Source organism: Cladophialophora immunda (assembly GCF_000835495.1).
Source record: "Cladophialophora immunda strain CBS 83496 unplaced genomic scaffold supercont1.3, whole genome shotgun sequence".
Lineage (NCBI taxonomy): Eukaryota > Fungi > Ascomycota > Eurotiomycetes > Chaetothyriales > Herpotrichiellaceae > Cladophialophora > Cladophialophora immunda.
Window position 1 is genome coordinate 3371283 of NW_015622543.1, and position 67401 is coordinate 3438683.

At 51.6% G+C, this 67401-nt stretch overlaps 16 protein-coding genes across 16 annotated transcripts in view; 9 read left to right on the forward strand and 7 right to left on the reverse strand.

Annotated features, from left to right (window-relative positions):
- Positions 1 to 5852: 5852 nt before the first annotated feature.
- On the reverse strand, positions 5853 to 6719 carry PV07_05594 (uncharacterized protein; the record flags this gene model as incomplete). Its single annotated transcript, XM_016392504.1, has 1 exon — positions 5853 to 6719. One exon carries the CDS (start codon positions 6717 to 6719, stop codon positions 5853 to 5855), a length of 867 nt encoding a protein of 288 aa, XP_016250023.1.
- Positions 6720 to 10359: 3640 nt separating this feature from the next.
- Positions 10360 to 10542, reverse strand: PV07_05595 (uncharacterized protein; the record flags this gene model as incomplete). Its single annotated transcript, XM_016392505.1, has 1 exon — positions 10360 to 10542. One exon carries the CDS (start codon positions 10540 to 10542, stop codon positions 10360 to 10362), a length of 183 nt encoding a protein of 60 aa, XP_016250024.1.
- A 2595-nt stretch (positions 10543 to 13137) lies between these two features.
- Positions 13138 to 15189, forward strand: PV07_05596 (uncharacterized protein; the record flags this gene model as incomplete). The annotated part of the gene is made up of 1 exon (XM_016392506.1): positions 13138 to 15189. The coding sequence occupies one exon, from the start codon at positions 13138 to 13140 to the stop codon at positions 15172 to 15174; it is 2037 nt and encodes a 678-aa protein (XP_016250025.1). The 3' UTR covers positions 15175 to 15189.
- Positions 15190 to 17773: 2584 nt separating this feature from the next.
- Positions 17774 to 19892, forward strand: PV07_05597 (uncharacterized protein; the record flags this gene model as incomplete). The annotated part of the gene is made up of 6 exons (XM_016392507.1): positions 17774 to 17868; positions 17918 to 17952; positions 18014 to 18883; positions 18940 to 19419; positions 19477 to 19679; positions 19731 to 19892. The coding sequence occupies 6 exons, from the start codon at positions 17774 to 17776 to the stop codon at positions 19890 to 19892; spliced, it is 1845 nt and encodes a 614-aa protein (XP_016250026.1).
- A 4131-nt stretch (positions 19893 to 24023) lies between these two features.
- On the forward strand, positions 24024 to 25107 carry PV07_05598 (uncharacterized protein). Its single transcript, XM_016392508.1, has one exon. It carries the CDS (start codon positions 24175 to 24177, stop codon positions 24922 to 24924), a length of 750 nt encoding a protein of 249 aa, XP_016250027.1. The 5' UTR covers positions 24024 to 24174; the 3' UTR covers positions 24925 to 25107.
- Positions 25108 to 25464: 357 nt separating this feature from the next.
- Positions 25465 to 27766, forward strand: PV07_05599 (uncharacterized protein). Its single transcript, XM_016392509.1, has 2 exons — positions 25465 to 26481; positions 26535 to 27766. Exons 1-2 carry the CDS (start codon positions 25666 to 25668, stop codon positions 27627 to 27629), a joined length of 1911 nt encoding a protein of 636 aa, XP_016250028.1. The 5' UTR covers positions 25465 to 25665; the 3' UTR covers positions 27630 to 27766.
- A 5629-nt stretch (positions 27767 to 33395) lies between these two features.
- Positions 33396 to 34513, reverse strand: PV07_05600 (uncharacterized protein). Its single transcript, XM_016392510.1, has 2 exons — positions 33975 to 34513; positions 33396 to 33918 (listed from the first exon to the last, which is right to left on the reverse strand). The coding sequence occupies exons 1-2, from the start codon at positions 34322 to 34324 to the stop codon at positions 33402 to 33404; spliced, it is 867 nt and encodes a 288-aa protein (XP_016250029.1). The 5' UTR covers positions 34325 to 34513; the 3' UTR covers positions 33396 to 33401.
- A 3099-nt stretch (positions 34514 to 37612) lies between these two features.
- On the reverse strand, positions 37613 to 38817 carry PV07_05601 (uncharacterized protein). Its single transcript, XM_016392511.1, has 2 exons — positions 38101 to 38817; positions 37613 to 38039 (listed from the first exon to the last, which is right to left on the reverse strand). Exons 1-2 carry the CDS (start codon positions 38607 to 38609, stop codon positions 37739 to 37741), a joined length of 810 nt encoding a protein of 269 aa, XP_016250030.1. The 5' UTR covers positions 38610 to 38817; the 3' UTR covers positions 37613 to 37738.
- A 1319-nt stretch (positions 38818 to 40136) lies between these two features.
- PV07_05602 (uncharacterized protein) lies at positions 40137 to 41695 on the reverse strand (the record flags this gene model as incomplete). Its single annotated transcript, XM_016392512.1, has 1 exon — positions 40137 to 41695. The coding sequence occupies exon 1, from the start codon at positions 41607 to 41609 to the stop codon at positions 40137 to 40139; it is 1473 nt and encodes a 490-aa protein (XP_016250031.1). The 5' UTR covers positions 41610 to 41695.
- Positions 41696 to 42293: 598 nt separating this feature from the next.
- PV07_05603 (succinate dehydrogenase, cytochrome b556 subunit) lies at positions 42294 to 43473 on the forward strand. The gene is made up of 3 exons (XM_016392513.1): positions 42294 to 42399; positions 42473 to 42566; positions 42723 to 43473. Exons 1-3 carry the CDS (start codon positions 42348 to 42350, stop codon positions 43159 to 43161), a joined length of 585 nt encoding a protein of 194 aa, XP_016250032.1. The 5' UTR covers positions 42294 to 42347; the 3' UTR covers positions 43162 to 43473.
- Positions 43207 to 47614, reverse strand: PV07_05604 (uncharacterized protein). Its single transcript, XM_016392514.1, has one exon. The coding sequence runs from the start codon at positions 47497 to 47499 to the stop codon at positions 43405 to 43407; it is 4095 nt and encodes a 1364-aa protein (XP_016250033.1). The 5' UTR covers positions 47500 to 47614; the 3' UTR covers positions 43207 to 43404.
- Positions 47615 to 48363: 749 nt separating this feature from the next.
- On the forward strand, positions 48364 to 49512 carry PV07_05605 (uncharacterized protein; the record flags this gene model as incomplete). Its single annotated transcript, XM_016392515.1, has 2 exons — positions 48364 to 49191; positions 49249 to 49512. The coding sequence occupies 2 exons, from the start codon at positions 48364 to 48366 to the stop codon at positions 49510 to 49512; spliced, it is 1092 nt and encodes a 363-aa protein (XP_016250034.1).
- Positions 49513 to 57254: 7742 nt separating this feature from the next.
- On the forward strand, positions 57255 to 59605 carry PV07_05606 (uncharacterized protein; the record flags this gene model as incomplete). Its single annotated transcript, XM_016392516.1, has 4 exons — positions 57255 to 57455; positions 57508 to 57731; positions 57823 to 57944; positions 58263 to 59605. The coding sequence occupies 4 exons, from the start codon at positions 57255 to 57257 to the stop codon at positions 59603 to 59605; spliced, it is 1890 nt and encodes a 629-aa protein (XP_016250035.1).
- Positions 59606 to 60289: 684 nt separating this feature from the next.
- Positions 60290 to 60792, reverse strand: PV07_05607 (uncharacterized protein; the record flags this gene model as incomplete). The annotated part of the gene is made up of 2 exons (XM_016392517.1): positions 60290 to 60601; positions 60646 to 60792. The coding sequence occupies 2 exons, from the start codon at positions 60790 to 60792 to the stop codon at positions 60290 to 60292; spliced, it is 459 nt and encodes a 152-aa protein (XP_016250036.1).
- Positions 60793 to 61915: 1123 nt separating this feature from the next.
- On the forward strand, positions 61916 to 62953 carry PV07_05608 (uncharacterized protein; the record flags this gene model as incomplete). Its single annotated transcript, XM_016392518.1, has 1 exon — positions 61916 to 62953. The coding sequence occupies one exon, from the start codon at positions 61916 to 61918 to the stop codon at positions 62951 to 62953; it is 1038 nt and encodes a 345-aa protein (XP_016250037.1).
- Positions 62954 to 67188: 4235 nt separating this feature from the next.
- The window catches only part of PV07_05609 (uncharacterized protein), a gene marked incomplete at both ends in the record, with an annotated part of 2160 nt that continues 1947 nt past the window's right edge, over positions 67189 to 67401 (forward strand). The window contains one exon of the mRNA XM_016392519.1: positions 67189 to 67401. This exon is cut by the window's right edge and continues 285 nt beyond it. Within this exon, the coding sequence (XP_016250038.1) occupies positions 67189 to 67401 (213 nt within the window).

Genomic DNA, 67401 nt, shown 5'->3' on the forward strand with positions numbered 1-67401 from the left:
GTGATGACACCCTTGGCGAGGAGAGACAGGTCCTCCAGGATGCGTATACTCGGTTGATCTCAAGAGACGGCGAAAAGGCATGGACGTCTGGTCAATGGATGACAGAACGACAAGGCGGAAGTGATGTGAGGATGACCGAGACTGTTGCAACATATGCACCTAACTGTCAATCCAATGAAGAAGAAGAAGACGGGCATGGAAACCCGCTTGGTCCGTGGCTTTTGGATGGATTTAAATGGTTCAGTAGCGCCACGGACGCGAACATGGCAATCCTCCTTGCTCGGACTGAGAAAGGAATCAGTCTATTTTACGCACCGATGAGACGAGCGTTGAAGGAAAAGGATGCCATGGGTTTTGAGACAGCGTCGAACGGAGTTTATATTCAAAGACTGAAGAATAAACTCGGAACGAAAGCTCTACCAACGGCAGAACTCGAGATCAAAGGGATGCGGGGCTGGTTGGTCGGCGAAGAAGGGAGAGGAACGAAGGAGATTGCTACGGTTCTGAATGTTGCAAGACTTCACAACGCAGCGACGGCTGTGGGACTCTGGGGGAGAGGCCTTGGGATTGTCAGAGCTTTTGCCCGTGTTCGAGTGGTGGGTCGAAAACCACTCTACGAGAGAGCAGGCTTTATGCGGAACCTTGCCCGGATGCACACGGAATATCGTGCCAACGTTCTGTTTACTTTCTTCGTTTCTGGATTGCTTGGTTGTGCGGAGCAAGCAAAAATCGCAAAATTGGCCGGTGAGCAGGGGAAAGGAGTGGACAAGATGGGAAAATTACCCAACGTGACAGACACGCCGATGGCAGTTTGGCTCTTGCGGATTTTCACACCTCTCCTAAAAGGACACTGTGCAAAGACTGGAATCACCGGTCTCCAGGAATGCATGGAGTGTTTGGGTGGAGTCGGCTACCTTGAAAACGACGACATGCAGTTCAACATCGCCCGACTCTACCGCGATGCAAACATTGTACCCATCTGGGAAGGGACTACTGATGTGAGTTTGCGGTATAATCTCGTCAGTCTCTGTGCCGATACTGACCAAGGTGCTGTCCAGATGATGGCTGATGACGCCATTCTACGCGTCTTGTATGGCAAGAATCGAACAGAGGTAATGAGAGCCTTGTCCAAATGGGTTACCGCAGTGTTGGAGCAAAACGCCAGGCAGGGGTCTGACATCAAAACTGTGGCGAGTTGGTGGACAGACTTTAAGCAGACATTGATTGATCTCCCAAAGTCAGACATTTAGAGGCATGCTCGCGACATCATGTCAAGGCTTGTTGACATTGTGCAAGGCTTGCTTCTGATCATCGACGCGGCGTCAGATGGAGATGATGTGGCACAGTTGGTAAAGGAATGTTGGTTTGCAGACAAGTGTGAGGGCAAGAGTCTCAAGCCGTCTAGTGGGAGGAGTTCCACGAATTTACAAACCTCAGACATGAGGATCGTCTTCCAGAAGGCCAAGCTTGATTCACTCGGGGCAAAAATATAGTTCTCTCTATATGAATTTAGAATGAGTTTGTCAATTCACTCTCAGTCTTTTGATATTTTTTTCTACGCCGGGCATCAATTATTCAAATGATTGCATGAGTCTGTCACAGCCATGTGGCTCCGCCGGCACCCTCGATGCGAAGAAGGGTAAAGTAATATAGGAACTTCTTTACGCTCTGACAAAGTTCTCTTGACGCAATCGGCTTGTTTTACATTGCAAAGAATATCAGGGAAATGGTGAATATCAAGACAACCCGTCGGTAAACCAATGTTCGTGGCGTATTGGTACACATCCCAAAATACTGATACAGTGAGAAAAAGTAAATTTAAAGGGAATAGTTATTGGAATATGGCACAGGTAGTTTCATTAATTGGTTGCAGATAATGATAGTTGTAGAGCAAAGTGTCTCTGTTGAATCACGAAGAATACTACCTCAAGACAATAGGCTGTCTAAGGCCTTGTACCATCGCATGGTTTCTTCGGAAGGATAAGCCACCATCATCCTCATACTCGCATAGTGGCTTCGTTATTCAATAAGTGTATTTAAAGCCTTCCGGGACTCCAGGAAATCTCTTTCCGTTCTCGGCCAACTTGTTTTGCCACCTGAGTGCCAGAATGGTGACGATGGCAAGCACCACGGTGAATGCGTTTGGTGCGATGACAGCGATGATGCCTGGAATATAATCGGGCGCATCCTGGGACATTGTTAGTGTTTCTATTTTTCGACAACTTTCCTTTGTAGCTCAGACCAACCTGTTGACGGAATACGAGGGAGGAATAAATACCACCCACAGCGCTCGTCATGACCAAGACTGCCGTGGCCACTGCTCGCTTTGCATCGCCCACAATATTGTTCTGTTGCCAGGCTATTACCGTTGGAATCATTCCATTGACTCCAGCCATGCCTAGGAATGTTCCAATGTACCTCGGGGTTGGGTGCTTGACAAAGGCCATGACGCATAGACCGGTGATGGCAAGGCATGCTTGGAAAATGACAAAAAGTCCTCGAGATTGCAGCTTGTCTGCGAGCCATGCAACAACGAATGCTTCGATGACGGCGAAAATGGAAGGAGGCGCTGAGAGTAGGAAGGCGAGTTCCAGGGAGTACGATAGTCCACGCATGAGGATAATCGGAAGGAAGAACAAGAAGGCGTATACTCCAATGCCGGCCGACATGTACATGAGAGAGAAGGACCACACCTTCCAATCCTTCAAGGTATCCAAGATCCGTTGTGAGGAGACTTTCTGTCTTTCTTCTGTTCCTCGATCTTGTGCTAGTCGATCTAATACAAATTGCTTCTCTTCTGGGGACAAGAATTTGTTGCGCTTTGAAGCCGGAAAATCGACGATGACGAACCAAGCGATGACGGCGACGAAGCTGGTGAGACTCCCTTCGATGATATAAATCCACCTCCAACCTTTGTACGAGGTTTTGTTAGCAATTTGAATAAGACCGTACGCAAATATGTTTGCGAATGCCGTCAATGCCGTTGAAGTTAGATAGAAAAAGGCCAATCTCTTCTGGACTTCATATCGTTTATACCACGATGCGATCAGATAGACACATCTGCCATGATTAGATTTTGCATTCAGCAGCAGACTGATTCGGAAGATCATACCCGGGATAGAATCCAGCCTCAAATATTCCAAGAACTGCACGGCAGATTGCCAGACCAACCCAATTCGACAAAAAGCCAATTCCAAGGGTGACAAGCCCCCAGGCAAATGTGATTCCGGCAATCCAGTTGGCGACCCCGGCACTTTGAATGACCATATTGCTTGGAATCTCAAAGATGATATATCCAATGAAGAAGACGAGTAGAGCAATAGAAGCTCGATTCCCTTTGTCCAGGTCCACATCCTCATCGAGACCGGATATCCGAGCAACCGATATGTTGCTCCGATCCACCAGAGAGGCAGTGTAGAGTAGTCCAAGGATGGGTACCAGGCGTATATCGATTTTGCGAATGACCTTTTTTTCCATCTCCAGCTCTTCAGAGCCATTGAAGCGAGGCCCATCTTCGGCCTCGCTCATCCCTTCCCGATGAATGCTGGCTTCTTCACACTGGACAATACTTTCCTTCTCTGACATTGTTACGAAGAAAGAAGTAAAGGTAGCTTTGGTGAGTCTGTAAATAGGCCGAAGGAGTAGGACCAAGTGTCTTGAAAGTGAGCCGTAAGCGAGTAATTGATGATTGCTTGATACATGGCCCAGGTATATATATGTGTTTATATATATGTGTGTGTGCGTGTGTATGTTTCCAGCATTTGACCGCGTGTCCCTGGCACCCCGCAAAATCTCCGCCTGTTGGATACAAAGTCCCGCAAATGCGGAGGGTACAAGACAAGGTTTCTTAGCGCACGGACTCTATCCTCATCAAGAATTAGACTGCTTGCAAAGAGACGGTCAGCTATAGGCCTAGAATGTGCATCCATGAACTGAGGACTTCGCAGCGACTAGGCCATTCTACAACAGGGGTATGCTTCCCTCCAATTCTATTCGAAAGAATGGTTCATGGAAGGGACGCTTAATACGGAAGTGTGGGGACGGCGTGGTGGCCCTTTTGGGCCACGGAGACGGACATCAAGACGGTGGCAGCGGCTAAAGGAGTTGGCGGACGCGCGGACCAAAACGTTTGACCAATAATATTAGTTGGCTTGTCGACTGCTTCATTAAGCCCCCGGCGATACATCGGAAACACTGTTTGATCAGTCAGAATCTTCGCAAAGGTAGTCGACAAGGAGTGAACCAAATGGGAATCGAATGGACTTTGCTAGTGAAAAGACAAGAAATCACCCCGGCTTCTTGTCCGTGGTGTGACTTAAGGAAACACACTTGACCATAAAGGTAGCATCCAAAGCTCTAGATGTGTTCTGGCTCTATAGACATCCCATCTCTATACAAATGAAGCGATACTCCATATATTATATCTCATCTTTCCTCCGATTCAGAAGATAACGCAATTAAATTGTCGACTACTCCGTACTCCTAATCACAATGGCTACTTGTACAACAGCCGGCACTGAAACAACAAGAAACTATTTGAGCTCCAACAAGCTTGAGGCTCTAAGCTCAGCAGCTTCTGCTACCAATAACATTACGTCGCCGCAGAATGATACCGGGCCAAAGAAGCTATTCATCCCAGCACCCCCCAAGTTCACGGATAAACTTGAAGAGCGCGAATACCTAAAGGGGCGCCTGGCGCTGGCCTTCCGCATCTTTGGTCAACGTGGCTTCGACGAAGGCTTCGCGGGACACATCACTGTGCGCGATCCTGTCAATCCTACTACATTCTGGGTGAATCCTTTTGGCGTGGCATTTTCCATGATGAAGTCCTCGGACCTGATACTCGTCGACCACGAGGGACACGTTATCGGTGGCGGGTCAAACCGACTGTTGAATACGGCCGCATATCTCATCCACGCCGCAGTGCACAAGGCTCGCCCTGACGTGGTCTGTGCAGCCCACTCACACAGTCTCTACGGCCGCTCATTCTGTGCTTTGGGCCGGCCAATTGATATCATCACCCAGGACAGCTGCGTGTTCTACAATGATCTGGCGGTGTACAATCAATTCAAGGGCGCCGTGCTTGATGCAAAAGAAGGAGAAAACATCGCAAAGGCAATCGGGAGCAAAAAGGCATGTCTTTTGCAAAACCACGGGATTTTGACCGTCGGGCAGTCGGTAGAGGCGGCGGTCTTCTGGTTTGTGAGCCTTGACAAGTGCTGCCATGGACAACTCTTGGCCGACGCGGCTGCTGGGGGGCGTGGTGAGGTCACAATCAAGATTGATGACGAAGATGCAGCTTTTACTCACAAGGCCATTGGGAGCCCTCAAGCTGGATGGTTCAGTGCGAAACCTCTATTCGATGCCATCGCCGAAGAAGTCGGTGATAAATACAAGCACTAGAACCTTGGGTGAGAGCGGCCACTTTGCTCCTGGAATGTATTTCGCGGAATGCGTACGTAAAACCCCAATTTATCACGAATTCACAATCTGAAAGGCGATAACTGCCTATTATTATTGCTTTTGATTTTCGGCTGCTTATGTGTTCTTGTGTTTTTATTCCCAACAACACGTCTTCCCGCTTTCTCACGGCTATGGCACTCAACACTGCTGAGCAGTAAGAGCAACGAAACTCTCATGGCCGTACAGGTCACTCGACCAATAATTTACCAATCAGTTGCACAACCAGACATGTTGATGGCGGGCGGATCCGTCAATGTCAGCACGTAATTGAATGCGATCGCAGGTTTGATAGGAGCCTGGGCCCAAGTTGTTCGAATTGCCATTCCACTTGCTGGCAATATCTGTCATACACCCGCGTCGAATAAACACAAAATTGAATTTAACAAGGACTAGTCAAGATTCCACTGTGTGCTCTCTCCGATGAACATTCCTGGCGTAAAGTTGTCGAAAGAAGTAAAATTGAGGTCGAAGAGATCAAGGGCATCAAGACTGGAAGGGCTCAAAAGGGGTAGCTCTGTCCCTGGCCGACTCAGATCTTCAGACGTTGCTCTGGTTGATTGTGCGCTATAATCAAGGAGCCGGTAAAGACGACCTGCATCGTCTTCGTCGAGAATATGTTCTTGATCACCGGGGTCGACCAAATGCTGCAACGCTTCGGCATCTTTCTCAAATTTCCTAAGAGCCGCCAACTTTAAGAGCCAGTGTAAGTAGGGTGACAGGAGGGAAACAGCCATCAAAAGAAGACCTACCATTTGGGCCGAATTTGCATATAGTTTGGCTTGTCTTTCCAGATACAAAAAGTTCATCTGAACGGCTAATTTGGACATGTTCTGCGTGTTTTCATCCTTCGAAAGACAGTGGAGACAGTTGATTGTTCCGGCCACAAGCGAACAGTAGGCGTAGAACGAAGACCAGGTGGGCATGTTTTTCTGAGTGGCATATGATAGGGTATGCGTGAGATCTTGCGCATTCTGCCAATTTTTTTGGAGGCTATCAGAGAGGAAGTCGCCTGCGAATGGGGCATCGCCCGGGCGGTGTCGCCGTTTCAATACGAACGGGTGTTGTAATATACAATAACAGAGGTGATAAAGAATGTGTGAGAATATGCACAGCGCGATGTCGTTCGAATCTTCGCGACCACCAGAACTCCAGTTAGTTGGATCAAACGGCTGACGTTTGTCAAAGTAAGTTGAAAGTGAGCGTAGTCTTGTAATCAGTTGGGCATATTCGGAATTTTGTGTCGACGGTGGTTCCATTTGGGCTTGCCAGTTCTGCTGAAGAGAGAAACCCGCAATACGGCTTAAAGTTGATGTGAGCAAGATGACCCTCGCAAAGGCGCCAACGTTACCTAGCTGATCTGGGGGGCTCTCATTTAATAGTTTGAGTGTTGGTGAATCGTTCGGCGAACCGTCTCGAAACGTATTTTCGGGGCATGGGAGGCGAAGCCTCAATGCCGAATCTGGAAATAATCCGGTCCGATTTGTACCACAAGTGCCCAATCTATCCAACATATAAATTGACCACAGTGTCCTGCGGTGCTCTTCTCGGGTTGAAATCGCCAAATCGGGCGGCTCACTCATCAGGTTGAGCGACTGCGCAATGCTAATCGCCATACCAATACGAATCCACGCACTTCGATAGTTGCATCCTAGCTGTGTTATTTGAGTGAATGCCCAATTACCTAAGGAGGAGCTTACCGACAAATTGATGGACGGCAAGAAGGATGGTTCCTTGCACGGTACGATAGTCCGGGCCACTCTCGCTTTCAAAACACTCCGCAAGGATAGCACGCCAGGCCTGTGCTGCGAATTGATTGGATGCTAATGACAGATTGTCCTTGTAGCACGGATCGTGTGAGTACCGAAGAGTACTGGCAACAATTGCAAGTATGAGATATGGAGGTAGAGTGCTTCGAGAAAAGTCGGACCGGAAGGTCTCCTCGTGAAACATCGAATACGGTTGACCATGACAACATTTGAAATATGTATCAATCGCGAGTTGTTGGCTGGTTTTATTTAAGGGTTTGCCCAGTACAGGAGAACCCGCCGATCCTGTCGCGCACGCCTGCCCGTCAGAAGGCCCCAGGTCAAGATTGGATTCTGTAGCAGGAATAAGAGAGGTTCGATTGAAAGGGTTGGAATGAAAGTGATGAGCAGAAGAGCCGAGTTCGTTTTGGGCTATATCGTTTGGTCGACACCGGTCACTAGATTTAGGTCACCATCAGCAAAAAATGTTATTGGAGTGGAATCCCATTACCTGATTCGATCCTCTTCAATGAGAATTTCGGTGACCTCTTGGCCGTCACCAATATCAAAATTCGGCTGTTGAGTAATCAGCAATACCCTTGGCGGCCAATTTTTCGCATTGGGCTCACGAAATAATGATGATTCTGTGCCGGAAGTAGTTGCGATGGAGGAAATCTTGGCTGCATTGTTGGCGTATGCTGAGGATAAATGCACTGTTGGCCGAGACGGGCACAGAAACCACATGCTGGCCGTTCCCCGTAACAGCGCACTTTCTTTCGTCTGTTTATTCTTAGAAGGTGGATGATAGCGAGCAGAGCAGATTTCGATAAGCCTTGGATGGGGGCATAAATCAACTCAACTAACCGACAATTCAAGCAAGCGCGATGTGGACGCTTAGTGCCAATTGAACTAGTCAAAAACATGTTCGAATATGAAGAGACTTTCGATCTGAATGTGTTTGTCGTCGTCCTTGTACCAAAGATTGGCTTGGGAAAAGAAAGCGGGGATTGTGCATGCACCTCGTACATATAAGAAATCAACGAGGGTGTGCCGAGGGTGGCGTACCCCGCCTCCCACCCTTCGTAATTCTCGCTTAATTATGTGATGGAAAGGATTTCCAAGAAGCGGTCAGCTTCGCCTATTGTACCTCGTACTAGAAAGATATTCCTAGTCAAAAATATCGCGAGTTAAAACGTGACTATAAAGGCAAATCAAATGTAGGGAAATGCTTGATGGTGCCAATATGAACCATTTTGTTAGACACAGCCTGGGAAGGGCCTTACCTGAGGACTTTGCTAGACAAGAGTGCACAAAGCTATCGCTATCTTCTCTCCAGAATTCGCACTTGCTCCTGGGCATCAAAAGCCCCATGTGATGAACGGCCGTGGACTTGTTCCATGTGCAGAGCTGTCATATTCTGGGTCTTCCATCTTTCCATTCCATCTACCTAGCAAGTTTCTCTGGATTTTTCCAGATATGGTCCTTGGCAAGAAATCCGAGTCGACGAATTGGATCTTGCGAGGGTACTTGTAAGGGGTTGCATTTGATTTGTTAAATCTTTGCAACTCGTTGATCAGAGCGACCAAATCTTGCTGCGTCGAGGTTCTGTGGGAATATTCGTCTGTCAAGACAACAAATGCCTTAACAAATGCCTTCACAACTTCCTCCCTCTTGGATCAGGTGAGGAAATAGCCGCCGATTCTGCCACGGCAGGATGCAGCTTCAAGGTCGATTCAACTTCAATCGGACCTGGCACATTTGGCTTCACTGCTGGTTACGCGTATATAGACTTTGCGTGGGATTTACCTATGCGGTAACCAGCCGAGTTAATCACATCATCAGCTCTCCCGACAAACCAGAAGTAGCCCATTTCATCCTTCCTGCCCTCATCCCCGGTGCGGTACCAGGTATCCATCTTACCATTCACAATAAATTGGTGCTCTGGCCTAGAAACGCAGCCGTTTTCGTCAATGTAGCCGTCAAAGATACCGAAAAAGCTCTCAGCTTCGTTTGGCGATTTGATTTTCTGGGCGATATTGCCTTCTTCACTTGGGGCACATTCTCTCCCATCTACGTCGATTATATTTAGCGGGATAATAGGTTCAGGCTTCCCTATGGAGCCTGGCTGAATATGGCAATCTTTGAAGTTACCGCAAAGTAGGACAGTTTCGGTTTGTTCATAACCATTATGGATGTTCAGACTCGAGAGTTGGTTCCATTGCTTGATTACTTCGGGTTTGAGAGCTTCACATGCTGCCAAACATTGCTCGTGCGACTTTGGTGGATGTAATCAGTAATAATCTTTCGAATCTCGAAGCGTAAGTTGGCGCCCGTCGAAGACAAAAAGGGTGGCACCGCTGTTCCATGCTCCATAAAATGGGTATGCTACCTTCCCCAACGTAGAGAATTGAATCAGAGCCAGATCGCGTATGAATCAAAATTGGTGAACAAACCCTGGTCCGCTGTATTCCAAAAGAACTCCGCAGGTTCTAGCTGCATCCAAAATTTACTGGTATTGCTGAGTGCTCTCAAATCAGTAGAGAGCCCTAAATAGAATTTTCCTTTTCACTTACCAGTGGAAATGACACCTGGTTATGAAAGACCATTTTGGCAAGACCAGACATTCCCGAGGTAAAATATATTACTGCCGGATGATCCCAAGGAAGATGAAAAGACTCAAATTGGATGCTCGGATGCTCGGAGGGATGCTCCCAATAGCATTGTAATAATCAACCGTGTCTTCTGGAATAAGCCCTCCCACTTGTATAAGAGTCTTCACGGAAGGACACCGCGACTTAACCGTCTGAGACCTTTTGACTGTGGTCTCATCCCCAATAAGCGCAGTGGCTTTGCTCTTGTTGCAGCGATACTGAAGATCGTTTTGTTATCATCGGAGGTGCCGGAGAGAGAATTATACTACGTCGAAGAGCCGCGAGTGCGACCTCCCACCTGATTTTTCTTTGTCAGCTTCGATATCGTCTATGATTCTCCTTTCTGTATTCACTAACCATGCTGGGATTCTAGGTAGTAGAACGATTAAGACTTCGCCATGCTTTATACCTAGTTTTGTAAGCATGAAAGCGACTCTCTGGGACTGGTTCGAGAAATATTGAAAGGTCATTGAATGGTGAGAAGTCATGTCTTGGGATACTCAAAGCATGGCAACATGATGCGGATCATCTTTTGCCCATCTGTCGACAACATCGGTAGCGAAGTTGAAGTATTCTGGTCGTTTCAGGGACCAGTTTGTTGCCTGGTTTGGAGGCAAATCCTCCTTCGCATAACGCGGAAGCTGGTAATGAGTTGTAGAGACCCATTTGCCTGGATTGGCCATGTCTACGGATGGACAATTATGCTGTGCTCGGAGTTCGCTGGTAGGCGTGATGCTTGAGTATTTGCATTTGACGCAATAATATTGTAAGGTGACCGTGTCGTTTTCACAGACAAATATTGGTGGATAATGCTAGCGCTCTACCATCCCGTCAAATAGAAGGTATAAATGCCAGGAACATTACTGGAGGAAGGGATGATCTTCGTACCCTCTCATGGATTGCGGCCATTTCCCATGGAACCCTACTAACTAGATGTAGCGAGGAGCAAATAGAGGCTTTCAGCCTTGGGTAAAAAAGCATTAGCCTTGCTAACATTTTCCAATCAAGATGACCATATCCCCTTCATGCCGTCCCCACTCTCGCTAGCAGTTGCGAGAGGATATGACTGGGTGGTGCTCCGCCCCCACCACGGCTGCATATTAGGTGCCTCCGACAGGACCATTGTCGAAATCAAGATGGTTCCGAACTCCCCGTATACATGAGAGCAAACAATTTGGAGCGAGTCAGCATCTATTCCTAGCTCTATTCTCTGAGTCGCAATCCTCGGAACACATTGGAACTACCAAAAATCGTCCGATTGGGGGTGCTTTCAGCTCCCAGAGCGCCCGTCGACGAACAAAGTTCTTCTGTCCCTCACAGGTGGCTATTTATCGGCATATTCTCTCCTGATTGAGATATTCAAACGCTCCACGAATTACCTTTGATTTGAGCCCAGGTTCTTTACTCTCGTGCTCGCAACGTGTTGCCCAACCACGACTTCCTACCGTTCTGCACACAACTAGCGGATTTGAAATTATCTGAAGTGCTTGTCGACGAGTGAGGTTAAGATCGAAATACCCCCGTCTCAGGCATCAAATAGTGGACCAAACCCGGGCGATTATCCCCTAGATTCTCAAATGAGAGCTACTCGGATCGCCATTTAATCATTGTCTCAACAGCATAGAAACACAATGTCAAGGTGTCTTGACGTACTCCTCTATGGGCCAGGTTCCATCGGAGCGTTCTATGCTTTTATCCTTCATAGGTCACCGAGAGTCCGTCTATTTGTTGTTGCAAGGTCTGGCTACGAAGCAATCAAGTTGAATGGAATTACTGTCAAGAGCGACTCCCACGGAGAACATGTCTTCCGGCCAGTGCAAGTGTTCAGACAGCCGTCCGATGCAAAACGTGTCTTTGACTATGTTGTATGCACGAACAAGGCTGTCGAATCGGAGCGAGTGGCTCGTGACCTTGCCCCCGTGGTGGATGTGGGAAGGACCACCTTTGCGCTGATGCAAAATGGCATCGGGATTGAAGAGCCTTTTAGAAAGGCGTATCCTACTTGTCCAATTCTTAGTGGCGTGGTGAGTTATCCCTTGATATATCAACGTTGTTGAGGCTGAATTGATATCGCCACCTTACCCTCAAGACAATAAATTAATGCTCTGCGTTCAGGTATGGGTAGGAGGCGCCCAACTGTCTCCGGGTGTTGTCCACCACTATCCGCCCGAAAACACGGAGATTGGCCTCTTCGAAAGCCAGGACATCAACGCGACCGTGCAACAAGAAAGCCTCGATCAATTTGTATCATGTTTCCGCGAAGGGGGGACTCAGGTGCAGGTTCTCCCTAACATTCAGACCGCTCGCTGGAAGAAGACAATCTGGAACATGGCCTGGAACTCTATCACAACTCTCACATCTTGGGACACAGCGTCATGGCTCTCATCATCCACTTTTGCGGTTCCACTGACGAGAACGTTGATGGCAGAGGGAATCAGCGTGGCCAAGGCATTACGAATTCCCGAGGTAGATGACGACTTACTTGATGAATACCTAATGAAGATCAGTCAGTTGGGGCCTATCTACAGTAGCATGTACTACGATAGCAAATTTGGAAGACCAATGGAAGTGGAAGCGATCTTTGGGACTGCGGTCCGAAAAGGGCGTGAGCTGGGTGTCTCGACTCCAACTTTGGGATTGGTTTACGGGCTTTTGCTCGCCATCGATGCCCGAATGGCATTGGATCGCAACAAAGGGGAGGAAGCATGAAAGTCACGGACGACGTTGAAAAGTTCGCGAGCATTCTCACCCATTGTACCCTTTGAACCCATCGACAGTGTAGGAGAGCATTGCTTTTAACCATACCATCTCTCAAGAGAGACAATAGAGTCTATAAAGGTTAATTTTAATAAGACTGGGGGATTCATTTGCTATCTTAATGGGCTGCGATATGCCACTTGAGATGACCCTCATCGACCTCCCTCGTAGGCAGACTGTTCCAGGTCATAAATCAGTCATTTATCTCCTTCCCTTCCGCCTCGGCGTGAAGAGGCGCTTCTCACCCCGATGGTGGACACAGAAATCACTACATGAGAGCGCTGTTGTTGTTGAGTTGTTATCTTTGCGCCCTCGGCACACTTGCTCCGTCTTTTGCCGCCAAGAGCTGAAGAGCCAATTAAATCATGACGAGGCTCTACCAATAACGGCTTACCGATTGGCAAGATGCGTTCCTGTTCAGCCGCACGCTGGCTTCAACGACATGCACGCTGCACAGCCCGACTTGGAGTCGAAGCGTTGTGTCATCATGCGAGAACTGAGCTTGGTGACGAACTCTCAACATGTCGGGCATCACAACTTCGGAAACGTCCCTGGCGAGGCCGTTGTATTCTCGGTTGCGCGAAAACACAATCCGGCTTCTTCGGTTCAAGGGAGTTAGTTGTGCGAAACACCTCAACCGCCTTCATTGCGAAATCGAAGTGGCAGAGATCGGGAGTAAGGAATACGATGCAGTCTCCTACGTTTGGGGCTCAGTGGAAGAGCAGAGCGAAGTTGTCTGCAATGAGCATTGTGTGCGCATCCCAACGAATTTACTTAACGCGCTCCTTCAGATCTGGACGGAGCTTCCCGATCGGTTATTGTGGGTCGATGCTCTTTGCATTAATCAAGAAGATCAGATCGAGAAGGCTGTGCAGGTTCGTTTAATGGGCCCGATTTTTTCTGAAGCCACCATAGTCCGCGCCTGGCTCGGAGACGGTCCCGAATACTCGACGGAAGCATGGCGGGAGCTGGAGGAATGGTCCACATATGAGCTCGAAGGTGGGCGCCTGCACGAGGAATACCAAGACCGCCGCTTGATCCCTCAGCATCTGGCACGCGATGAAGAGACAGAGAACGCCTTTTGGGCTGCTATATATTGGCTCATTGCCGGTCCGTGGTTTACCAGAACTTGGATCTTTCAGGAAGCTGTGCTAGCTCAACACGCAATCGTTCACTGTGGGAGACTCTCGATGGAGTGGAGCCAATTTGCAAAAGGAGCAATGAACATCGCCGCGGGATACTTCGAGGGGCCCGCAGACTCGCACGCCTGGGACATTGAGAGGGGTAGAATGCTCCTCGGGGTCAAGTCCTCCACCGACTTTGGGCCCTTTTTTGATGCTTCTGACAGATCTCCATGCTGCTTACTGGACCAGCTAAGTCTTAACTGGCAAAGGAATTGTTCGAACCCTCGGGATAAAATCTACGGCGTCCTAGGTGTTCTGAGCCTGTCCAACACTTATGCCATCAAAGTCGACTACAGCCTGCCCACTAGCCAGGTCTACGCAGACGCTTGTTTGGCATGCATCAAGGTCGAAAATAGGATCGATATGCTTCGAACTGCCGGCTTAGAGAATCGGATTTTAGACCGTCAAAAACGATACCCAAAACAGGTCGAGCTACTCCGCAGCTCGATGTCTCCCTCAAGGCTGGAAACGGCTCTCGACATTGAGCAAAACCTTCCATCATGGTGCCCCAATTGGTATTTGCCTGTTGGTCTGAGAAACCTTGTACAATCGGCCCCTCAAGATGTTTACCCACCGAGTTCCTCCGAAACAAAGTACTTCGACGAACCCGTTATTGGAATCGAGACCGCTGGCTCCTGTCTTCAGCTTCGCGGTTTTGTTCTCGGACACATCTCGGTTTTCTCTGGTCAATTCTACCTATGTGAAATCCCTCGGGCTAAAGACTCGGAAGTTAACAGCGAAACAGATGAAAGAGGCTCAGCGGCTCGATATGAGGAGCTTAGCCAAGGCTCCAGGAAAGGTTCTCCGTCGTTGTTGAGCCACACATCTTCTCTGGAAAATCTGGACGGATCGCATTGCTCTTCTGGAATTGCTCGAGACGAGAAATGTGTGTCCCTTACGTCACGAAGCAAGCGGCAAACCTGGTACCTCGAAAGGTATTTGAAAAGCTCGCCCAGTAGAGATTCACACGTCCAGCGTACGGAGCCAACCATTGAACCTTCGATCCTCCTTGACTGGATTGGTCTTCCACGAGATGAGAATAAGGAGTCAATGGGCATCCCTCGTCGGCGATACTACCTCGATGACATCCCCCCCGATCTCATCGAGCCCACCTTCATAAGAGAAGGAGACTGGTTAGCCATGATATTTGGATCCCACGATATACATGTACTCAGACCTCACAGGCCATCTACTCAGAGTCCGATGGGTGACGAAGACTCTCGACGTGAAACCGCACGGTTCATTCTTGTCCAGCGATTCTTGGGTGTGTTGAATGCATCCGCACAAATGTTCTTCAGACACGGCGTCGGCGCGTTTCCACCGCAGACGTCGCCTTGTTTCCGGACCGAGACACTCGATTTTGTTCTAGTATAGGGTTGAATTCTGCTCTCTACTCACATATTGTATGGTGATTGGGATCAAGACGGAGGCCGAATTTAGAAGGCCCGTGCCACCCAACCCGGTCATATCCCTACCAAGCACGCCTGGAAATCCTCACTGGCAAAGGTCCAGGATTGGAATTGAAGCGCTCCAATATCTCCAAGCCCTGATTTGGCTCCAAAAGTTGAAAGTCATATCGAAAAACCAAACTGGCGACGAGGATCTGTTGTTCGACGATGGCAATATTCCTGCCTAGACACGCGCGGGGGCCCGCACTGAAAGGGATGGTGTACTCCCTCAAGTTCTGAATCTGCTGGGGATCACTGTCGTCTAGCCAGCGATCCGGGTTGTAGCTTTCCGCGTCGACGTAAAGCTCTTCCTTGCGATGCACGGCGTAAGTAGGGACCGCGACAGTCGTGCCATGTTTGAAATGGCGACCAGCAAGTGTTACGCCCTCCGGCGCCGTAACGATTCGCTGCAGACCATATGCAATTGGCGGCCGAAGACGAAGCGTCTCGTCTATGCAAGCCCTGAGAAATTTGAGATCTTTGACCAGTCCGTAAGGCGCAATGGCGGTGTCGTTCGGGAGCACCTGATCTAGCTCTTCTCGGAGCTTTCGAAAGTATTGTGGGTGGCTGATCAGGAAGTACATGCCGCTTGACAAAGCTGCTGCGGTGGTGTCGCTGCCTGCGTTCAACAGGACAATTGCGTCTATTACCATCTCCATGAATGGAAGATTTCGAGGTTTTCCTGTTCGGGGATCAGCGAGGATGTTTCCAAAGAAATCCTTGCTCGGACGGTCCGGCGACCCCTGAGCAATCCTTGTGCGAACTTTGTGCAGGCAGAAGTTAGTGAAATCATCCGCATCTTGAGCGTGGATCCAACGCTTGATTGTGGCATTTGCTTCAAGGAGGTCTTTCCAAAAACGATGCCACATCTTGGAGCTGCCTTGGGCCAGCGTAACAGAGAACCGAACTCCCTGTTGCAGTGTGTTTATCGTGCTCCGAAGGACATAGACAGGACCGGTCCTCCCTTGGGCCCACGATGCATCAGAGCCATTTTGACAGAAGCCCAGCTTGATGCCCATAGACATATCCGCTATGACGTCCAATGTGAAAAAGTTGAACCAGAGACGGATATCTATGGGGTTTGCCTCTTCTTTGACGGCATTACAGGCGCGGTCAAACGTTTGGATAAGCCTGGATGCATTTTCCCGGATGACAGGCTCCATCTCCACCACTGTTTTGAGGGCAAAGGCGTTGGCGAGATACTTGCGTTTTCTTGTGTGTTCGGCACGGTCAGGGACCTGTACTATGTCGTAGTGCTCGCCTTTCAACAGCTCATAGAAGGTGTCTTTGTTGACTTTGTCGATAGCTTGATGCCCATAGATCTCTTTGATAGCGCGAGGATCGTTGATGGAGACTGATTTGGGTCCAATCCGTACGATGTCACCGAGACGCTTGTGCTGCTCCCATATGGCTCTGGAACGACGTTGCAACCAGCTCTGTCGCATTAGCCACAAGGGAGTGGCAGCAGCCCAGACATTGGGGGCAGGATATTTTCGAAGGTCCAGCGGATCATAGAAATAGTCCCAGACCGGTTTCGCCAGTACATAGCAAACCGCAGACAAGCATAGCACTGGTAATCATTTTGTTAGCCAAGTTGTCCGCCAGACGAGATATTGCAAAGTCGGCTTACCTGAAATAACTGTTGTTAGCATGATGAACGAGTTGGTGTCGAACCTGTGAGTCGACCTCCGAGTCGCATTGCAAATGGGATGACTGCCAGCCAGCACCACGTTTTATCACAAAGAGAAAAGGGCTTCGGATTCATCTTGACGCAATAGCCCAATAAGGAATGTGAGGACGATGCAATGAAAGAGGGTTAAATCAAGAATACCCGCCGAAAGCAGCCGAGGGATGAAGGCCTCATCATTGCCACGGTCGTATTGTTCTACAAGAGAATAGCGCTACGGAGGGCCATGGGTACCCCTGGTGCCCCAGGCGATCCATGCAAATTTCTAGGCCGATATCATACCAGATCTGCCAAAGAGAACACTCACCTTGCTACAGCCACCGGGTGGGAGAGAAGTCAAAAGGACAAAGACGGTGAAAAATTCACATAAGCGAGAAGACCTAGCTCCGCGCAGACTTTCCCTTTTGGGCGTTCCGGGGTCTACTCCACATTTCCCCCGCCTTTGGGTATTTTGACGACCTCCATCGTGACTGACTGCCTGTGACTTCATAAAAATACTTTCCAGAAAGGGATGTTCTCTTTCGACTACGTTCACACATTGTCAGACTATGTTTAATCGCATCCACGACGGAGGCTGGACGTAAACAATGTGAGGAAGATGGGTCGATTGAGGTCTCGAAATGCGTGGTAGGTAAAGTTGTTTGCTCGATACGGCGGATTCCTTTCCACATACCAATGGTTGCTTCACCGAGAGTGGGCTGGTGTTGATTGTGGACACGTTGAACAGTCTGACATGCAGACAACGACATCTCAGATGTGCGTGAATAGTTTCCTCTCTCAACCCGTGAGAACATGGTCATTGGCTGAGAAATCGTACAGGCGACGAGTTGTTACCCTCATGCTTGCGATGTCAAAGGGCAAATCTGCCCTGTTCACATGGTCTCAACATAGGTTTCCGCAATTTTACCACCACTCATCCGACCCTCGCGAAGCGTGGGACAGAAGGAACCTCCCCAACAAACATTCCTACCCCGATCGCTAGCAACAAGGACGCCCCTCGGACTTTCTTCCAGAACAGTTAGTACATTAAGGTATACTCCTACAAGCAATCTGGGAAGAGCTAATGTATTGGCTACAGTCACATTCGTTGATGAAACCGTTTCGCTGAGCAAGAACTTGCGCCGGAGTGACTCCAATGCTATTCGTACGGACGCGGACAAGGTTGACTTGGCCTCCCCGGATCACGAGCAAACGCAGGCGCATGAGACTTCACCCGACATACAGAGCAGTGACGACTTTTCCACAGCGCGGTTGTTTAACAATCCGCCGTCTATTTTTGGCCTTCCTCTGAATGCGACTCTGTTTAGCTTCGCTCAAGAACCTCAGTCGACTGGGTCCTTGCTACACGCTGATGGTCGCCCAAACTCAGAACCCTACCCAGTTGTTTCTCCGGATCCTTTAGGCGACGCCGATGCATTTCGAAATTTGCCTTGGAATGTAACGACAGCCACAAATGAGTTGGGTGGTCAGTCGTACTCTATTGGTCCATCTTTACCTCCTGCCGTTAGGCCTGGTAGAACGCCTCTGGAGAGCCCGTTTCCTAATGAGGCCACCGCAACGAGTGCTGCTACCTCTTCCAAATTCAGAAGATCACAGATATCGTGTGAAGATACCGTTGTTCTGCATCCCAGAGAAGCCCATCTGGTGAAGCTTTTCACGCAGACCTGGGGTCCGATCTTTGACTGCCTGGACCCGGATCGCCACTTTTCTACCAGCATTGTCCAGGTTGCGCTGACAAAATTCCCTCCCATTCTGGACGCCATGATGGCAATTTCTGCGTTGCAACTCAGCCGGGTGTCTGGGTACCCATTTGCCGCAGCAGAATATTATCGAGATCGTTGCTCGAAAGCTCTGGTGCCCATCCTTTTGAGTCATGACAGGCCCAGCTCGAGCGAAGAGACGTTGTTCGCAACGTATGTTCTTCTGAGAGGCTATGCACATATCAATGGTTGGCCGGCCTACTTTCGACCAGGATAGCGGTAAAGAATGGCTGACATTTCGCAGACAACCTCGAGGATAGCCAGCCTGACAGCCTCTTCACCGCTGCTCTAGCGTTGAACACGAGCTCAGACGTAGTTCCATCCGAAGAAGAGTCCCTGATGCGTGCAGCATTCTGGGTCCACCTTCGCCAGGACATTCACGTTGCGTTGCTGCTTAAATGCCCGATCCGTAGTGACTTTGAGCCATGCCTTCGGAAAGATGAGATATTGTCCAGCCTCGAAAAGGAGGTGCAGGGTCAGGGAGTGTCACAGACAGCCATCGACTGTGCGTGGGGTAACCGCATGGTGAGCCTATTGTGCGACGTGATCAACTATTGCTTTCAAGAGGGTGAGCGAACCCTTGAGACCTGGACGCTACTATGGGTCGACGTCGAAAGGTGGTGCTTTGAGAAACCGCCCTCGTTTAAGCCATACTGTGAGAGAGAGCGAGACCCCAGCCGGAATAGGGTGTTTCCTGAAATTTGGTTAACATGTGATTGGCATGGTCTGTTAATGATCCATCACCTTTTACGACATTTGCTGGCTAACCGAAAATTCTCAGTTGTCGCGTCACTATATTACCACACAGCCAAACTTCTCCTCAAAACCCATCGGCCTTATAGTAGCTGGCGAATGAAAGCATCCGACATGACCCCTGGATACGACTTCGACTCGATGGATGAAATATTGCTCCACGCGCGAGCCATCTGTGGTATCATCATCACGAACCCCATTGCTCAAGCCCTCATAATTGCTTGTCACATGGTAAGGAATCCACAACAAACTTCCCTTGCTCTTACTTACCAGGATCGCTAGATCAATGTTGCGGGGGCATTCTTTACCGATGAGCAGGAACAGCACGAGACTGTCAGATTGCTGGAGATGGCTCAGGCAACCACCGGGCATCCTTCCACAAAGGCCAAACAAAAGCTGAAAGAAGTCTGGACCAAGAGGGCAGTTTTGCGAAAGCACCTCTAACGATACCTCAATTTTCTCCCCAGCTCTTTTTCGCCTCGTCTAAACGCCGCTAGACGACCCAGACCAAGACAGATAAGATTCCCGATAAAGCCGATGTCGAGGTGGAGCCTGTTGTTGTACCTTTCCGCACAACGTCCAAAACGAGAAGGTGAGGACGAGGCTAAACCCAATCGTTTGTGTTTAAGCTTCGCCAAAAACGCTCGCAAGACCCCAGAATATCGAAAGAGGAAAGTGAACACGAATGCGGGGACAGACGGGGATCCGATAACCGGGGTGGCTGTGACATGGGGTTGGCCCGTGGGAAACGCAAGACCGGCTGGGACAGTCACTATATGTAGGAAGCCATATGGTCCCAGATGAGCACCTGCAATTCGTACCAAGTTCATCGCATCGCCCTCTAACAAGAAGGATCACTATCAACCACGTCGCCGCAATGGGTCTCCAGGGGAAATACCTCCGAGGTGCGGTTCTGATATGTGCCGGCTTCGGATATGCACTGTTTGGCTATGTATGCTTCTTTGCAAATTCAGGGGAAGCAAAAGTATCAGCGAGGCTCATCGTTTGCAACAGGATCAAGGAGTGCTGAGTGGACTACTCTTGATGAATCAATTCACAAGCCAGTTCAATCTGATCAACCCTGACGGATCGTCAAAGGCCAGTACGGTCGCCAACATTGTGGCCCTTTACGAGGTATTCTCCCAGGCTTTGGTCGCAAACTTCCAGCGGACACTTATACTTCGCGGTAGATTGGATGTGCAATTGGAGCACTGAGCATCATCCCCCTTGGAGAGCCTCTGGGCCGGAAAAAGGCCATGTGCTTAGGATGCGTATGTCTCTCTGTCCATGATGTCTCGTTTCCGAAAAGCCGACTCACAATCTCTGTCAGGTTATAATGATCGTTGGTGCGATTATTCAGACAACCGCCTACGGCGTGCCTCAGCTCATCGCCGGACGCATCATCACTGGCATCGGCAACGGAATCAACACCTCCACCATCCCGGTCTGGCAGGCTGAGCTTACACGCCCAGTATCCCGGGGTCGCGACGTCTCCATTGGATTCATACTCAATATCTTCGGCCTGGCAGTGGCTTACTGGGTCGGCTATGGGACATCGTTTATCGATTCGAGCTTTTCCTTTCGCTTTCCAATTGCTTTCCAGGTTCGTCGAGCGCGTACCCTTTCCCCTTGTGACAGGCCGTAAGTAACGCGGGACCCAGATTGCTTTTGCTCTTGCGGTGTTGGCAATGCTTCCTTTCTTGCCCGAATCGCCACGGTGGCTCATGTTTCATGGGCACGAAGACCAAGCCACCAAGATACTTGCTCAGACCATTGGTCAGAGACGTCTGGCCATGGACGACCCCGCCGTGATCGCGGAAAGCCGTTCCATCCGCGAGACAATCGAGCTCGAACTTGAGGTCGGAAAAGAATTTGCTCTCGCTGAACTGTTCACGCTGGGCGAAACAAAGAACTTTTACCGAATCGCCCTGTGCTTCGCGGTGCAACTTATGCAACAATTCACAGGTAATTTGGGCGTGTGACATGGCCTGTAGTCGTTTCGCTGATATCCAAGATAGGCATCAATGTCATCTCCTACTATCTCACAGTGGTGTTCAACACGTCGATCAAGCTTTCTCCCAATCTATCCCGGCTCATGGCTGGCTTCAATGGAATCGAATACATGCTTGCGACCATCCTTGCCGTCTTCACGATCGACCATTTTGGACGACGCAAGTTGATGATGGTCGGAGCCGCAGGCCAGGCGCTCAGTTTGTTTGTCCTAGGCGCACTGGTCAAGAAACTTGATGAGGGGTCAAATAACAAAACAGTTGCCGGGGTCGCTGCTGCCATGCTGTTCCTGTTCAACACCTTCTTTGGGCCAACATGGCTTCCGATTCCCTGGTTGTACCCGACGGAGATCACAACACTCCGCTTGAGGTCCAAAGGTGCAGCCATCGCCACTTTCTCGGTCTGGATTTCCTGGTATGGAACATCCAACTCCATAAACCCCGTCATCCGGCACTGGCCGATAGCATAGTTTTGCCGTGGCCGAATTCACTCCGCCGGCGATCGTTCATCTTGGGTGGAGACTCTACGTAAGTCTCCTGAACCTAGCTTTTGTCTCATACCTTTTAACCTGTCATAGCTCATGTTCGGAATTTTCAATGTGGCTTTTATCGTCATAGGTAATCGGCCATATCCGTTCTTCTCTCCTTCAGGCATTGGCTAACAGCCCGTCTATCAGTGTTCTTCTGCTTCCCGGAAACATCTCGGAAACGGTCAGTCTCCAGAACCCCGCGGGAAATTGTGAAGGAAAACAACTAATGATGCTCAACAGCCTGGAGGAAATCGATGGCATCTTTCAGCAGGATTTCCGCACGCGTAACAAAGTTGGCAACGCCCCGGCCTTGCTTCTTAACATGGAAGCAGGCGAGATTCGAAGGAGACAATCGGAAGGTCAGAAGCGCGAATATGTGGAGAAACTGGGGACGGAAGGCCATGTTGAGGAGGCCACTAATGCTGAAGACTGATGGGGATGGCAACTTCCAAGCCGACGTAGATTCGATGGCGAGGTCGACCTATAATAGCGGGAGGCATTTGGTGAATCGCATATTGAGCGCGGGACACCTTTTCCTCTCTTCTTTTTGTTGGCCGCCAAGCCAAGGCTGTGTGACAAGGCTGAGTCTGGCTTCGGCGTTCTATCCCTGTGGCGTATGACATCACTCTGACACGCTCCCAAAACCCCCTCCATATGATGACCCTGTTTATAAGACCATGAGATCGCCACGTCGCGGCATGGGATCTGCTGGTAGTTCCGGTAAGTTTTCCAGTAAATTCCCCTATCCAACAAACGAATACCCCACAGAGATAGTGCCCCTTTCACTCAAAAGCGTCAAAATGGGACTTCCTTACTCCAAGGAGATCCATTCGGCCTTTGAGCAAGTCACGCCGCTAGTCGCCGCGGGATTCGAAGTGCTCCAAACGACCAAAGACATTGCCATTCTGCTGGCCGTCATCCAGGTCGTGACGGTCATCACGTTGATTCTGATCCTGCTGGCTCTGCTAGCCTTGCTGTTCACCGTGAACCCAGACCTGGTCAGGGAAAGAGAGCAGCTGGTCACGCCTGCCATGCAATGGCTCGCCAGTTGGGTCTTCAAGTACGGCGGACCTGCCAAAACCCTTCTCAAAATCACATTTGTGGCCGGTGGTCTGCTATCGGGGTACGCCGTCTGGCAGGGCCTGGCGACGGGCCACAGTGAGCCCATGTCGGAGGAAGATGAGTCCGATGAGACGGACGGAAAAGCAGATGAAGACAAGGCCAAAGATAAGGGAAAGGAGGGAAACAATAGCGACGAGAAGGACTCGAAGAATGGCAAGGACGGGAGCAAAAAGAAATAGTGTGCCAGAGGCGCCAGATTGTGCAAATTGGTCAGTTACCATTACCCTGTTCTATACCCCCTTCTGGTTGTCGCATGTCGACTTGGATTATTGACGCTTGGAACATCTTCGTGATAGAAACCCCCTCCCCCTCCTCCCCCCCAGAGACCAGTGATATGCTGCTCGAGTTCTGTTTTGTGATGGAGTTAAAAGCACGCATACGACCATGGACGAGAATTAATTTTTTCCTTCCTTGCAACAGACTCCCCTACCTCTTCCTATTCTAGAGCGAAAGGCGCAGGCTGGAGTCGGATACCCGCGGCATTGCACTCCTATAGCCCCTTGTCTCTCCAGCTTTTTCTTGAGGTAACAATTTCATAACAGCAAAAACCTGCCCGGAAATGTCCGGTCATTTGACTTATTGCTTCTTGGAGATGACGCGCTCCTCTCCGGTCAATCATCGTCGCAAGGGCGCAAACCTTGCCACAACAGGGCGAGGGGCCATTCCGTTGTTGGTCAAAGGGCGTACTAATTTAGTGTTGCTCAGGAAAACCAGCAGGAAAAAAGAAGTTATCGTCCTCAGGGCGGATCAGAAATACTCTCTCCTCCCCCGCTTCCGTGATGAGGCGGGCCCTAGAATGATTTGACTTCTTGATGTGTGGGCCAAGAAGACTGTACAGCGTAGGGCGTAGGGCAGAGTCGGCAGCTCTCTTTTTTGCCGCTTAGGGGCATGGCTTATCTCGCCTACCTTCAAGGTACCTCTCATCTTCAGGATTGAGCACGCATAGATATATACACGCTAGAGTGGCCCTTTCTCGTCGATGAATCGGATTGTTTGATCTCGACGATATACTCAGATTTTGTTACACCTGTCGACGAGCAGATACAACATATAGACGGAGCAGAAATGCTTGTTCAGCACCAGCATCCAGTTCCTCTCCCAACACCACCACCTTCAGCTCCACCAGCAACTTCAGAATATCTAGATCGTCACTACAATGTACATATCTCATCACCCGCAGCTGTTCAGCTACGTTCCAGACCGGTAGATACCGACTCGCCGCCACCAAAGACGAAGCAATCGTTCACAATCCGTCCAGCGACAATCGGCGACGCACCGGCAATTGCACGCCTGGGATCAACCGTCTTTTCGACCACCTTTGGCTTCAGTATCCCCACAAACGATCTGAACGCCTACCTGACCGAGGCGTACAGTGTCGAGGCTATTGAAGAGGACATTCGGTGTGCGACCAAGCATATTCTCGTCGCCTGTTCCGACAAGTCGTCCATCCCCGACGCTTTAACACCCAACGATGACGATGGTGATGGGGTCAGCATGGAGGAAATCATCGGCTTCGCCCAGCTCACGGAAGGCACCTCAGAGCCCTGCATCTCCGACGTAGCGTCCATTGTCGAATTGCAGCGCCTGTACGTCTCGACTGCATTCCATGGCAACGGGGTCGGCAAGGTCCTAGCGAGCCAAATCGAGGGAGTCGCCCGGCGTCTGGGCTACAAGGCATTGTGGCTGGGTGTCTGGGAGGGAAACTTCCGGGCCCAGAAGGTCTACGAGGGGTTGGGGTTTGTGAAGGTCGGCGACCATGAGTTCAAGATGGGCAAGTGCATTCAGATGGACTGGATCATGCTCAAGGATTTGTGAATTGTTTTTTTCTTCTTCATGGGATCTGGCAGTCTCTTTATCTTAGCGGGTTTCGAGGGAGGCATAACCTGAAGGTGGGGGAATAGATATTTGCTCGTCTTTTGGCGTCATTACAAATCCATAGCTTGGCGGCTTGTCCATCTCCTCACTTCCAGCTTCTCACTTTCCTTCCACCTAGTTGACAACGCAGTGTTATCACGCCAATGGGTCACAGATGGGCTCGAGAAGTGATGCCAACGTTATAGCGGTGCCTCCGCTATGCAAATGGTGTCAGCTTGCGGGATGCATCAAAGTCAAACGCCGAGTCAAGATGCATGTCGTACACCAGGACAGAACAAGGTAAGTTTACACTCCGCATGGGCCACGACTATAGGGCGGGGTAAGACCGAGGAGTTCACACCGTGAGCTACAGAGAGCTACAGGCATGTTAGGAACGGCCAGAGCTTACATTTGGCAATGCTATCACTTGGGTAAAGATGTCGTCGAGCCCTGCCCGCACAGGAGAAGCAGCAGGATCTGTGAGGAGGAGTAGACAGGCATGTATCGCGTGCCATAAACGAAAGGCGAGTCTTCGGCTCTTAGCTGGGCATCTGTCGACGAACTCACTAAACAACTGCCACATAGGTTCGCTGCGATCTGGTTCGTGGGGAAGAATCCTGTTCCAATTGTCGATTCCAGAGAATTGAATGCACGTAAGAGGGGGCCAGATCAGGTTTCAATAACCACTCCAGTTCTCTGCTGATGATGAATGCTTCAAGACCTCACAAGAGGAAGCGACATGACCTCACACGTCTCCACGGATTGCGCAACATACCGGCAGCAGTCAAGGCACCGAGCAGTGCGTCACTCATCAGGCCAGTTGAGCACCCGACATTACCTCCAATGTCAGAAGCCGCCACTGAACGCAGCACCGTAACAACAGCAAAGCATGGCAACTCTTGCTCACCCGCCAGTGAAAATCTCGCCTATGTTGGCAGACCAGAGTATCTACCAGGGGAATTTGCCACAGAAAGAGAACCTGACGCCGACCCACCCAAAACCTCAAGAGGCGACGCCGAAATAACGTATCTACAATCGTTGAAGGCGTTTGATTTCCCACCGAGACCGGTGCGTGACGGCCTGATCGATAACTTTCTCAAAATCTGCAGTCCTTGGATGCCGGTGGTCGAAATAGAGGATCTCAAGCTCCAGAGTGCTGGATCCGGACATCCCGATTCGACTCAAGGAGGGTCGCTACTCCTGACTCAAGCTGTTCTCGTTGCAGGCAGTAGAGTCCAGCCTACAGCCCTGTTACCGAATTCGGACTGTGCGACCTTCTACAACAAGGCCAAGGCGCTGTTCTTCGCGGATCTGGAGCCGGATCCGTTGCACACGATTAGCGCATTGTGCTTGATGCAATGGTACAACCCAAGCGGGCCGGAACACGTCTCAATTCACTCCAGCGGCTTCTGGCTCAGGATTGCCGTGGGCTTGGGCTTCCAGATAGGGTTGCACCGTGAGCCAGATCCTAGATCCGCCAAGTGCAAATTGCGGAGAAGGCTCTTCTGGACACTGTTTGTGAGTGCCTCTACCTCTACTTGCTCGTCCCTCAATCCACTGATTCGGAACAGGCACGAGACTGTCTGCTGTCCATAGCCCAAGGCCGTCCTCGAGCCATTAATCTGGTTGAATGCAATATCAGTCTGCCAACAGTTGCGGACTTCCCACAAGACAACAAGAACGCTCGCCTTTTTGTCGCGTACGTCGAGATTTGTTCAATCCTCGGGCAATGTGGCAAAGCTCTGAGCGGAGGATATTCCCATTGGGCGCCGGTTGAGGTTGGTCGGAGTCTCCAGCGATGGATCTCCCACCTCCCCGAGTGCCTGAAGCTCAACAACGCCCTGGATTATGATTTTGAGGTGCGCCAGCTTTACCTGATATACTTTACCGCCATCTCCATCCTTTACGGACCCGGGCGCTCTGGTAATTGTACATCTGTTGCGCCAATCCTCGCCTCCTCGTGTGTGGCCCGAATTTTCGAGGATTTCTTGGCTCGCGACCAGCTCCGGTGTCTGGCCCCGATGACCATATTTTACCTCCGAGTGGCTGCGCTGCCGCAGTTATGTTGCTTCAACTTCGGCTCGCTCTGGGACATCTCCAAACTTGAGTTGTCTGTGATTCAACGATCACTTCATGAAATGGCAAAGACCTGGCACTCTGCACGCCGGGCCCTGCGCATCTTGACAAGCCTCGTCAATGCTGTGAGGCGCGGGCAGGAAGCACATCGACCTCTAACAGATCTGGATCTATCCCCCGAACAATTGTCATTCTTTGAAATGGTCCCAGCGGAATTATGTCCGAAGAGGCATATCATTGAGGCCGCAGTAGATGCCACAGGAGTCAGCTCGCAAGAGAAACCCGACGCCCGATTCCAGAGCACTTCTGCTCTCGCGAACCCCAGTCTCGTGACTCTGAGACGTGACCCAACAGCAGTCTGCGATAGCACCACGCGGGAGCCAACCATGGTTGCCCCACTGAGATCTCTGTCGACTGCCTTGGATGCCTCATCCGGAGAGATGCAAGAATATACAGCTGCAGACTCATGGTTCACACGCGACAGCGACGACTGGACAGGCATTGACGAAGCCTTGGGGCCCGGACTTGGCCTGGACGACGACGACTTTTTTATGTCGCTTCACGAAAGGCTTCTGCAAGACTTGAGGTAGATCCCATCTTGCTGGCTTCGTGCCTCTATATATTATTCTATTCCCCTGTTTGGACTTCCAACGGTATTCTACATCGAATACTTCTCAAATCTATCTCCTCTCATATGGCTTTGACTAAGAGATCGGAATTGCGGCAAACTCCAAAGCATGGTTTTGCCTCTGGAATCCTTTGCTGCACGTCTTGCGGAGGGGATTATTTGGGGAAATCTCCAGATCCACAAAGAAGTTCTTTTCTGCCATGGAAAACATATCTAAAGAAGGGGTTCAGACGATTTTATTGGACCAGATCGATCACAAGCCGACGGCACGGCAAATGCGGGTAATCGTATGGTAAGGATAATACTCTGGTCCTGGCGCGTGCATTGTATCGACCTCCTCAGATCACCGAATGAGTGATCTCCTTCCACAGGATTTACACAGATGACAGATACTCCAATATCATCGCTTTCTACATCCTTCCCATCTTTGCTGAGCATCTCATAGCCTTCACGACAAGGGCCCTATATTTGACTTTACAGCAGCATCCAGCAATTAAGTCGGGTGCCTTTTCGAGGCTCTCCTTTAGAGGAACAGCCCAAAGCATACCCCATCATATAACCGGCTCGTTAGCTGCGACATCTCCAATTATCTCCTCCTCCCGCTTTTCGAAAGCGACGGACGGTGAATGGATCGATATCCCCTTTATTTTCCCAGTTCAGTACTAGTGCTGTCCTCACTTCGGCATTCGTGAGCCGGTGAACGGAGAACTCGCCTCCTCCCAAACACCCTCGGCGATATGTGGGTCGAATTGGACAACAACAGATTCAACACCTACTCGGCTTCAATGAGAGAGAGATGGGTTTTGATAGTCGCATTTCCGTGCCTTATCTTTCATCCAACTCATACAAGCTACCGAGCTTCACTGTGCCTTTGAACCCTTTGGCGCTGCTTATTACCAGAGCGCAATAGAAGGAGGAAATGCTAATTCCAGACCGAGCCGACTTCGTGCCGCCGCACCGGGGCCGGAATGTCTTCCCCAACTGCCCATTCTTCAACCAACTGCTGCGGCTGGCTCACGATGCGCCCTCGAAACCCATCATCGCCGACGTCAACCTCGGTGTGGAAAAGTCGCGGATCCAGCTGCTGACGGACGTGCTGGAGATGCGGAATGGCCTGCTTGAAGCCCTGGACGGGACAACGAGAGAGGACCTGGCACGAGGCGGCGGCAGACCTGTTTTCATCGCCGTCCTGGCTGCTGGCGGCTATGAGTACACGGTTGCAGTTCTGGGCGTTCTCGCACTAGGAGCCGTCGTTGTGCCCATCAGTAAGCAAACGAGAGCCACACAACAGCCCCTCTGGTTGAGATCGCATGCTTTGGCAGATAACTAACGCGGATTGTATGCCAGGCCCGCAGGCCCCTTTGGAGGAAGCGTGCTACTTTGTGGACAAGGCGCAGTGCGTGGCTGTACTGACCGCCTCAAACCTGGACCACCAGGGGAGCGAGTTGGAAACGGCCGTCCGCAGGCAACGCCAGAAGGCCGACTTTCGCAAGATGCTCATCCGCCCCTCGCTCCGGAGCGGGAGCCTCCGGCCCCACGACATCGCCAGCTCCTCGGACCGGTACCCGGACGACAACGCGCCGGCGTTCGTGATCTTCACGTCGGGCACGACGGGCAAGCCCAAGGGCGCGCTGCACCGGCGGGCGATGGTGCACGAGGTCGCGCGCTCCGTGGCCGACCACTACAAGGTCGGTGAGGACGACCGCATCCTGCACCTGCTGCCCGTGCACCACGCCACGGGCGCGTACCTGTCCTTCTTCCCGTTCCTGATCCGCGGCGCCTGCATCGAGTTCCGCAGCGGCCCGTTCAGCGCCGAGTGGACGTGGGCGCGGTGGAAGAAGGGCGGGATCTCCTTCTTCACGGGCGTGCCGACCATGTATGTGCGGATGATGCGCCATTTCCAGCAGAGCAGCAGCCGTGCGGTGACGTCGTCGAGCTCAAGCTCAAGCTCAAGCTCAAGCTCAAGCTCTTCTTCGGTCCCTCCGTCCCCTTCTGATGGCTCCGTCGACTCCGTCACGGCTGCTGCTGCCGCGGCGCAAATCCGCGGCATGCTCTGCGGCACATCTGCCCTGCCTCGACCGGTGGAGGAGTTCTGGGAAACCCTCAGGGGCGGCAAGCGCATCCTGACGCGCTACGGGAGCACCGAGTCCGGGGCTGTGTTCAAAATGGCCCTCGACCCGGGGAACACTCCTTCGGGCTCGGTGGGCACGTGCTCTCCCGGGGTGGAAGTGCGTTTCGCAGAGGGCGGCGATGAAGGCGAGCTCCTGATCAAGAGCCCGAGTATGTTCATGGGGTATGTATTACGGTCCTCTTCCCTGGGTTCCCCGAGCAAAGCACTTCCATCCTCCCTCCCACAATCGACCGACAAGTTTGCTTTACGTTCGAAGTCGTTGTTTGTCTGTTGGTCACGTCACGTCATATCATAGCCCGTCCATGTTTCCCAAGGCTCGCGCGATCCTCCTTCGTTCTCTCACCGCTTAACAATCCACAGGTATCTCTCCGACGAAGCGGCCACGCGGGCCGCGCACGACTCGGAGGGATTCTACAGGACGGGCGACATCGCGCGGCGCGAGGGCGAGTACTTCTTCATCCTGGGCCGCGCGTCGGTCGACATCCTCAAGAGCGGCGGGTACAAGATCTCGGCGCTGGACGTCGAGCGCGAGTGCCTGGGCTTGCCGTACGTCAACGAGGTCATGGTCGTGGGCGTCGAGGACGCCGAGTGGGGCCAGCGCGTCGCCGCCGCCGTGAGCCTGCGCGACGACCAGACGACATACTCGTACCGCGGCGGCGGCGGCACGGCACTCACGCTGGCCCAGCTGCGCAAGGACCTCGGCGGCAAGCTGGCGCGGTACAAGCTGCCCACGCTCCTGCGCGTCATCGACGGCGAGCTGCCCAAGAACGCGACGGGGAAGGTGTCCAAGAAGGTGTCGGGCCCGGTGCTCTTCCCTGCGAACTACGCCGAGATCCCGGACGTGCAGGTCTGGGCTGCCTCGTCGCCGAAGAGGGACACGACGGGGATGGCGAGGCTGTGAGCAGCACCGCACAGACTCCTTCGGGTCGGACTGCTACAGTTCTGAAAGTCGGCTGCCAAAAAGAGGACAATGCTGGAAGCGCATCGAATAGAGGAGAGGTAGATATCCATACCCCGTGGCGTGGCATGAGGACAAGAAGACAAGGAGACCCAGAGTCTCGATGCGCAATGGGGACTCCTGCAGGGATTCAATGTGCCCTCTTGGCCATGCATGAAGAATTGAATCCTTCCGTGGTTGCTATCCTAGACTCTATATCTTCCCGTTTTTATTCGCCGTCCCTATCGACCCATTCAGCAGAGCGCTCTAGTTGTATAGGCACTACGCTGTTCAGCATTCTGACCCGCTACAGTCACCCGTACCAAAGGCCTGGCCACAGTCGAGCAGAACCCATGCCCGTATTCTTCCCCCTGGCTTCGAAACCCTCGCTGGTAGAGACCTAAATGGTCTTGGGCTGCTCCACGTGCTGGACCTCGGCGGCCCCGGCCTCGACGCCCTTGGTGGCGAGCATTTCCATCTCCTCCTGCTCGTTGAGGCGGTGGATGAAGTCGTGCGCCGCGTCCGTGACCATGCTCCGCTCCGCGTCTTCGATGGCCTGGGGTGGAGCACAATAGACGTTAGCAGATCAAGATCAATATCTGGAAGGTGTGGAGTGTCGGGAGAGAAGAGGGAGAAAACGGAAGAGAAGCTGATACCTGGAGCGGCATGGCGTGGCCGGTCTTCTTCTTCCGGATCTTGGCTTCCCGGAGGAGCCAGAGTGGCAGGGTCAGGTACGACAGGATGCACACGACCAGCAGGGCTAGCGTGCCGGCGAACCCTGCCAGGTATCGTGGGGCGTCTTGGTTGGGGTACATCTGTAGCTGGTCAGCACAGCCCTATGCACCGTCGGGGGGTAGAGGGAAAAACATACCTGTGGAGCGATAATGCTGGCGATGGTCAAGGATGCAACGGCAGCGGCTACACCGACCGCTTGCTCGGCGGCGCCGTACAAAGTCGAAGAACGATAACTCAGGACGATTGGCTGGGAGATCAGGACCATCTGTCCAAGGTATGCCATGCCATATAGTGCGGTTGTCTCAATCACAGTTCCCCGAGCTTCCGGGTGCATGGAGGTATAAGTCCAGACCGCGTAGCATGGCACAGAGGCAAAGACAGGAAGCAGGTAGTGCCACATGCGCTCTCGAGTCCAGTCGGAATGCACACTCCAGACCCAGTACAAGGGGATGATGCTCAGGTTGCAGGCCGCGGTGTAGAGGTTGGACTTTGTCGTCGAGTAGCCGAGGAAGACCTTGAGGATGGTCGGGAGGAAGGTGGCCTGGGCGACGGCGACCATGCACAGCGACACGTACGAGACGAAGAAGACGTAGGTCGAAGGCCGCTTGAAGATGCGGCGGAACGCAGGCCAGCTCCAGCTGACGTCGGTCTTTCTGGCCGATCCCCTCCCGAACCTGTTGATCGCGATGTACCGCTCTCGCTCCGACAGCGCCGTGGACGTCTCCGGGAAGGTCAGCAGGAGGAGGAACAGGACGGGCGCCATGGCGATGGGCAAGACGCCTTCGATGATGAAGACCCATTGCCAGGAGTCAAGTCCGTCACGGCCGTTCAGGTGCCCGATACCTGCGGCTATGAAGGCCGACACGGCCGACGCGAGAGCATTGGCGCTGTGGAAGACGCCAATGCGGAACGCCCTCTCAGAAGGCTTGTACCACATGGAGAAGTACATGACGCATGCTGGGACGACACCGGACTCTGGGATGCCGAGAAAGAAGCGAGCTGCCAGGAGTCCTGCCTTGTTGGTGCAGGCCGCCATCGACATGACGATGGTGCCCCAGAGAACCATGACGACGGGGAAGAAGTACTTTGCGGAGAACTTCTTCATCATGATGTTCGAGGGCAAGAGACCTGCCGTGACGGCAAAGTAGGTGATGGAAACAGCCCAGCTGAAGTCGGAGCCTTTCATCCCCAGGGCGCCTTCGATGGAGGAGCTCGTCCCCAGACCTAAGATCTTCACGTTTCCAAGGTTGGCTCTGTCCATGTAGGCGAGGAAGTAGATGATGCACGCCGGGAACAAGACACGGAAGTCGAGTTTGCGAACCAGTCTCCTTTCTTCTTCTGGGGTCCAGTCCGGGGTGAAGACGGTGGCATTCTGGATGCGGTCCTCGCTCGTGTCGTGTTTGCCATCCTTCTTCCTCGGGGTCAAGACGTCTCGAAATGACCAACCGCCGACGTAGACGCCTTCTTTCTCAAGCGAGGCTTGATGTGCTGCAAATGCCTTCGCCATGGTCAACAACGATCAGCCCAAATAGCAGGAATGAGGCGGGGAGAGGGGCTTGACCGGGCCACCTAGCCGCCCGTTTATATAGGACAGACTTCCATTTCAGAAATCTCCGCGGCGATTTGGCTTGCAAGGTATTTGCCGAGGGACTGGTGTTGTTGTCATGTCCTATACCGATTCACGCGGGGGATACGCGGGCGAAACGTGCGGGGAGAAACCGGAGATTGGAGATGATCAGCGCATCAATGAGACAGACCATGGGTTGAACTAGAGCATTCATTGTTCTTGGCTATACAAGATGGAACGGAGCTCAGGTGCGACTCACCCCGACCGTGCCGCGGTGCACAACCATTCCCCATCCTTCCAGCTCCCGGATTTTCCTTATACGCAGCCAAACACTGTTGCTATTGTTGAAATTCGAAGCGGCCTGTTAGTCCCTTACAGGATGATAATCAAATGCTCGCACGATGCCCATTGCCGCTCCAGCAGCTGCACCACCGACGAAAACCATCTGAGCCCCTCCAAGCACGCCTTGCCAGATGTGCCTGCGGCGGTGCCACCCAACATTCACGCAAGTCTTGACGTATCCAAACAGAAACAGAGCAAGGCCCATTGTCCCAATAGACCAGACCAGGGCTTTGGTGATGTTATCGGTGAAGAAATAAGGTAGGAGCGGGACGAATCCTCCGATGAAATACCCGAGGGCAATCGTCAGAGCGCAGGTGAAGGCCCTGGAGCTAGCAGGCTCAGGAAGGGTATACTCAAAGGACATGATGAAGTTGACTATCTTGTCTGGGTCGCACTTTTCAAGATGAGTAGTGAGGTCGGCTGTTAGGGGTTCTGGAAGGTTGTAAGGCTCAAAGATGGCTGAGATACTCTCAGAGAGGGAGATTGGGTTGTTCAGAATTTGATCCTTTGTCTGCTTTCGCGTGGCGTGGTAAGATTCCCTGTGTTCCAATAATTAGTCTCGTCTCCGCTACAGGCAAAAGCAGATAAGGCTCACTCTTCGCTCTTAGCCCCCAGATACCCTCCCAGGCCCATCGATATGGCTCCCGCGATGAGCTCTGCGAGTCCGCCATAGATGACTACCCTGGTGTCTCCCAGAGCCGACAGTCCAGCTGTGAGAGCAAATGGCACAGTAAGGCCGTCTGAGAGGCCAATTATGGCATCGGAGATGATTCGCGAATCTGGCTTAAAGGACGGCTTGTCACTGCCGGTAAGCGTGCTTGCCTCGGACGTCTCGGAGCCTGTAGACTCGAGATCGAACTCTTTCTCGCTGAGATCGCTTGGGGTCTTGTTGAGGACTGGCACATAACGTCGAGAGAAGATAAACCGGAACATTGACACGAGCATTCTTGCGTGAAGATCAAGGTGCTTTTGGGCACGGACTCACTCTTGACGCTGAAAGCACGAGGGTTGGGTGGAAAGGCAGAGTGGGAAGAGCGGTTCAGGTGGTGCTCGCCAGGTAGATGGGATACAGGTGGGTGGTGCAACGGTTTATCGGCCGTGCTACTCTCCATAAGTAATTCGTGTGGTCTTGCTCATGTCTTCCTCCCACGGCCTGCGGAAGTCCGGCGGGTTGCTAGACGCTCGTCGATCCATCCTTGACCTTGACTGTTGCATTGTCGGCGGGATCGCAAAGACATGCGTCATTTGGCTAGAAGCAAGAAGCAAGCACAGCTGTGCGTCGATGAAGCCGTGACTGCCTATCAAGTCGGGAACGTGGTTGAAAATGTGCTCGTGAGCAAGCTTCCAAAAGAGGAAGATCTGAAGAAATGACCAGGGTCGAGCAGGAAGTTGACCGGGGCCAAGCAGCCGAGGATGCTTTGCAAGCTTCAGGTGGGAACTGGGTGCAGTCAAAAGCTGGCGAAACCGCTTATCAAAGTGGCCAAAGAAGCAACGTGGTTTGGAATCGCCGGCATGTGAGAGGCCGAAGCTTGAGCTGTGGGGGTTGCATTGCTGTAGGATCTCCAGGAACCGTGCATGGCTCTAGTGTCGTGGGGATTCCATGTATACAAGAGGGGAAAGTGCTTGCCCTGGGCGAATCAGGAAGGGAGCGGCGGGCGTTAGTGCACTTAAACCTCTGCTAAGCATTGCACCAAGCTTTTACTTCCCTACCTGCCAAGCAATCAACATGCTTAGCTAGTCTTCGGCATGGCAACGGGGGACCCATGCCCTTGGCTCTGGTACAACTCTCATGCATTAGCCTTCGTCCAGGGGAAACAGCTCCGCATCCTCGCCTGCTGCCAGCCTCATCTTTTATGCATTGTTTTCCTTGATAGACCTCGCTCGTGTGTATCCATTTCGGAAGCATGACTTTACATCTCTGCCATTGCAATCCCCAACCCTCCGTTGCAACGTTGTCTTCATGCCGTCCTCCCTTCCACGTGCCCTGTCTATTCGCTTTTGTTCGACTTTCTGGGCGGGAACGTCGGGATCCTTCGCCCTTTGCTTGACAAGATTTTGTTCCCTAGCTGCGAGCTGAAAGAACTGCCGGAGCTCCAATGATGGCTCTCCTCGTTGGCACGCTGATTCGGAGGTCGGGCGACCCAGAGACGAGGTCATTACTATAAGGAGACAACCAGGTCACCATCCAAGCAGCAGCAGACTGTGTACTACAGCCTCCAGAGTGAACGGGATCATCATGATGGATACTTTGAGATTGAGCGCCTTCTGGGCACTGATCGCCGTGGGACATGCCATTCCCGTTGCGCCTCGCCAGAGCTGGGGTCAGCCATCGACAAACTCCACAGGAAGTCCCTTGAGCGATAAGGTATGAACTCCTACATTGCTCTCGGTAGCTGACGGGGTTGCCCTAACTTCACGATAGATCACGCACGTCGTGTATCTTATGCTGGAGAACCATTCCTTTGACAATATTGCGGGCTACTGGGATTTCCATCCGGACATCAACAACCTTCGGAATGTGACCTACTGCAACGACTACACCAATCCAAACTGGACTGTCTGGAGCCAGCCCCTTTCAATATGTGCTGGCCCGTTTGAAGATGAGGTCCCTTTGGTCGATCCAGACCACAACTTTGCGGGAACCAGCTATGAGATTTACCGCAAATGGGAACCCACCGCCAGCGATGTCCCTACCATGGACGGCTTTATCGAGCGGCAATCGGAGAAGTACAACGCCACCCCCGGCGACGCGTCGTTCGTCATCAAGGCGTACGACCAGAAGAAGACCAACATCCTCGCAACCCTGGCGCAGAATTTCGGCTTCTGGGACAGCTACCACGCCGAGCATCCTGGACCTACTGACCCTAACCGGCAGTTCGCCACGTCCGGATCCACGTGCGGCCTGGTCGACAACACCGTTCAGGCCTACGGGTGGCAGCTGAACTCGACGGGCGCGAGCTGTTCCAAGTCGATCTTCGAGGCGTTGTCGGACAAGAACATCACGTGGAAGAACTACTACGAGACCGACATCATCGACGCCTGGATGTACGAATGGGTCCAGGAGAATGCCATGGACAGACTGGTCCACTCGAACGAGTTCTACTCGGACCTGGCCAACGGGACTCTGCCGCATTTCTCATACTACAATCCGGAATGCTGCACCATCGATTCGATGCACCCGACGAGTAACATGGCTGCTGGTGAACTGATGATCAAGCATTTCTACGACTCGATCCGGCAGTCGCAATACTGGGACAACATGTACGCTTTCCCTCCGTTCTTCTCCTCCTCCCTTGGGTTGCATGATTCTAGGACAGCTAGCTAACTTCTTCCCACAATTTCCGGGAAACAGCCTCGTGATCATCAACTTCGACGAGCACGGGGGCTTTGCCGACCACGTTCCGCCGCCGATCAACATCCCCGCGCCCGAGGACGGGCTGACCTTCTCGGGCCTCTCGGACGGCCACAACGTGACATACGACTTTACGCGGCTGGGCGTCCGCGTCCCCGCCATGGTCATCTCGCCGTGGATCCCGGCCAACACGCTCATCGGGCCCGGCCCCAGCTACGCGGACAACTCGGCCTACACGCACACGTCCTTCCTGCACTTCCTGCAGAACCTGTGGGGTCTTGAGGGCATGAACAACCGCGTCCAGTGGGCCATGACCTTCGAGCACATCTTTTCCGACACGCCGCAGACGGACCCGCTGCAGAGCCTGCCGCAGCCCACCTGGTACGTGCCCATATTAAGTTCCCCCAAACCCCTTTTCCTTTTGCGGGGTGTCGAGATTGGGGGGTGGAACCAGGTTATCCACCCAACGCGATCGAGGCTAACACGCTGGCCAGGTACGGGGGATCCAACAAGCCCGAGCCGGAGGGCTTCTATTTGCTCAATCAAGATGCGAGTTACTACCTGAGCCTGCCGGCATCTGCTGGAGCAGCATAGGGACGTTTATCCTCAGGGAGATGTGTGAGAGAAGACATAAGAGTCAGGGGCCGGCTATGAATACGTGGACTACATAGCTGTGACATACCCCTCTTCCGTAATTGATTAATACGAGGCTCGTCCCAAGCGAGGATGATACCGCTTAAGAAATAAAAAGAGTCCCCATATATTACACTTGCGATTTGATGCCTCTCGAGGTGCCGTATTCAGATAAAACCACTCCCCTTTTATGGTCAGATAGCATGGTCTGCGGCCAGCGTCCTTAAGGTCGGTATAGTTAACAGCCTCTGAATTTGAAAAAGTGTCAAGGATTTATTTACCATCCCACATCATCACCAGCCACCCCTTTGGCGAGTCGTTGCCATACCAAGATATAACACATCACATAACGCTCATGAATGCAAACAGGGTAATCAGCGCAGAATCGGGATTTTCCACTGATCCTCAAACCGCTTCTGCATCTCTCGGCCTTCGTAAAGACTGCACACTCGCTGAAACCGCGCAACCATCTCCAGGGGGACGTCTACTCCGCCATCGATCAGCACGACTGCGTCACACGAGGCTTCCATTCCGCGCTTCTTTGACCACGTCTTCTGGCTCTTCAGCCCCTTCGCCTCGTGCTCAAAGACCTTGAATGTCACCTTGCCGTCGGTGGGGAGGCCGGGTTTCAAGAGGACGGCGTTGCCGGAGATCTTGGACATCTTGCCCCGAGTGCTGCACTCCAACTTAGTGCGAGTCCTGGGACAGACGGGTCAAGTTACACAGTGAAACGCACCTATTGGGATCCAGCCATCGATGCTCAAGCACATCAACAAGCCAAGGCACCCCTTGCCGCACAGGCACGATCCATCTCGTGATGACAACGAGTTGATTTTGCTCCACCACCATACCTGCAGCCATGGTCTCCAGCCCAGCTATGGTCCTTGTCATCCACTTTACTGTGGTGAGGGTGCCGTGGCCGCCGCCCATGAGCTCCATTCCTTTTAAGGTTGCCTTGGTCTGCAGGTCGACGTCTTTCTTGCCCCAGTCGTTCCATTTGCTGGTGTCACCCCATTTCTTGGCCAAGATCTTGCGTTGCTCTTCTGAGTATAGCGAGAAGAAGGGGATGTGGGAAAGGTGAGCATAGCCTTCAACATATCCGCCCGTTGTCTCGCCCTGCGCTGGAATGCCTCGACTAGCTACTTTGCGGATGTGTGCGTCGAGGCGTTTGCCAGGGAGTTTGTTCAAGATGGACGATGCGGATGGGTCGTACGACTCGACGGCGTCGACGATTTGGTCCGCCATGATGTGGTTGTTGACTGCTTAGACTTATGCGGCAGGAAGTTCTGACACCGTCAACAGCGGCCAAACAAATCCTGAGTGGGAAAACTGCATGATCAGGGAGAGGCAGCGCAATTGATATCTTTGGCAAGTTGCGGCTGAGCCCTCCAACATCGGACGAAGCGATTGTGCCGGTTGCCGTGCTCGTTAGAGCTAGATGTGATGTAGTCGCTGGCATTGTTGGCTGCATTCATCGCCAATTCTGTCCAAATCTTGCACCATCTACTGGTCTCAGCTGAAACACGGCAAGGTCCAAAAGCTTCGTGGGCGCTCTCGCAAGTTTGTTCGTGGTTGTGCCAATAAGCTTTCTATTGAATACGAACAAGACCGGTCTCGATCCGGTATCATTCTGGTGGCCTGCCGCCTCCGACCTACCGTCGTCTCTCGGCCCCAGGTACTAGGACAGTAGGCGCAAGTTCGCAGGGCTTGGTGCCTTGGCACCCTCGTGTTGTAGATACGGAAATGGGTCGAGAACCCGCGAGTCTGGCCAGTTAGCCTCATCCAAGCATTCAGTTATGATTGCTCGGCAAAGGCTTCGGCCGGGAGAGGAGGAGGCTCGGCGATAGAATCATTCCTTAAGTGCGTAAATGACAACGTCGGACCGTTTCATCTCGAAGCGCAATGATCGACCAGAGCGATCACCGTGCCTGTGGAAGCTCACACCGCCACAGCACAGGAGTGAAAGGAGCTAGCGGTTGAGTGCTTGGGTTGTGATCTGAAGAGAGAGAATATAGGCCGACGAGGAATATATAGATAGCATATACACACAGGGAAGAATCATACACGTCTGTCAACGAGTCATAGCTCTCATTTTGAGGCACCAGCAACCCATCAACCCAACCACCGGAGTAGTCAGTTAGACAAGTAAGGCTATAGGGCAGAGGCCAGGCGCTTGGGTGTGTGTATAGCTCCCGAGACAGGCCGCATCTATGTAAGACAGAAAAGGGGAAAGAAATGTAACCTTGAATATGAAACCCGAGCAAATTCATTGAGAGAACAACCGGGCGATTAACGGCAGGTCTTGAGAAACAGAGACGTTCCTCATCCTTCTGGGACTCCGTGTTCATTCTGATGAAAACCACTTCGAAAGCAACGGGGCGTTGATGCCGCGAATGTGAGCTGCCAAGCTGAAGTCCATGGAGAAGGAAAAAGAAAAGGAAGCGAAAAGTGGAAGCAAGCGAAATCTGAAATTTATTCTGCCCATTGCCAATGCGCCCTGCGTGCGTCACCGTATATTTTACGGGAGACCATAAGACCACATCTATCAACTGTCCCACTTACGAGTATCAAGGCAGTGGTCGTCCAAGGGCAAGGCTTTCTCGCATGGGTATCATTTTCGTCTGTTACGTCTCTCTACCTCTGTAGACGGTATACAGAATGTTTCAGCACTATGCTTGGAATACACGTTGTTTGCCTGGTCTTTTCCAACAACCAGTCAGATGTGCACGTCTTGGTCCTGTTTTTCCCACAGAGCACCACATCCTCCGAGTTTTACGCAGGATACTGTCTCACAAAGTTCCGGAACTTCTCATCTGCCCCCTGTAGGTCTCTCTCCTTCTCTTCAAACAACATGTCCAAGATCGCTTCACGCAGAACCTGGCTCTGCTCTTGGTACTCGACCACCGGTTTGCGGGTTCGGAACAAACACATCTCAATGACATGCTTGATAGCTCCATCTTTGGTGGGTTCGTAGACACTCTCATAGCGGTTTTCAACCTCCTTTAACCCTTGGAACGGTGCCTTTCTTCTCAATGCCTTGTAGGCTACTGTTGCCGCCGCCGTCATGACCACATCAGTTTTGTTGTATGCCAGCCTGATATTGTTGTCCATACCGCTATTTGCATATTGCACTTGTAAGTTAAGCATGTTCACAGTCGCGGGCCGGAAGACTTCAAATCGGATGGTGAGTGTGTCAAGCTGGAGGAATGCCGGACATTGGCGAATCACCGAAAGGATGGACGTCGACATGACTTCGCTGCTGATGTCACACATTGTCGGGCCGCTGCCTTTCCTGAGGAACGTGATATGCTTTATCCGTGTGGTTGTGCTGGCTCGAAGACCCTGGATGCCACAAGGAAAGAAGAAGTCTGCAGGTTCCGTGGCAATGAAGTTGTTCTCGCCGTACAGCACGCTTCTGGCTTCGCGGTAGACTTGACTGTTCGTGTGGAGGATTCTCGTGTCGAGTTCAGGATTCAACTGGCGAAATGTCTCGAGACTATTTTTGCCCGGAAAGATCACAGCTCTTTTGGTCGGCACAAGCAAGAAGCGGTAAATGATCTTTCGTGCATCGAGTGGCCAGTCGAGGAAGTCGATTTGGGTCAAAGGTGGCCGTTCGGAGAATTCGAAGGAGCGTATGAACTCGTCAGAGGGACTTCTGGAGGTCAGAACTAGACGCAGATTGTCATTCATGAGACCGAGTTCTGCGGCGAAGGCCCCCACAGCACTTTGCTCAGCATGATTGGTGATATAGGAATGTCGAGGATACAAGGGATTCCGAGACCTTCGTGGTTGTGGCTCTGCTGTGTTTCTTCTTCTCCTCACCCTCGCTCGAGGCCGGTTGTCGCGGCTGTCTCTTGTACCTCTCCCCTTCTTTTGCACGTTGCCAGCGACATGCGAGTTCTTCCATTCGGTTACCTTGCTTTTAGAGTCGTGGTACCCATGTTGAGGACAGAGCGAGGTCGCGAGCTCGAACTTGGCTTGGTGGAAGCAGATGCACTTTTTGTTCGGAGCGTACTTTAGGCTGATGAAAGGAGCGCAAGGTGCGTAGAGCGCGGTGTCGTTATTGTCCGGTGGCGCCGGGGGAGATGAAGGCGTCAAAGACATGCTGCATGACAGGTAGTGTTGCCCGGTGAATCGACGACAATACTCACGTAAGGATGACAGTCGTGGCACTGAACAAGGTAGAAAGCGAATGAGATGGTGAACGAAAAAGTCGCGGGTGCGACAGAATCGCATGCACTTCATTGTTGTCGCTGCCGCCCACGCCAACGCGTCTTCGACTGGCAAGCTCAGCGAGTCTTCACGTATCGGCAAACCTGACAGAGACAAACCGTCTGCTGAGACCTTTCTCACTGTGCTCTTGATTGTATCAATAAGTCCACTCCATCGTGCCTCGTGACGCTCAGGTAGCCCTGGGTTTGGATCGGCGCTCGCCTTCTGACTGCTGTCTTCACCTTCTTGGTCGTCATTGTGGGCGTTGCGGCGCATTAGATACCTATACATGAAAGGGTATTTTTCACGGACATGGTCTCATAGATCGCAAACCTACAGACGAATTGTCATATTGCTGTCCGCAGGCCTCTCATTCTGTGCCTGGTAGGAGCGAAGCAGTCGCAGACACTGCATTTATCACCTTGGTTGTTTCTTCAATATCATGATTCCTCTTTCAAAAATCCCACCACTTTTATAGATGACTGTGCAGATGTCCCGCGGATGTAGTCTCAGTCTTTATGCTACAACACAAATGCTTGTCATGTTTACATCAAACGTTGTGGAATGTCGGGAAGAAAGTCGAGCCCCCAAGCCCCTTGATCGGTCACAACCAATCAAAGGCGCGACAAACATAATCCGACCTCTCGCACGTGACATGCCAAGCGATTGCCTCGGAAAGCGGATCGACATCATGCCAGTTGCACTTGGAGCTTCAATCGACACGAGATCCAAAGCTTCCATCACCGACCACAGCAAGCACTCGCAGCAGCCATGTCGGCCAACATGTTCTCTCGCAGGGCGCTGCAGTTGACGACTCGGCGACGTAAGCCTCTGCCTCCCACCTCTGGCACCACCTTGTGTTGAACAGGAACTGACCCTTTGAACTGGATTCGCAGTGGCCGCGGCCAACCCCTCCACCTTGAGCACCACTGCTCTGTCCAGATTATCCGCTCCGGCAGCCATAGCGACCTTCCAGAATGTTCAATACAGGTCAGTGCCCTCTTGCCAGCATCATGAGTTGATCCCTTTGGGAAAAGAGGTGGAAAAACATCTACCGGTCCACTGATCCTGTGATCTCCGGAATCCCCGATGCTATAGCCAACTACTCTGCTGACTCTCTCTCTGTGTGTGTTTTCTCATTGCCAGACCAGCTACAACACAAGCAGTCTCCCAAGCCACCGGTCAAGAAATCCTCGCCAACCAGCGCCTCCACCGCCCTGTCTCTCCGCACCTCGGAATCTACCGACCCCAGATAACCTGGTACCTGAGTGCCCTGAACCGTATCACGGGCGCCTCGCTGTCCGGAGCCATCTACGTCTTTGGTGCCGCCTATCTCGTCGCTCCGCTGTTCGGCTGGCATCTGGAGTCCGCCAGCCTGGCTGCCAGTTTCGCCGCGTTGCCCGTGATCCTCAAGGTCGGATTGAAAGCACTGGTAGCGTTCCCCTTCACATTCCACGGTTTGAATGGCATTAGGCATTTGGTGTGGGACACGGGGGCGGCGTTCACAAACAAGCAGGTCATATGGACGGGATGGACGGTCGTAGGACTGAGCGTCATATCTGCATTGGGATTGACTTTCCTGTGAGCGCTGGGAGAAAAGCGGAGGGTTGCGGAGCAGATACAGTAGAAGAAAGGTGTACATGAACAGCGTATCATATGCCTCAATGAGACTGAAAATTATGTATCAAGACAAGGCAGCCGTAAGGTCTGCGACATCGAGAGTCTTCAACGGCGACGCTTTGGTGCAGAAGACCATCAGACTCAGCGGCTGAACATATTCTCCGTGGCTAGTTCATATTGCGTTAACGGTGTGGGCGAACTTATTGTCCTATTCATCCACATAAGACGCCCCGTCCCTCAGTTCGTGTACAACACTGGCACTCCTCCTTCGGTTGTCATCCACATACTTGGTCCCGTCCCGCAGCTCGTGCACAAGGCTGGGAGACTTCTGAAGCCTCGCACTTCGTCGTGGAGTGAATGATCTGCCAGGTTCTGAAGGGGCTGTGGAAATGGTGGATTCTCTGCGTCGGTTGGTCTTGTCGGAAAGAGGGGTGCTTTGTTCCCAGTCATCACCAACCATAGCCACGTCTTCATCTCCATCGTTGCCAATGTTGTCGGTCCTGTTGGCCCGTCGACGATTCAATGGGCGTGCAGTGACAATTATTGTGTCATTCTCATCGTAAAAGCTTCCAGCCGAGTCGGCTTGTTGCGGGGAGACCTCGTTTCTATCACTGCTAGTAGAAATTCGTTTGTTGCCGCTCGCTTGAGATCCTGCCGTCAGTTGTCCCAAGGTTTCGACGTTTTCGCCTCCTTTGCCATCGCCGTCGCTTGTGGCGGCTTTTCGGCGGCGGCTGGGAGGTGTGATATTGTAATTGGGTTGTGGTCTTTCTTTGAGTCTGGGAGAACTACGCAGAAGGTTTGGCGAACCGTTTTCGACTTCTGGAGGCTCGACATTGAACAGTGCTTTTCCGCTCTTGTTCCACCAGTCAAACAAAAGCCCGGCCTGGCTTGTTTCGGCGCTTCCAAACTCTAGGGGCGGGCCCGAAATGACCACCTCTGATTGTCTCACGGTCGCGCCGGTTGTGGCTTTAAACACTGCCCACGAAGACGTGTCAGTGCTCAATAGGATGAACTGTCTTTGGAAAGGCTGGACCTTGAAGTTCCGAAGAATGACTACGTCGCCGCGAAGAGCTGTGGGAAGTGACGTCCGAACAGGTCGAAATACTTGAACACCTATGGCTGAATGCCTCTCAGAGGCAATCGAAGGATCCGTGAGTTGTAGCGCAGTGTGGTAGTCCTTTCGTCCTGTTTTCGACTGTTCTGGTTCCGGCAAAGAATCTGTACATACGGCGATGACGTCTACTAGGTGGCCGAACTGTTCAGGCAGCGACCGCAGGTGAGGGAAGTACGCAAGTGGCGTTGTAGTGCCCGTGTCTCTGCTGAATACCGATCCACTCGTCGTAAGATTCGGGGAAACAGGTGTGGCATCAATAAAAGACTGTTCGGACTCTTGGAGCGCAGTGGATGCAAGAGGTAGTTCGACTTGCTTCTGCGTTGGCAACGGCACAAGAGTGGTGTCGTCTCCACTGGGATTTATGTTTTCTTTGCGGGGTGGTGATGAGGAAAGTTGTCGAGTGGATTTGCGAGGTGTAAAATACGGACTAGATAAGTTCGGTGTCATGGTAGGCTTTCTTGCTGACAATCGTTGAGAGCTTCTACGAGATGTAGCTGTATCTGGTTGCAACATGGAGATAGGCCTGGCAATTGTAGGACTCGTGCTTACCCTGGAGGGTTGTGCGGGAGGCTCGTTTTCGGCGGGTGGTTCCTTCTGAGTCGTTTGCGATGGGCTTTTTTGACTGCCGTCAGCTCCTTCCTCTTGCTCACTTAGCCTCGCTTTGCTTCGTATGGTCTTCACTGTCACTGAATCCTCAATTGAGACTTCGATCATTTCATTCCGCGCGGGAAGTGCAGGTTCCTGCGAGTCTCCGTCGAACTCTTCTTGTGTATGACGGGGAGATAGAAAGCTAACCTGGGTCAGCTCCTGGACGGGTTTTGGCGTTTCAGGCTCAGTTGACGAACTGTGCAGTTGGGACTGGACCGGAGTTGGTAGCTGTGCATGAGGCTCGTGTGTGTAGACATGTTCGGATAGAGTAGACACAGTCTTGATCTCCTCTTCTGCTGTAATAGCAGAAGGATGTTGTGGTTCTTCTTTGGCTTCTTTTGCCTCCAGTGACTGGTCTGTCGCCTGCTTCACCACTTCTGTAACATGTCCGGAAGAGTCGACATGGGCCGCCTCATCAACTTTCGTGGTTGTCACTGATACATCGGTTTTCAGGTGTGTCTCACTTCGAAAGTTGCCGTGAGAAGACTCGCTATCTGGTACAAGCTGCTTTGAGGATTCTGAATTTGCAGAAAATTGAGCAAGATGATCGATATATTCCTGGAAGCGCTCTCGCTCGTCCATGTGTCCGTCGAGTGATTGTGGTCGTGAGGCCTGACTTGAAGGAGGGCGAGTAGAATTGACAGGACTCGCTTGATGTTGTTGGTTCTGCCTAAATGGCGACTGTGGTTCTGGATACGTGCTGTGGGACCGTTTCAAGTTTGCGGACACCTCCACCCTTTCCTGCGGAGTGTCTATGGACATACCCTCAGGCGCATCCTGCTCCAGAGGTGTATTTGGCCTATTATGTTCGCCATCTGATTCAAGGGGGAGAGAAAAGCCAAGAGCCGTAGTTGGCGGAATTTGTAAAAACTGTTCAAGGACATCCAGCGGGCTCTTCGGGCGTTCAACTGAAGGTGATGTTGCAACTGAATGGTTGGCTTTCGGTACTTCAACAGGAGCGCCGTAGAGATCATCATCCTCAACCTCGAAAGCTTGAGAAGCGTGCTGGGACACACTGTGAGAGGCTGACTGGTCTTGCGAAAGAAGAAGCTCTCGATCAATACTGGATTCCAGTGATGAAAGCCATTGCGGCGCTTCATACGCAGTTTTCTTTGTGCTCTCCTGATCCTCGAGTGCTACTTCGGATTCGTGAGATACGAGCACAGTATCTCCATGTGCAATGTCCCCAGCCTCGAAACCGTTGGCTGCTGCCTCTGATGTTGATGCGCCCACTATAACAACGGGCGACCCATCAGAGTGTGGCGACGGGCGATCGGCCAAATCAATGATCTCTGCCCCTGGAATAGCAGCCGCATCCAAATGTGATATACTCATGTCAAATGGCGGAAAATATCCGATCTCAACCCCTGAACGATGGACTAACGGAGACACTAGAGGGAGACCAGGAGATGGTATAGGTAGCAGTCGCGGTGTGGTCGCAGCTTCTGAGCCATCGCTGGTGTTGGAATCATCTGTATTGTCTATCGCTGGTTGTCGAGGGGGAGAGGCTCTGCGTGGTGTCTGAGGCGGGCCCATCACCAGTGGCTGAGTCACAATAGGAGGAGGTATGAATTCAGTAGGCGAGACTGAGCTGGAGACGTCGACTATGTCTTCTTCAGTTACCTGAACCGTGGATGTTGGCTGTACAACCTCTTTCGAGACCTCGGCGAGGATCTGGTGTTCGATTTGATCCTCCCTGTCAAGGGCAGCTGGTCCTGGAGCCAGAGCAACTTCTTTAGCTTGGGGACTCTGACACTGCGCAGCATCTGCATTGTCCACCTCAACTTTCCTGGGCTCTGCCGGCTGGTTTTCCGCCTCTAGATCGACGAAACTCCATGCTCCGCTGTTTCTGGCGAATTTGGTACGCTTTCGACCTCGACCCAAAACATAGCCATCGTTCTCTGCTAGATATTCCAGGGCAGTATCGATAAAAGTTCCCGCGGGATGGTTTCCGGCTGCTTTTCTGGGCGTTAGGTATGGTACATGGATTGTGCTTGACTGATGATGAAGCACACCGTGCAGCACAGGCTGTTCGTGGTCTTTGCCATTGAGATAGGTAAGATATCCGTGTGTAGCTGAAGAGTCGGTCTCTTTTCCGGTGAAGTCAACTGTAGTTGCCTCTTGGTTACTTCGAAGCACCTCCAGCAGGACACGCGTATTGTACTCCAGATCCCAGTTTATTTTCTTGCCCGGGGTAGAAACCACATCACCCGTCTCTTTCCACTCACATCCTACTAATGCAAGCTTTATGGTGTCCCCAATGCCCACTTTTGTCTTTGCGACTTCCTTTGCACACCCATTGCGGAATACGACTTTGACCTGACCCTTGGATTTCCGTCGGCGAATGTCAGGATCAGCTAACAGCAGGGCGAATGTTCCCGTTGAGCTAGAATAGGGCCATACGAGAGCAACCTGTGCGAGAATGTGGGCATCGGGACCTGTTTGCGATGGGAAAAGGTCGGCAATGGGGAGTTCAGTCGATGGATCGAAGTTGGCTCTGGCTGTGCGCGCAGTGGGATGAGGCTGTACCGCTGCGGTCATGATAGCGGCCAAGGGAAGGTCTGAAATAGGACGGCCATATCTTGCACAATGGCTAGTACGGAGCCGGAGCAGAGAAAAATGAGTTTTTGGAAGCTGGAATAGTGTTTCAGTCGAGGGATGTTTGGTGTGCGGTCGGGTGAGGGCGCGGAGCAACAGTGACCAGACGATTTAGCCGCCCGCGGTCGCGATGCGGCGGGATGGATGGAGATCGATTGCCGAAACGCGTTTCACAGCCTCAGACCTCAATGACCAGCCTACTACTGAGCCTCACCTCTTATTCACTCCTCCAAGATCTTGTTTCACACGCGTCCGCTCGTTTCCATCTCGACTGGCTTAATCAGGCACCCGCTTGGAAACTGCGAGACTGTCTATCGACTACGACCACCTACCGTTGACAGCGCTCTCCTTGGGTTGAGTATAGCTGCCCAGATGGCCAGACGGGCCTCAACGCCTCCAGGTTGGCAGATTCCAGGCCCAGCAGGCTGGATGCCAGCATTCTCGAAGATGGCATTCCTTCAAAATCATAGGTACCGGCAGAAAAATGGACGAGGTTTCCCACCTGCACCCCTTCCCTGAGAATGCCACTGGGAATGTTTATTCATTTCACTCGGTGTCAATTGACCTCCTTTCACTGCTCTTTCGTTTCTTGACAGGTTCAGTTTGCAAGCCACTCCTTTTTTTCCTGCCTCTATTGCGACGTTCGTCTTCCTTCCTTCTTACTCGCCTTTCCTACTCACGCTCGTTGATTGATTCACGGCTTGCACCTTCCACCCTTCTTCGTCTTCGGCTGCGAGTTCAGCCACCAAAGAAGCCCTTGTTTCGACCAATCCACAATCCTTTCGGTTGGAAGACGTTACCATCAGGATGGCGCGGATTCCACTCCTCATGCTGCTGGTCAGCACCGTTCTGCAACCTGCAGTGGCCGTGTACCAATTGATCCAAGACTACTCCGGCGACGCCTTCTGGCAAGGCTTCGACTTCTTCACCGACCCGGATCCAACCGATGGCCTCGTACAATTCCAATCTCTGGAGCAGGCAAATGCAACAGGCATAGCAGGATTTATAGAAGGAGGAAATGCATCTTTCGCCATCTACATGGGTGTGGACACTGAAAATGTCGCTCCGCAGGGTCGAGCCAGTGTACGCGTCTCATCGTCACAATCTTTCCAACATGCTTTGGTCATTGCCGATATTGTTCACATGCCCGGGGGCGTCTGTGGTAGCTGGCCTGCGTTTTGGATGGTAGGCGCAAACTGGCCGAACAACGGAGAAATCGACATCGTCGAGGGAGTCAATGATCAACCGACCAACTCCATGACATTGCATACCGGACAAGGCGCAGTGGTCAGCAACGGCACCGACTTCTCGGGTGAACTGATTACATCGAACTGCGACGTCAACGCCCCCGACCAACCGATGAACGCAGGTTGTTCAATCGGCGACATGTCCAATTTGACCTTTGGGCCTGAATTCAATCAGGCCGGGGGAGGTGTGTTTGCAACTGAGTGGACGGCAGATTTCATCAAAATATGGTTCTTCCCGCGAGGCACCTTTCCCGATGACATTGTCAGCAGTAATCCAGCCCCGTCTGAAAACTGGGGTACCCCAAACTCGCTGTTCCAAGGATCATTCAATCTCGACGATCATTTCAACAATCTCCAGATCGTGTTCGACACGACCTTCTGCGGTCAGGTAAGCAGAACACGTTAATTTGGCGCCATGGCACTCATACTAATTCCTTCTGTGTAGTGGGCTGGTGCCGTCTGGAACACATCTTCCTGCGCATCTCTGGCACCCACCTGCGAAGAATATGTGGCGAACAATCCCGCGGACTTTGCCGATGCTTACTGGGCCATCAATACCTTGCAGGTCTTCCAAGATGATGGTCTGGGGGGCAGCAACGCAACGGCAAATCCGGTGCAGGCAAAACGCGGGGCTGCGGGAACGGAGTATGGGCGCCTTCCAAAGCTTCGACGGAGATCTGGGAAAAGAGTCCTCCCAATCTATTCGTGAGACTCTTGGTCCTATATTGTGCTATTAGCAGCGGCGTTGGTGGTCATGTAGCGAAGGCTGGAAACCTGGGCTCGAAGGATAAAATGTTCGTACACAAGTGGAAAAGGGGCCCGGTCGGATAAAGCCTGTCATGGTATTAAAGCTCATTACCATTCTAAGAAAATGGACTCGGTTCCGGGTTGATCTCTTTTATTCACAGACCTTGCTATCTGGTAGATGCAGGTGAGTCGACGAGACAACCCTGTCCTGCTCGACATCACAGTGTAACTCTGACGTTTAACGAGCTGGGTTCGCAACCTTGTATCCTTCGTGTCTGCTGTGCTTGTTCACACTGCGCCTCTCTGGGACTACGAGGTACATATCAAATCTCTGGTGGATGCTGCTAAAGAGCTGACTGATGCACGCAGTACTTGAACGGTTGAGGAAAGTGGGTTGTCTCGTGTCACTGCATTGGCCTCTACTTGGGCTGCTCCTCGTGCTCTAGCCAGTTGCCCGCCCTATCTGCTCCACTGACCTTGACTTGTGCCTTGAAGCAGTCCTGCAACGCTCTAGAATGGCTTCTGGAACTTTGTGAGGCTCTAAAACAGCCTTCAAAAGCGGAGCCCTGAAACGCTGAATGAGCTATCACGGTGTCGCCTTGAACGCGGGCCTCACAACCAAACTGGCCAATCGATTCGACTCTGCAAATCATTCTCACTTCCATGAAGCAGTTCTCCAATGAGTCCGAGGAACAGAGCAAGGCCCTCATGCCACCTCTCAATCCTGAGCCCCTTTCTCCAGAAGAAGACCTGCGCCTTGTGGCTCACGCGAAACCTGACCCAAAATTGTGCGATTCATGCCGGACGACGGACTGCCTAGGAAAGCTGACTGGAGCATGGAGAACAAAACGCAACAAGAAAGTCTTCATTCATGCGTGCTGGGCCGACTTGGAGCTTGCCGCGAAAGACTGCGATTTCTGCAGGATGCTGCGCTACTCCGTTCTCATATCATGACGGCTACACGCCGGGATAGAACCGGCTGCCGGTCCCGCCTTATTGGAGAAGGAGGAGCCAAAAGAATCTTACGAGGTCCATGGATTCAGATTATTCGTCGGGAATGAGTGGTTCTCTTATTTCACCCAGGGGTGGCATAACGACTGTCTCCTCAAAGGCTCGTGGCGGCTAAATATCGAACCACTTGCTAAAGCTGATTTCACCAGGCCTTCCCCCCTGTGCAGATCTGAACTAAGACGCTTTGGCTCCGGTTCATTGCACAGTCGTTGAGAACATGTACCTCCAGCCGTAACACGTGTGAAGAACTTGCGCACACCACCTCTGCATCAGCCCCTAATGGGGATGGTCTTGACTACACAGCTTCTGCGGAACTCGGCGGTTTTGTGCCTACGAAGCTTCTGCAGGTGATTCATGACGGTACCATATTGACTCTACGACTCCTGCGGTCGTCGGACATCTTTGCATCGCAGGCCAAGGAGAACTTTCACGGGATTGATGATTCCTCCAGCCGAAGGATGGACTATATCACGTTGAGCTATGTCTGGGGCGGCAGCGTCCGTAATTTTGCGACAACCGCCGAAAATTTCGATCAACACTTGGTCAACATTGACATCCACCGCCTAGCAAGGACGATACAAGATACTGTCAGGCTCGCTCATAAGCTTGGGGTAATGTATCTGTGGATCGACGCCTTGTGCATAATCCAACCTTCCGAGGAAGACTCGTCAGACTGAGAACGTGAAAGCTCCATGATGGAGGTAAGTCCGATTTTCATCAGCCTCCCTGTCTTTCCTCTCTCCTCGTGGAGTGGCTGTACTTGAAGCACTCGAGGGTTCCGTAATTTTCGTGGCAAGTTCCATCCATCGTTCCCAACACTGACAGATTGTAGATATACTCAAACTCTCTGCTTACTGTTTTGGCGGAAAGTGCGCCCAGTGTTGACGTCGGGCTTCTCCCGAAGAGGTCTGCATTCGAGTATGCTCTGCGAATTGTATCGATCGATGGGGGCTTGTTCGTTTTCTACCCCAGTATGCCGTCCTTGTTTATATCTGTGGATCAGTCGCCCCTCAATCGGAGAGCCTGGACTCTGCAAGAGCGGCTATTTCCTGGACGCAGCGTACATGTAACTCAACATGGACTCTTTTGGAACTGCACATCGATTGCTGCGTGTGAATTAGATCCCGAAGGTAAACCTGTCGATCCTGGCCCCGACGCCCTTGAAACAACAAATTACAGGACCACTCTGCACATGTACAGGCACTGGAAGTTGGGGGAAAGCCAAGTCAAAAGCGCGCGTCAGACCTGGTTCAATCCTTGTAAACAATACTTGACTCAACAACTCTCTCTGCCGACCGACAAGCTGCCAGCTCTTTCCGGGGTAGCGAAGCTTTTCCATAGCAAGTACTATGCAATGCAGATTACCTTGCCAGCATATGGTCGACTGAGCTCCCGGAGGCATTGGCATGGCACACATCCTTTCGGCCAGACTCATTGTCTCGTGTCGCTATGACCGGAAGAGTCCCTGGCCTCCCGAGATGGTCCTAGGCTTCTGTGCATACGGAAATGGAAATGCGGCTACATAACTGGTCGACATCGCCCCCCGCATCCGTCTTTTCCAGCAGCAGAATGAAAATTTTGCCCCAGGTGGTATTGTGGAAGAGGACGAGTGCGGGCAAGACGAACTCCGTCGTCTGCATCGACATCATTGCCGCGAGGCGGTCGGGCTCGTCGATATACACGGAGCCTGCGTCCATTCTAGGCGAATAGAAAGAATGGACTTTGTTTGTCGGTCACAGTCGGAGCATTGTAGTACATCTCGATCGCTTTGCGAGCCTCGATCGACTTGACCGTTGAACATATGCGCGATCATTGTGTTGCTGTACAAGTGTTTGGAGATGACGGCAGAGTTTGGTTTGCGATGATGTGGAATCTGCCCAGATTCCATCTTGTGCTGCCATGTTTCTTGATCCCGACTGTCATCACGACCCAAGCTTGAACATGCTCAAGACGGTTGGGCAGAGAGGAACCATGCGAAGAGGGCAGCTTTACTCAGGGTCATCACTAGTGATCGGGTACAGTGCGTCGACTCTCCCGCATTGGTGTATCTACTTGAGGATTTCCGTCCCATAGAGACGATTCCCAGTGTCTGTTTCGCCTCGGCCGGTGAACTTGTTTGGTGAGAGTCGAAGTGTAATTAAGTCAATGCGTCGATGTTGTCTGGTCGTACACAATGCTTCAATCCTAGCGGGCGCTTCACTTTGAACCACTCCTGCCATCACGATGATTCGCACGGCCGGGTTCAAAATCGTCAGATGGCAGATAAAGTCGGCAATAGTCTGACCACTGTTCACCACGGAGTCCACAAGAATGACAGTTGATTTCACGTGCAGAAGTTCTGCTGTAACGTCCTCGGGCTTTCTCGCGTGCAGGAATGAGGCCAGGGGTAGAATTTCACTGACTCCTAACGCCATCGGCTCACCACCGCGCATCAACGCAACGATCAGCGATTTGTCCTGTTGCGCGATACGATTACCGTATACGTGATGGCCTTGTACGTGCCGAATCCTGTACTCTTCAATTCCCAGCAAATCCGGTAAGGTGAACAGCGCCAAATATCGACCGGTTTGCCGGTGCGCATTTCGCAACGATAGGCCACTGTTCGCAGCGTCACGCATTGGAGTTGCCAAGATCTTCGCGACACGACTATTAGTGAAGTCGATTGTGTTGATCAGAGGAAAGGGTGATCCGCGAAGGATATGATCGTCGAAATCGGGGCCATTCAGGTCCACAAGCGGGAGAACACTGGTATCCAGACGCGGTGGACTTCCTGGCGACAGGACAGCTTGGCTGGTTGAAAAAGTGACCCCGACGATTGCTGCAGCGAGCTCCTTTTCCATGCGTTGACTCCGCGTCTTCTGATCCCCGACGATGACCACAGCACGGTCGGCCTGGGCGAACATGTCGAGATCCAGGACGCTGTCTCCGATCGCAACGACGTGAAGATGGTAGCGCCGTTGGAGATGAGCAACCAGGTTCGCCTTCACTCGAGGAGTGATGACATGGGCGTCACCTATGGGACCCGATCCAATGACCTTGATGGTATCAAGGAGGCCGTATCGCTCCAGGACCTTTTCCCAGACTAGACGCAGGCCGCATGTGACGACCAATGTTCCTATCTTTTCATCCTTCCGTAATCGCAACAGCAACGCCGCCACATCAGGGTACAGCGATATCTGTCCTGCAACATTGGTACAGATTTCTTCGAACACGTTCTGAGCCACCAATTCTTCGTACAGTAAAGCTACTTGAAGGAATGCGGCACTCGTGTAGCCGAGTAGCCCGCCAAAGATATCTTTCAAGTGGTCTTGTTGTGTTTGAAACAAATTTCTGTGGCACACATCTCGAGTGACCCGAGTCTGTGGCAGACAAAGTTTTGTCGGCATCCAGGACTAACGCCGAGGTTAAGTGTTTTGTTGACGGACCGATGAAATTGTCCACCTGCGTCCCGGCTTCTCGCCTGTGACTGTCCTGGCCCCGGTGAAGGAAAAGTTCGAGCAGAGCCGTGACCCTGGCCAGAGGTGAATCTTCTCTCACGGTGAAATAGATGATGCCACTTCGGTGACAGCTCAATCTTAACTGCTTTTCTTCCTCACTCTGCCATTGTCGCAGTTCGTCAACCGTGAGTTCAGGTCGACCTTTGGCAGTATCGTGAAGACGACGATCGTGTATCGTCTCTGGCGCAGGGTTGAGGTAGACAATGTGAGTGAAGGTCTCGAGATCTTGCTGCGTCCACACGGAGGTCATGGCCTCTTGTTCATCCGACCAAAACATGAAATGTCCCGACACCACGGCGATTTTACCATCGTTGAGACAGTCCGCCAGAATGGTCCGTATTGCGAGTTCTCGTACGGACTTCTTGCGGTGTTCGTCGAGGCGTTGAAACCCCTGTAAACCACCATCGACCAGTCTCGATATCACCTCCGAGCCTTCCACTGGGATGTAATCGGCGCCATAGACATGCTTCAGCGCGTCCAGCACAAATGTTTTCCCCGAACCTGAAATACCGTAAATGCCAACAACGGAAGGCCGACCGATCTGGCAGTTGTTGAAGTCGATGTTCGTTCCTGATGACATTGTGGGAGAGGATGTTGTCGCACTGGACGACCTCATTGAACGCTCCTCGATGATACAGCAATGTCTCTCAGCACTGTCTCAAAGGAAAGCTCTCCTATCGAGGTTTCTTCTGGCTCACACTGCTCCGGGAGGCAGGAAAGATGGGAAGTCAGAACAATGATTTCATGACTTGGTAGCCGTTTTATGTATCGTGTCTGTCTAGTGGACCTCATGAGATCCCGCCATACCCGTCAATTGCACGTCGATCGAGGCAACCAGGGATTTCGGACGAGCACCGCTAGTCGAGGCAGAGTTGCTTCCCACAAAAGGGCCCACTCCACGGGAACGAGGGACAGATGGTAGCTAGATTGACATTTTCGACGCGAAATATTCAGAGCTGACAGGCGGAAATACTCGAGTCATTCCGGAGATCGATAGAGCATTGATACAGGAGGGAACCTGCTACCGCCTCCCAGTCGAAGCACTCTGGACGCGCCAAGCACTGCACAAGCCGACCAGTGAGACTCAACACCAAGCACGTGAGCTTGTATACTTCTAAGATGTTGGGCCATTACGAGAATTTCTGCACTCGACGATCATCGATTGCGGGCCGAGATACTTGGCTTTTGTTCGGCACAGTTGGCAACTATACAGGCCTTGGTAGAGAAAGGAGCGCTTTGTCTCTACACTCCGTAACCCAACGCACTGCCTTACCTGTCCTGCAATGGGACGGATACTCTCCAACATCTGGCTGGAGGTCGAAAGAAAATTCGCAGCCCTCAAGTGCTACCCTCTACGCGTTGACTCGGGAAATCTACCGTTCTTGAGTCTGACTGATCTCGGATGCCGGAAATTCCACGATACGTATTACGATCTCAACGACCAGCTCTGGATGAAAGGGACTTGGTTAAGGCAAAGAGACGGCAAATGGCAGATGAAGATCAGAAGAGGCGGCACATACATAAATTCACAGTCTAAAGAAGTTTCGGACTTGGATATCATTTCTGCGCACATCAGATCATTGACTGGTCGGGATTACGGCTCATCTCAATTGTTTGGTTTGAGCCATTTTGCCAGTTTCAGCACATTTCGCCGCGTTTGGATCACAGATTCGGACTTCAAGATCGTACTCGACCAGACAGATTTTGGGCATACGGTTGGCGAGGTTGAGCTCGAGGCTCAAGTGGATGTGCAAGATGGAGATGAAGTCCAGATGGAGACGAGGGCAATGGATAAGAGAATCGCCGCATTCTTACAGCACTACGTGTGGGCATTTTCGTCCAAAACTCCTGTCGGAAAGCTGTCTGCCTATTTTGCACATCGATCTCTGGAGAGGGCCTAAATTTCTTCTTAGGTGTCGGCATACAAGCGTTAACGGAAGGGGATATGTTCCATCTTTGAATAGAGGTGATCCTGAGGTCATCGCAAGAGGAATATTTTCTGCCTCCTTTGAGCGTCCGGGACAATCTCCACCAGCAACCAGACAAACTGTGATGAGTTCCCAAAATGGCTGTTGGATTGGAAGACAACGTGGCGCATCATATTGGGTCCGAACATCCACTGCACTTGTGGTGGATCCGCAGACGTGTTGGAGCATGTCATCGGGTTTGTCGTCGAGCCGGCAATTTCGCAAAATTTCTCTCCAGGGCTGTTCTTGAGTGGCACATAGTCTATGGAGCGTGGACATGGAGCTATCATGGCTAGGTTTGCAGAAGCTTCAGAGTTGCAATACGGCCTATTCCGTCCACTGCCCACTCAACTGCCACAACCTAACCTCGCGAGGAAATCTCAATGCAGTCTACAGCGTCAGGCATCGAGATCTCTTGACGATTGCTGGCGACCGGAAATCCTGTCAAGTTCTGACAAGAAGCCAATGGAAAGTGGATAGATGAACGCTGCGCAGGGCCAGCTGAATCTTCGAACTGTTATTCGGGCAATCGACAAGACCACGCAAGCATCCGAGGTCAATGGTGAACGACTGCCGTGCGGCCTTCCCAGCCTTCGACCATAATACCGCAGTGCCTTCGTCGAGGAATCCTGTCGCCTCGCTTTGAGCAGCCACTTGAAGGGTGGCGATCGAGTTCATCGACTCGAGCGGCAAAGTGCCTCAGAGATGCATTCAATCAATACTGTGACCATCGACCCTTGACCCCTGTCGATAAGGACGTGCCGATAGGTCTGTCCACGTCGCAAGCTGTGATTCGCGATGGTAGCTCACGCCCACAGGAACTCCCATGGATTTGGCCACGTCATCGATCTGATTGAACCGAAACAACTCGGCCTTGAGCCGCAGCTTTTCACCTCCAAAAGTGCATCGCGACGCTACTCGCTTGAGACGGGAAGGATTCCAAGCAGAATCACTACGAAACAAGACGGCTACTTGCGTGCACTGCGGAGACCCATACTTTGAAGGGAGACTCTCCTGTTCCGGAGACTGCGCTAAAATGCCGTTCGGCATTTTAGCGGCATTCCCCAACGGCTCATTGGCTGGGTTATGACAACATGCTTCAGGGCCTGTCACAGCAAAATATATAAGGAAAATGTCTTTCAAAGCCGTTATCGCTCACACTCTTATTTAGTCGTCCATGTACATTCAGCATTTGACAGGCATTCTTGTCTTGGAACTAAATTGACACCATGGAAGCCAAACTCTCCTCCAACGCTGCTGGAACTTCCATTTACGACGATTCAGATGTAGAGAATTTGTCCTTCACATCTGGAACAACGGATATGCGTGACGAAGTCAGCTATTGGTTTGGTCAGAAATACTTCGAGTGTGTCATCTCGCAGCAAGTCCTTCAAGACTGCGGTCCCTACGACACGCCCTCTAAAGTGGATGTACGTTCCCTTCCAATGATATTCGCTGTTCGGTGCCTAACCAGTGGCCCAGTCCCGACTGTTCCGTCACATGCAAGATTTCCCATATGACACGTGTCTCTCGTCACTCGCTGAGTATCAGCCAATTGAGCGGTCGAATCGTTTTGAGGTGTCAGCAAGGGATCCCCGCACAAGGCTACTGGTCCTGGTAGGTTGGATCATCCACGAAGGGTCTGCGCGCGCGAAGCAGCAGATGTTGCAGACCGTGAGATCCTTTTATCGGGCCCAAAAAGGCAGGTATGAAAAGAGGTCGAGATCGGCAAGCAACAGCCGTGAAACAGAATTTCATTCAACACCCAGCGCTACGGCAAACCCCTGGTCTCTACAGCAACGCTGTGAATAATCACGGGATGAAGGTTGGGGCCGAACCGTTGTACAGTATGGAACAGATATCATCGGATCCTGGTCTCTGGAAGACGATCTTGTCTTTGAAGGGCTGTACGTTTGAAGGTACGGGTGCAAATTCGAAACTGGCCCAGCACGAAGCTGCAAGACAAGCGTGCAGGCTTTTCAAGTTGCAAGTGTGAGCAGACCAGGAAAACACTCCTGGCAACATGTTCATGACCAACAAAATCATGAGCATGTCTCGAACAGGCTTGGCCCAGGACTAGATCGAGCGTGTGACTAGCGAGCGGTTGATAACGAGCTGTCGTTGGGTTGTTCCGGCATCCTGATGCGGGCAGAATATGAGGTGATGATAGTCTTTAAGGCTCGTGCTTCGCTTCATCTAGTTCCTAGCCTGTTTTCTCCCGCTGACGAAGTGACAAGAAATGGATCCGAGAACGTCGTTGATCCAGGAATTTTACGGATGTCTAGTCTTGCTAAGGCTATTGACTCCGAACCGATCGAGAGTCGGCTCGGACAAGTCTGTCGACTTATCAGGCCCGAGGCGGAACGAATGGCACATCTTCCTGGACAGCCTGGCTTGGTTGGCCGACCACAAATGCGGTGGGAGAACTGTCACAGCCATCGCTGTCGAACCCTCCCCGACTGGACCAACATACTGGGTTGCCAGTAACTCGCCCACCAGGCCAGAGGTGCTCCAACATGTGGAAAAGTTGCTGTCTGCTCTGCACCACGAAACTCCGTTGGATAAGTCATCGGCGGTGGAGCTGATCCGAAAGATTGCACGCAATTCTATCGAATTTTCTGGTCTCCGTGTTCGAGACTACGGCCAAAAATTGAAGAGCACCATAGCTGCCATTGATGCGAAAGAGCCCCTGGTGACACTCGGTAATGGCATCGGACCCTTCCGACTATTTTGTGGTCTTTTGCTGATCATGGTAAATTACACAGATGTGAGTGAACAACAGCATTTGGAATCATTTCTGGATCTTTCGAGAGATCCAGATCGGTTGATCGATTTATCGATGGAACTCAAACGATCTAGACTCCTCGAGCGACTCTGTCAACTGATCCAGGCTTCTGGAGAAAAAGCTTTGTGGATTGAAGTGCGGCACCTGTTGGGTAGATTATGTTCCTGGGTTCGGGCAGCACGCCATCTCGTCCTCACGTGCGAACGCTTCCGCGACCGCATCAAGAATGCTCGAGTGAGACAAGCCGACATGCCTTCCATCGGTTCGAATAATTTTCAGCTACCTTGGAGTGAGCCTGTCGATATTCTGCGCGCGTTGATGCCGGAATTTCATGGTTCCCGACTTGAGGATGCATTAAATGCCCGTCAGAACGATAAGGTGGTCGATCGAATTCTTCGGTGTCTTTCGAAAATGACAACGGGCGAATTTCGTGCAGGTCTCCATGCAGAGGCTATTCTGCTACACCACTTCTACCTGCGCCGGCTCGACTTCATCGCGGGCGACCGCTACATAGGTTGCAGCAAGCCGTCTTGCTACTGCTGCGACCTATATCTTCGCAAGCATCCCGCTGGAGTCCAGCCACGCTCAAGTCACGGTAATGTATGGATTGGATGGGCAATGCCACAACTTTACGCGGAGTTGATTCCGGGCGAAGAGAAGGTTTTGCAAGACGTTGTGACCATTGTGAAGTTGGATCTGCACTATCAGATCATGTCTGGGCCGACGCTAACGAGGCGACCGCCAGACTCTACAACAGGATTGGGAAGCACAGAACCTAGATCTGATCCCCACTGACGGAACGCATCAAGAAGTGACAAGGCCAGGTGGGAATTTCTTTGTCATCCATCCATCTGTATCTGGACAGCATTACGATGTGCCAAGCTCCATTTCCAGCCCTTCTGCGAAATGCTCCCAGTCGAAATCATCTGTGATCATTTCGTAAAGTGGATCAACGAGAGGATAGTGATTGCGTGGCAGGGTCGCGTCTGGATGCGCTGTATTCGACTCCTGGAGAAGCATTGAGTTGCCACCCAACGTTGATGAATAAATTGCTGACAAGTCCCGGAGCTCGCACTCGACGACCCGTTCTCTTAATGGCCCAAACCTGTCGACCAAGTTTGTCCATCCGGTCCCTCTTATGTGGTTCATCATCGCATCGTGTACTTTGCCAGACTTTGGTAAGGTTTTGGTCCATCTGCTCACGTCAGTATTTCCTCAAAACGCGGAACCTGCTTACATTGACTCGGCAATGTCAAGACCCAAGAGCAAAGAGGATCCACGTCCTAGACTCTTCTCCAGATTGAGATAGCGGCTGCCGCAACTGACCATGTGCTCAACATCGCGCTCGATTTCCTCAGGGCTCTTGTCCAAGTTGTGCGCAGCGCGAACAACGTCGGTACAATCACCGGTCCACACACACCGGAACTGTTGCTGAAATTCCACAAGCAGGATGCAGGCACATCTCCTCATCATCCGTGACTAAGCGTCGACGTCTTGACCATGGAGGTAGTACCTGGCAATCTGAGCTTGTGCGCTGGTAAGTCTGCCCGAGCTGGACAGCAGGGGTGTGTTCCAAAATTGTTTTGGGTCTTGCGTCCAGAGACCTTCGTAGCAGTTCAGAATTCTCAAAGTTTCTTTGTCAGGTCCTTTATATGAGAACAGCTGATTGAGCTGATTCTTGTCTTTCTCTCCTTTTTCTTTGATGCAAAGGGGAATCCTAGTAGCGAGACCTTCACGCTCTTGTATGATCCTCCGGATGTCAATCAACACCGTCGTCAGGAACTCAGCGTCCTGGATCTGTCACCTCAAGCCTCATCAGAAGCATGTGCACGCACCTTGTCAAGATCATGCTGTAGTAAAGCGCGGATTTCGAAGCTCATCTCTGAGTGTTGCTCCATGGGGAAATATGTAGGACAAGAGCCGCGGAACTGATCTGGGTTGACTCTGAGCTTGAGAGCGATATCCAGTTTAACAGATAGCATATGGGAGTTTAGACTGGGAATTTATAAGTACGAGTGAGTGTTGGTGCCGAGGGGTGTTGAGGGGACGCTAACTTTGGCCCACTTGATGCAACTGGCAGAATTTCTGCGCAAGCCCGTGTCCGTGAACACAAAACGACCCGCTTGCAGGCAAGTGGATTGAGTACGTGTAAATTTTTGATTCGATCGCAACGATAAGGTGTTGGTCGTCATGCACCCTGGATGAGACTTCGATCCTATCAAATTACTTTTCATGCGCCGGCAGAGACTGGATTGACACGACTGTTACCAATAGCATCCCCAAACTTGAGATGACAAGGACCTTGCCAATGATGGAATCGACAGATAAGAAGACAACGATCGACCTCTGCCACGCTCTCGAAGATTGGCGCGTCTCCAGGATTATATGACGGTGTTTTTGCAGCTTCATAAAAGCACTGAATTCCTTTGCCGAAGGCACAGCCAACGTCAATCCTAACGATGTTTCAGCAACACCCGCTCGACATGAATGGCAAACTCCTCCGTCGCTTCTACGAACCATTGACTCTACTTAGGGTGATGGATCCAACTCGCGGAGCGCAGCGTCCTGATTTAACATCGGACCGTGGCCTGGACGAACAATCAAAACTTTGGCGCAACTTTCTCGATCAACTTGCATTTATATGCGATTTCGAAAAGGGTGGAGATACCGTGACCGCAATTGCTGCACAAAGGGGTATTGAACATCCAATCTTTTCCCTTGCATCCAACTCAAAATCGAGATCTAAAGCAAGCGGCCACCTCTGCTGGGTTCTCGCTTCTCTAGGCCAAATAAATACGAACGAAAAGCCCCGTTTGCAAGTGGAAGATGAGATAATAAGTCGATGCATCGATTTCAGCCATCGAAGGATCAAGGCATATTCTACATGGCTGATTCGCGCGATCCGAACTGCAACCCGGATGATAGGTGAAGTCTCGAACGCTGAAGGTACACCTCTTTGCGTGAAACATCCAGATTGAAGCAGACTCCCTTTTAACACGATCAGTAGATACATTTATTTTAGAGGAGTTCCAGCAATTGGAGGCCCTCATATCTACTCCTCACCAACTGTGTTCACATGCTCACACTCTTCGGAGACACAGACTGATGGAAATTCTGAGCATACGGCATGTTGCACACTCACATCGGGGGGTCTGGTCTGACCTTCGTCATTATCTCGGACGGCTGGGGTCCTGGTCAAAGGCTGTGCAAGTTTTGATTCTCGGTGCAGTGACATTTCCCCAGTGGATCGAAAATGCCCAAGTCGAAATCATTGGAACCAATGGGCCAGCTGACTTGCCGAACAAGCTTCACTTAACTGATCTCGGTGGCGTCGTGAGACGCATGGTTCCCACAGATCAAATGGTAGTGGTTGAACAGCTGAGTCAAGCGCTTTCAGAAGCAAATGCGGTTGTCCAAGTCGAGGACAGATTTCGGGATGAATATGCGCAAATCAGACCTCGTCCGCACGCAGAGTTACTTATTCTCGAGCACTTCTATCGCAATAGACTCGACTTCGTCACGGATGATAGATACATCGGCTGTAGCAAGCCTTCATGCTACTGCTGCCATATCTATATGCAATGCCACCCAGGTCGATTCGCTCCTCGGCCCTGTCATGGGAATCTGTGGATCAACTGGGCCCCTCCATATCCTCTTCCGCTTCCTGACCGTCGTGCTACCGGGCAAACAGCCCGACCACAGGAGCACCATACCTTCAAGATGCTACAGGACATGCTTATCTGCATCCGTCGAGACTTACAGGAACAAATATTGTCTAGACGACCCAAGAGAGCAAAGCTACCAGATTCAACCACTGGAATGTCCAGCGTCGTGCTTGATGTGGACGCACTTCTAGGCTCCGCTCGAAATACCAGTCAGTCACATGACGACCACGATTACGAGAGTCCAAATGATCATGGGGTATCAGTGTCGGTGTCGAGCGATTCTGAGAGACAGAATGCAGGGAATGGCATATCCCAGGAAGTCACAGCAACAAATGAGCCCGAGCCAAGCAACAAACAGGACAAAAAGAGGCTTCCTGGGGAGCAATATGAGCACTTTACGGATAGCGATGACTCAGGAATCTTACTGTTCCGGGGAAGAAAGAAGCATATTTCGTCAAAGGTTGGCTCAGATATCTAATACAGGAGAGCTCGCGGCTTTGAATAGTGCAAATCCATGTCTTCTAGAGTTCAACCTGTCAATTTCTTGCTACTATCGACAACACTCTAATAATAAGTTACCCCCTTTCCCTAATATTTTTTCCATTGCCCAGTCCATCGCAGACCAAGCTAAATTAAACTAGACTAAAGGTGTAGCCGCAATTGAAAACTTCTGTACTAAAATCCGACAGACACGGCTGATTGCGATATCTGACGGGTATTCGAATGATATTTATGCCGGTCGTTCTTCGCCTAAGCTCAGTCGGAGTAGTAATAGCCGTAGTCCCAACTGCTGATGAAGTCCCTGCAGCTGGTCGGACCGCCGTCATCCCAATCGTCATCTTCATCGAAACCCAATTGTCGTCTTCGCCGAAGTAGTCGCTAGGAGGAAGGACTCAATGCCACTCATCCAAAGTCCTATTCTGATATTCACTCCACGGAACCATAGCCCTGTCTGGGCTGTAGGGCTAGTATTCCGGTTTATGAGATGCCGAGGCACGCTTCATGAATTCGTCATTGACTAGGCCTCGCCACCGAAAGGCCTGCGTTTTCCAAAACCTATCGCGCAACTCAGGGAGGTACTGGACATCACCAACACAGTAAGAGATAATATCGTTCGAGGATCGCGCGCTGGTTGAAAACCTCATAAGAACCGCCATGTTCCATTTTGGATAATCGCTCCCCTTTCTCCTTCACCCTGCTTCCAGGTCGCCTTGTCAACGAGCGACATGAGCACGTTCTCCTACGGACCCGTCATATCCAAAGTAAGTTTAACCATATATTGCGAAGAACTCGTGACACAATAACGCTCTCATACTCCCTCTCTCTCCTCTTATCGTACGCCCCACTGTAAGGTGTACCCGTTGTCTTGCCTCTTTCCCTTGACTCCTTATTCTGTATACGCTATCTATCCCTTGCGTACGGTGTTCTAGTTGTCAAGACTCTCTTAGTCTGCACCCGTTACGCGGTCGTGTATCCCTTGCGTAGAAGTTATATGGCTGACCAATTCGGAGGTGGCTTAGCGCTGGTTCCTCCGAACCGAGCCTCCTTTAGGGTTCAACCTATCACAGTCGCCAGGCCCAGCAGCGTTTCAACGCTTCGATAATTCATCTAATCCAAGATAGATGTATAATAGGCGTAAGCTAGGACTAGGTGAGCTCCAATCTTAGTATATCGTATGAACCTTACGCTAAAGTCATTCGGAAGTCCAAACCCCCAAAGTTGAGGGAGCGGAACCCGAGGGGAGGATTGTGAAGTCCAGATGTACCGTCGGGCATCACACCGGATTTTCTCGTCTAAGCCATCGGATCCGCCCTGTACGCACGGAAATGGGCACCTCAATATAAGCCTCTGTTTTCGCCAATTGGCAATGTTGATAGGGACGCAGACATTGAAATCGCCATATTGCCATTCGGACTTATGTGAAACCTCACATTGTTGAGATCGTAACGAGACGGCGGACGCTGGGTATTTAATATTCGAGTTCATCGAAGAAGGCTTCTTTCCAAGGTTTCCACTGTCACTTAACGAGCACATTGTCATCTTCCTCCTCGATCTCTTCCCATTCCTTCGCTTTTCTGTCTGTAGGAGGAACAGAAGCAGAATCGAGCTCGCGTACGCGTAGGGAGGCCATAGCCGATCAGGAAGCAGACTCGACGTAAATAGGTTAGCAGAAGTACAGCCCGTGGGAGGTTTCCAGGATGACCGGCGGTAAAGCCAGAAGTTCTAAATGAGATTAGTGAAGGGAATTCTTCCTACAGACACGTAAAATGAGGTGTCTAGAACTCACCTACATGTAAAAAAGAAAAAGAAAATTCGCGTTCAGAGGTCCACCTCAATTTAATTGAGTGGTGGATTCGGAGAGTCCGCTGGCAAAGGTCTGCCCCCGTCACAGGACAGAGAAGGGGTAGTTATGTGCTTCCTTGGATCTCAGCGAGAAGATCAGGTCAAGTTGACGAAAGGATCGAAAGTTACCAGTCAGCAGGCCTGGTTGGCTAAAAGGAATAAGGGGTTACTGCTGGGCAATTGTAGCCCAGGGGGCCATGAGCCCGAACAGGCATCTGCGATGGGCGCTTCCCCGTACTCCGCCTCCTCGATACTGCGTCACGTCCCAGATTATTTCAGTACAAGCAAGGGACAGCCACCGGCAGAAAATACTATTGTGGATGGCCAATTTCCAGCAGCTTTAGGCTGAACATCTTTGTCAATTCCGGCCGAGTATTGATTGCACTCAGATTCCATGATGAGGTAGATGTCAAGGTTTGTAGGGATTTCGATTTCGTGCACAATCGATTTCGAGACAACAGGATGATATCGGTTGAAGCGTAGTCGGAGGAGTGCGTGATCACTACGTGAGAATCCCATTGGATCATTGTAGTATGTCTGAGGGCAAGCTTCCAGTGTTCGCAAGGAAGCAGCCGCCATGCCAAGTATTGCCGGGGGAACCAGGGAGAGCGTCCGGTGGGCTCGAAGCTGAAGAATACGTGAGCGTGCAGTTGTACTCCTCTTCGACCCACGTCATCTTAGTCAACAAGTTGGCAGGCGGGTCACCCCCTAAAGTTGCGCCACCTAAGTTGCAGTAGCATGGCTGATAGTGAAAAGTTATGTGAACGACTCCCGTACACCCTGGCAATAATAACCGAGTAGGAGCTCGGAACCTAGGCATTCCGTTGATGTAAAACACTAAAAACACAGATCCCGAGTCCCAAGTTATGGGAACGTTCACAGACTCAGGGCTGTACTCACGCTAACTCAGGCACGCCTCAGGGATCGCGAAGCTGTACAGAGGATTGTATAGCTATAGCTCAAAATACCTTAGTCATGCCTCAGGTCAAGTAGCGAGATACTTAGGTCTAGAAACGGAAACGGACTTTGGAGAGGTCAAGATTCGTCGCTGAGTATAGTGGTACTTTCAACCTTGCCAAGAGCTTGAATTTCGCGCGTTAGATCACGATTTGCGTCATCTTGCTGCAGGCACACTGGCTGCGGCAGCCGCTGGCGAGGACGTATTCCCAACATGGCAAGTCCAGGCAGTCTGGAGTACGACATTGCAACTAAGGCGGGGCATCGCATTCAGAGGCTCGCCTTATCTTCCAGTCCAGGCCGTTCTGGGTCCAGTTGCCAGGGCCTTTTACCTAGTGGTTTGTGCTTTCACTACTCCACTTGAAGTCTGGAAGACCTAGCTTCTTAGAGACCTATCGGGACCTACGCTACGCAGTAGGTGCCGATCAGTGCCGACCAGGAGGTAGTTGAATGTCTGGCCTATCTGTAGTTCCTGTTGACAACGACTCAATGCTTAAGAGAGGAAAGCGAGATATTGTGATGGACTCCGTTCTCTCTCTAGTATACGAGGTATTAGCGTATAAGGTAACTAATCCTGATGCATTTCGTCTTTATGTAGCTTATGTAGCACTGGATATATCTACCCGACCTTCCTGACGCCGCTCACCTAATTCAGGTTGGTGTCTTAGGACTCTTGAGGCAGTTCGTGACAAAGCTCCAATTGTGAAATGGCCTTTATCCCTGTATTCTGCCCAGTCGACCGCAGCAGATCAGGAATTTATAGGTCAAATTACCATGTAATACGTCAACGCCTGAGGGCGAGGTTATAGCAGGCGTGAGTGAGCAATTTGCTGGTCACAAACTTGGAACGACTTCCGATGATAAGTATTGTTCGTTGAGGAAGACTGCAAATGAATACCCCAGGTACGTACCGATCAGTGCGCCTTTTTCGAGTCAGTAGTGCCATGCTCTTAGGGAATTCATCCCGCAACTTCACCAACCACCTCCCCTGGAGGGAGGCCATAAACTTTGTTGGGCCGAGACACTGCCACCTGCCCCCGGACCCGAAGGAGAAGAAAGGAGGAGAAAAAGCATTGGGGGGCGGGAGTAAGGGGGCGGCAGGGATATCGATAGCCAGGCTCTCGACCCTTGTTCTTTCATATTGCATGACAGAGCAAAGTACCTTGTTTCTCAGGCGATAGTTGACGTACATTGTGCTTGGGTCGTGTCGATAATGTACTGAGCTATGACGAAGATATGGGCCCTCTTCAGCCAGGTCACAAGAAGTCAGAATAAATGGAGAGGAGGAAAGAAACCAGATGTTTCACACACCTATATTAACCTGGCGATACCAAAGTGGTGGGAAGAAATTCGCGATTCTGTATAGTTGTGACACCGGTAACCTTCCTCCATCTCTCTTTGGGTCAATGCAAGATGGCCACTCAAGCCAACTTCGACTCTTTAAACTGCACCTATTTAGGCCTTGCTATCGCCTGGACATTCATCCTCGCGGGTGGATCATACATACTATTGGAGAACCGTTGCTTGCCCTTCCTGTATATGAGACGAATCCCTTTGACTCTAACGGCCGTCTGGACTCTCCAGATATACTGGATTCTCACCATGATATATCGACTTACAGGACCA

What these genes read in the sequence shown, in the direction of transcription:
- PV07_05598 (XM_016392508.1), top strand. Translation starts at nt 24,175, where the DNA reads ATGCTTGTTCAGCACCAGCATCCAGTTCCTCTCCCAACACCACCACCT.
- PV07_05599 (XM_016392509.1), top strand. Translation starts at nt 25,666, where the DNA reads ATGATGAATGCTTCAAGACCTCACAAGAGGAAGCGACATGACCTCACA. An exon ending in GGCTCTTCTGGACACTGTTT is followed by an intron (nt 26,482 to 26,534) that starts GTGAGTGCCTCT and finishes GATTCGGAACAG; the next exon opens with GCACGAGACTGTCTGCTGTC.
- PV07_05600 (XM_016392510.1), bottom strand. Translation starts at nt 34,324, where the DNA reads ATGCTCGTGTCAATGTTCCGGTTTATCTTCTCTCGACGTTATGTGCCA. An exon ending in CTGGGGGCTAAGAGCGAAGA is followed by an intron (nt 33,919 to 33,974) that starts GTGAGCCTTATC and finishes ATTGGAACACAG; the next exon opens with GGAATCTTACCACGCCACGC.
- PV07_05601 (XM_016392511.1), bottom strand. Translation starts at nt 38,609, where the DNA reads ATGGCGGACCAAATCGTCGACGCCGTCGAGTCGTACGACCCATCCGCA. An exon ending in CGATGGCTGGATCCCAATAG is followed by an intron (nt 38,040 to 38,100) that starts GTGCGTTTCACT and finishes GTTGGAGTGCAG; the next exon opens with CACTCGGGGCAAGATGTCCA.
- PV07_05603 (XM_016392513.1), top strand. Translation starts at nt 42,348, where the DNA reads ATGTCGGCCAACATGTTCTCTCGCAGGGCGCTGCAGTTGACGACTCGG. An exon ending in GCAGTTGACGACTCGGCGAC is followed by an intron (nt 42,400 to 42,472) that starts GTAAGCCTCTGC and finishes CTGGATTCGCAG; the next exon opens with TGGCCGCGGCCAACCCCTCC. An exon ending in TTCCAGAATGTTCAATACAG is followed by an intron (nt 42,567 to 42,722) that starts GTCAGTGCCCTC and finishes TCTCATTGCCAG; the next exon opens with ACCAGCTACAACACAAGCAG.
- PV07_05604 (XM_016392514.1), bottom strand. Translation starts at nt 47,499, where the DNA reads ATGACCGCAGCGGTACAGCCTCATCCCACTGCGCGCACAGCCAGAGCC.